Source organism: Pyrgilauda ruficollis, unplaced genomic scaffold (assembly GCF_017590135.1).
Source record: "Pyrgilauda ruficollis isolate IOZ18807 unplaced genomic scaffold, ASM1759013v1 scaffold20, whole genome shotgun sequence".
In the NCBI taxonomy this organism is placed as follows: Eukaryota; Metazoa; Chordata; class Aves; order Passeriformes; family Passeridae; genus Pyrgilauda; species Pyrgilauda ruficollis.
In genome coordinates, this window is record NW_024519207.1 from 2,291,969 (window position 1) to 2,364,057 (window position 72,089).

Below are 72,089 nucleotides of genomic sequence, written 5' to 3' on the forward strand. Positions count from 1 at the left end.
CAAATAGCAAAAAAAACCTCCATACAGTTCATCACATTCTCTTCAGTGACACTTTCTTGCTGGAGCCTCTTAGGACTAACTCCAAGTACCACCTTCAGTAGTAGAAAGAGGCTCCAAGACATGAAATTTACAGGTGACTGTGCCAATGTCACCAAACAACAAAGGATTGTAGGGTGAAAGGCAAAGGGAAGGAAAGGAAGGGTATACTTAGAAGATATATATTGAAAGTTTTAAGATGTGTGTGAATATTTTTAGGTGTGTACTGATTTTTAAGGATTGAGGTCTAATGGAAATACTGCAGAATGGGAAGAGGACTCAAAGCATCAGACTATGGGACAGATATGCACAGATGCTGCACTTTTTCAATGTTGAAATTATGCAAATAGATTCATTTCCTATGCATCATCTATTTCATCCCATCATACGCCCCTATTGATACATAAAAGCCAACTTTTGCCCTGATCTGTGTTTTCCCATGAAAAATCATTTCTCATCTGAGAGTTCAGTCTACTTTTGTTCCTGCTTCCTTAAGATGCCATAGCTGGTTTGTTTTCCATTTTCAGTTTTTCACCTTTCATCTGCTTTTCCCATTCTCTTGTGATGCAACAAGAAATACAAACCACAATCTGGACCTGGAATGCTGTCACAGGGGAAGATGAAAGCAGAAGCAAATCAGAGCCATTTATAAATCAAACCTGAAAAGTATTTTGCTGCAATTTTTGTCTCACGTTATTGTGCACTGTGATAACTTAAAGGGGAAAGGCACCAAACAGTCAGGTTGTAAAAAGGCTCAGAGTGCCGGCATTTAAACTCAGTCCTCAGAGAGAGCCCAGACCTCTCAAGTTTCTCTTCTCCTAGCAGGTAAGACCTCAGGCAGCATGGTGGCCTCAGATCTGATGGGCTTCTCCAGGGCAGCAGAGCAGCACTTATCTCCTCTGGTGTATCTCCACATCACACACCCTCATGTGGCCCACGGGGATGTCCCTGCCGCACACACATACAGCTTGTGTGGAAATGTGCTACACCAAAGCTACAAAATTTGCAAATCTGCTTTCTTGTCATCCTACTTGCCTCTCAGGCAGCACTTCCCAAGCTCTGGGATAAAAGTGTCCCCTTGGAGAACATCAGGGGAGATACCTTGCAGTGCCGCGGCAGTTCCTGACCTCGGCCAGCGCAGCTGATGCCCTTCAGCAGGACCTGCACTCTTCTACCTGTGGTTTTGCTTAGTGTAAAATCCAGATTGCATGTGGCATCTTCAGTGAAGCTCCCCAGAAAAACAATTATTATTTCAGTGGAAAGCTGTTGCTCAGTCCCTGAGACTGCTGTTCCCCAGAGTCTAGTTCTGAAAACCAGCAATAAGAAATAGGATTGACTGTTATTTCTATTACCTTTGGGATCATTCTTTTATGTAATTTAATTTGATTTAATTTACATAAAATCTTTTCTTCTAGGTAACATTTTTTTCATGTACCAAGAATCTTAACTCCTGTATCACAGATTGCAGTCTGCTGTCTGTACGTCACATCAATCCATATCTTGTCTTCTTTTTTTTTTTATGCCAGTCCTTACATGATTGCACATCATTTCAGAAGATTTCACACTTCTGAAAGTCCATATGGTTGTCAAAATCTTTTCTGATGCCACTTGTTTATGGCTTCAAAATAATCAACATAGATTCACACATCCTTTTTTCCCCCCCCGTTCCTTCTCCCAGTCTCTTTTGTACACAACTCCAATGAGTTTAATTCACTTTTTTCTCCAAATGATGCTGCCAAAGTTAACACATCAGCAGAGAAGGCTTGGAGCAAAAATCTGTTCCATCTTGCTATGCTCTTCATTCATGTCAAGCTGCAATCTAGCTGTCACTCCAGAGAGCAGCCAATTTTTCTTTGGGCCATCTACCAAAAATGGCATAATCAGAAAATGTTCTGTGACCTGGCATGTCTAAGAGACAACGAGCCTCCAATGCAGAGAACACCAGCAGCTGCATCCCTGGGGTGTCAGTGAAGGACTCCCAGGGATGCTGAAAGCAGAGTTTTGCCCCTTGCAATCTGCTGGAGACAAGGTAAGTACCAAATCCAGTGGATTTACTGAGGAGGTGCTAAAGAGAGGAGTGGGCAGGAAAAGAAAGGAGCCCTGGGTCCTGTCCTGCTTCATTCTGGAGAAGGAAGGAGGGAAGGAAGGAAGGAAGGAAGGAAGGAAGGAAGGAAGGAAGGAAGGAAGGAAGGAAGGACGGACGGACATCTGTGGGGACTGGCAGCATGAATCCAAAAGAACTCATCTGCAAAGAAAGTGGTTGGAAAAGCAAACCAACCTGGAGCAAAGATTATCCTGGAAACTTGGAAAACACTGTGCACTTGGGCCCTGCTGGCAACCTGACAGCTTCAGCATCCTTATCCCTAATAGGGCTGATGGCTTCCCTCCACACTCCCTATCTCATCCTCAAATAGCAGAATATTGCACAGCCCCACATGCCTGAAGCTGGCTCACCATCTCCATCTTTCTGCTCCTCTCCTGCCCTGTGGCTTGTCCCAGCACTATCCAGACCTGGTAGAGGTTGTATCTGCTGCTGCCTCAGGCAGCCCCAGAAGTTCTTGCTTCAAAACTTCTGCAGAGTCTTTACACACGTGGCAGGGTGGCAACTGGCATCCTCACCCATCCTGTGGGAAAACCACAGGGCAATCAGCTCTTGAAAGAGAGCAAGGCAGCAAAGTGGCTAGGAGAGGGACTTGAAGGGCAGAGGCGGCTTTACATGGCACAACAGGGGAACACCGGCATCTAGTCAAATTCCATAAGCAGGGGAACAGAGTAATTAGTTCAAGCTTTGCTTTCTTGTGACAAAAAACCCCCCGAAAAGTAGGAAAAAGTGGGACTTGTAACCGTGTAATGGTAAACCATGTGAAAAAAACTCTCTTCCTGCTAATCACAGCCCAGTTAAAAAGAAAGAAAGAAAGAAACAAACAAACAAAAAAAACACCCCAAAACAAACGAAACAAAAACAACAACAACAAAACAGTTTAAAAGAAACATGTCCATGCAACAGCACATGTGAGCTGCAACAAATGGCTGTTAATTCATGGAAGCAAGAGGAATTATAAAGTTGGTATTATGTGTTGCATTCTTAAAGAGTATCTGTTCCGGGCAGCCCTGTCCCCAGGTTCACTGCACCTAAAGAGCAGGAGCTCTCCAGTAGCACTGCTAACCTCACAAGAAGCATTGTCTTGGCAGGACTTGGGTCATACTTAGCAGATTATCTCCGTACCAGGAGGGCTGAAATTTTCATCAAAGTAAACAGAGGAATTCGTGACAGGCAGCCGGCTTACCGTGCCGTGCTCAGGGGCTCCTTCCCAGCGGATGCTCGGCTCCATCCCAAGAGCAGCCCCGTGGGCTGTGGCTGCTTCCTCGCCCTTGGCACCCACGGCAGAGCCCTTCGGGTCACGGAGCCGCTCCCTGGGCTGCTCTGCTCCCCGGCAGGGAGGGCAGAGAGGCAGAGCAGCGGGCTGGGAGCGCAGCACGGGCACTGCGGGCAGCTCAGGCCTAACCCCGGCGGCTGCGGACAGCAGGGCACCGAGCCGGGTCAGGCTGAATCCCGGCGGCTGCGGGCAGCAGGGCACCGAGCCGGGTCGGGCTGAATCCCGGAGGCTGCGGGCAGCAGGGCACCGAGCCGGGGTCGGGCTGAATCCCGGAGCCTGCGGGCAGCAGGGCACCGAGCGGGGTCAGGCCTAACCCCGGAGGCTGCGGGCAGCAGGGCACCGAGCCGGGGCCTGAGGGTGCCCCGGGGCGGCACCGCCCGGGCTGGCAGCTCCGTGCGCTGCCCCGTGTGTGCCAGCACCGCGAGGTGGCACTAGGCAGGCACTCGTGCGGGCTGGTGGCTTCCCGGCACCGCTGCCATCCCGTCACGCGGCACGGGCACTCCGCGTTCCCGCAGCCGGGAACGTTCTCCGAGCGAGCGGTCAGCTCCGGCCATAGCCATTTCCATCGCCATTTCATTACGCGCCGTTAACTCGGCAGTTTTCATTTATGACGGGCAGATTGGATTAATGGCCTCCATCCACCAAGCTATTTTTCCATTTTATGCCCCATATATTCAGGAGGAAAGGGATTGAAAAGGACATCTGATTAAAACGGCAGCCATGCCTTAATGCGGGAGGCTGAGCCCCAGCAGGGGCAGGATGCAGCTGCACAGCTGTGAAACCCTCTAAGACTGCCTTTCTGCGGCCAAATTGGATCAATACTGCCTAGCTGTAAATTGCTTAAAAAAAAAAAAAAAAATAGCAGCAGTTTGAATACTGTTCTTGAGCTCCAAGGCCAGCCCAGAGATGCCGCGCAGGTCACTAGATACGCCACAGTGCAGCTGGCCTGGCTTCCCTCCTGGCCTGCTGCAGTTCTGGGACACAGCCAGCCCACTGGGCACGGGGCTGTTAGCTGAGAGGTGCTTTTTACAGCGTGACCCTGAGAGGCTGAGTTTCATGCTGTGGTGTGTCCAAGGGAACATGGGATGACAGGAAGATGCAAAAAGGTGGTGGGAGAGTGTTGGAGACAGAGAGGCCAAAGTTTGATGTGGCCTCTTCCATAGTGGGAACGGTCCTAGGGGTGAAGGGCACCACCAGGAAGTGTCTTGGTGAAAGCTGCTTGAAGTGGTCCAAAACAGAGACAATAAGCAATCAAACAATCCAGTGTCTGAACCTCCTCCCTGTCCCACTTCCATTTACCACTGAAGACATATTCCTCCACAGGATTTAGGCCTTGGAAGGCTGCAAGGCTTTCCAAAATAAGCAGTCAGATTCCCCCACAGCTATCTCCCAACCTGTTGGTTCCTGAGCTCAGGGAGACACAATCCTTCCCAGCTACTGAGGCAACATGGCCCAGAAGCCTGCACTGACTTCTGGAACAGAAAGCGATCAGTGAAACTGTCTGGGTGAAGGCTGCAAATAAATGTTTCTCTCTTCTCATGCAGGGAATGAATTCAGTGCTGCTCATTGCCCTGAGCTGCTGTGGAAACCCGAGGAACTAGGAGAGATTCAACAAGAAATCTGACAAATTGAAGGAGGATAAATCCACTGGTAGCACAATGTAGCAGTTAGTCACACAGTGATCTGAGCAGTTTTTGGCTCAGGAAGTCTGGACTCTGTGTAAATTTAGCAATTTGCACTATGCCGAATCCTGGAAGCTAGGAAAGAATGCCACAGGGAGGATTGCTCTGTACTCAAATGACACCTGGGCTCAGATGAGAGACAAGTCACTATCCAAACAGAGATAAGTTTGAGGATTTTTTTTTGGGAAGAGTCAACATGGTTTTATAAAAGGAAATTGCACATCTTAAATCTATTTGGGGCTTCAGAAGGCATCAACAAAGAGGTGTAGAGCTAAGAACAGTTTCCCAAAGCCCTTCATCAAAGCCTTTACAAGAAATCCTGCTGTGATGGTTTTAGAGGTAAGGTTATGTGAATACACGGCTGATTAAAAGGCAGGAAACAGAAGGTAGAAATAAATAGCCAGCTCTGACAGTGGAAGGAGGTTGGCAGTGGAGTCATGCAGGGATTTGTACTCAAGCTTACATTGCTCAGCATGACTTAAACCTGGACAAGGGGGGCTTTGTGAGATGGAAATTTGTTGAGCTTATTAAGCATCCAAGACAGTAAAGATGATGAACAACTGGGGAAGCTACAGAAAAATTTCACAACAGACAGCAATTGGGCAATAAAAAGGCAGATGAAATTCAATGTAGCTAATTCTAAAATTAATTACATTTTAAAAATATCTGATTTTACATACATGATAGTAAGGTCTCAACTGACTTTTTCTGCTTGGGAATTGGACTTTAGGGCTAAGTAAATATCTATGAAAAAGGTAGCTCAGTGCTCAGCTGCAGCCAAAGTAGCAAGTTCCATTACGAGGAGAGAAACAGAAAATAGAAAGCACCTTCAAGCTGTTCTGTACATTCGTACAGTACATCTAAATCTCCAAAAACTGTATGTATTTATGGACCCTCTAGTTCAAAAAGCACACATCACAGAAAGGTAACAGAGGGGTAACAAGAACAAACAAAAGCATGGAGTGGTTTTCCTATTAAGAATGAGTTACTGGCTTAAGATTTCTCAACTTGATAGGAAAAACAATAGTCTGATTTCTGCAGTAGTTAACACATGTACTGTTTCAAACTGCTTCCTAAGCCCTTTGTGGGGTGGGACTCTCTTCCCAACACCTGGGTAGCTCCATTCTGTTGGGCAGATGGGATGGCCAGTGCCAAAGCTCAGGCTGCTAAACCTGAAAATCACTCCTGGAAGACCTCAGCACTCTCAGGATGTACAACCAGATGATTTAGAGATATGATGAGGCAGTTGGGTCCAGAGCTTTCATGACTGGATACAGGTTCTTTATGGAAGGATGGAAGCTGGTGATGAGGTTTGTACTCTAAGCAATTGAGTGGCACAAATTTGTGCATGTTTGTGAGGAAGCAGAGGGTGAGAAACTCAAGAGCTCATGGGTCAGGAGAAGCTAACAAAAGGGATATTGTTGTGGGCATCTCCCACAACCCAATCAATCAATAAGCAAAGACAGATAGAACCCTCCTTAAACAACTCAGGAGTTATTCAGGACAGACTAGAAAATTTCCTGTCTTCTGTAACTGGAACAATCTGCCAACTGGAAAAACCTCTGCCTTCACTCACAGGATGTTCTATTAGGCCTGCCATGTGTCTGTATCTAGCAAAGTTCTGAGGATAAAATGACTAATCCCACTAGAAGAATGAGTCAGGGAAGCAGAAAGCTGCACATGCACAAGTCCACGGGGCTGGGTGGGCTACCCACTGGCAGTGCAAGAGAAGCTGGCCAATGTGATGGCCATGACTGATACACCAAAGAACAGGGCTCCCACTCACGGAGACCTTTACTGACTGGAGAAAGGTGCCAATGAGAACCTCACCAAGTTCAAAAAAAGCAAATGCAAGCCCAGCACCTGGCATGGACTAATCTGGTACAACCAGCACAGGAGGAAGCGTCTCCTGGCTAGAGAGCAGAAAGAGACCTTGGGGTTCCAGTAAACAGCAAGCTGAATATGGTTAAGCAGCGCAAGCTTGCAGTGACAAGGCCAACAGGATACTGGGTGGTTTAAGCAAGGGAGCTGCCAGCAGGTTGACAGAAATTCTTCTGCTTGGCAGCTGAGCACTCATCATCCACATCCATACATCTGTGTAGTTTTGGGATCATCAGTACAAGAGTGATATTGACAAACCTGAGAGAGTTCAGAGGGTCAGGGAGTGAGAAGACCAAGGCTGCAGGAGCAACTAAAGTGGGATTACAGAGAAGACAGAGTCTGGATTTCTCACAGGTGCTCAGTGAAACAAGAGGGAAAGATCACAATTTTTGACATGGGAAATTGTCACTGCAGATTAGGAAGCAATTCTTCACCATTACAGCTGGTAAGCACTGGCACACATTGCCTAGAGACACTGTGAAATTGCCACCTTTAAATACTTTCAAATCTGACCAGACAAGGTCCTGAACAACTTGATTTAACTCCAAAGCTCAAGGTTTGAGCAGCCTTGTGCCTGCTTTCAGCAGATGCCTTGGACTAGATGACCTCCAGAGGCCTCTTCCAGCTCCTGATGTTTCTACAGCTCTGCAAGTGCCATAAAATATATATGTAAACCTCACAATGTTAAACCATAAAACCATAAAATCCAAACAAAGCCAAACCTACACAGCTTTGCAAATACCATGTAATACTGACATGCAGACGTGTCCCACGGGGTGAATAAAGAAATGCATAATAGGTAACACCACACACTGATGAAAATAAGAGGAAAGGATGATTATGAAGACCAAAGTACATCAAACAAACCCAGATGGGATTTGAGCATGCAAGATTACCAATGTGTGTCACAGCTCCTATTTTATCATTCAGCTTTACTAGAGAAAATTATTTACAAAATTATTACCACAGTGAGAATCAAAAGACCCAGTCTGCAGAGGCAAAACTGTGTCCAACAAAAAAAATTTTTGCTGTGTTTATTTTGTAATTATCCCACCAACACACACCGCCAAAAGCTGTAGAGCTTGTGGCACTGCATTCATTTTGGAAGCCTAGTTAAAATACTCTATAAGTCTTCAATACTTTATAAATGAACACGCAGAAGGTTATGTACAACTGACTTTTAATCTATTTTATTCCACAGAAGCAGTGCATTCTGGGGTGAGAAGGAAAAAAAGTTCAGGAAAAACCTGCAGTTCTCAAAATACACTGTTCAAATCAATAAGTAAATGACATGAAACTTGTACATATTCAAGTCTCGGAAGAGATAAGCCCCTTCTTAAATAATGGGAAGAGAGTTAATGATGCCTGCCTTCAGTGAAACACGCTTCATAATCTGGCTTTCTTTTTACAGACAAAGTTTTCTGTATACTATCACCTCTGATTTTTCCTGACAGTAGGACAGTCATTTTTTTTACAAGATTTGGTTACGAGCACCATCAATGTAAACAATTAAAACTTTAATCTCTAGTTAGGTATCAGTAAACAGAACAGAGACAGAACCACTGGGGACAGTACAAACACAGATAACCTCATTTGGCTCTCTTCCCATCAGGATTAATGTGGCAAAATCTGGAGCTGAGATGCTCAAGGAGCTGCTGGTTAATAACACACACGAACTTCATGACTGACACTGGAGCTGTCTTGTGCTTCCCTGTGGATCTCCAACACCAGTGCTTCCTGCTGCAGCAGGCATCATGCCCCAGATGTGATGGACTCCTTCTGCAGGCATGCCTTAGCAGAAAAATGGTTCAGAGCCTCCTCTTCATTAAAAAACCCAATCAGCTTTTTGTCAGGAGTGTTGGCATGATGCCAGGATCAGACAGCTACATCAGCTCAAAAAAGTTTTTTTATTTCATGTCCGGATCAAATGTTTTCTGTATTATTAAAATATTGTGAAAATACCATAATTATGGACATAAAATGACGAAGCATAAATTTAAACCTGTGGATGCTGACTGCCCTAAGCATCACTGTTTGTATGGTGAACTGCAAGCTGATGGAAAAAGTGGCTAGTCTGACTTCATAGTGTTTTATATATATTTTGGCAGGGTACAAACAATAACTTGGGAATACAACTTTAGATAAGTCAGGTTCACCTGTTCCAGGGAGGGATTTGATGTAAAGGTCACAACAGTCAGAGGAAAGACTGCGTGGGGTCTGAAGGGGCACAGAGCAGGTAAACACACCATGACAAATTCTTCACTAGTGCTATTTTTGGTCCTAGAAAGAGAACAGTTTACCAAAACTGCAGTAAGCCTAAATAGTTTTAGAGGGCAGAAGAAGGCTTATAATCTTCTGTGCTCTTTGCTTTGAATACATTTTCTTATTTATTCATTGTGTTTAGCACAAAAGACAAAGTCTACCCCGGGTAAATGCTATGACAGCATCTCACAGAGAGGAGACTTGGTCTGTTGCCTTTTTACCTGTGTGAAGAAAACAAGAGCAAAAGGAAAAAGCCTTGACTATCCCTCTGGCCTCTTCTGGTCTCGGGCTGCAGGTTCCTCCCCTAAAAACCTGTACTCATTTTCCTCTAGACTTTCTTCCAGAATAGTTTGTAAAAACAATGCACTTACCTAAACAGGTCAGGGGAGCTGTTCCAGTAATGTTTTGTAACTATTATTTATAGTATGTCTGTGCTTTTCAACATTTTTTCCCCTCCAAAGCAGAAATTCTTTTGATTAAAATTACCTGGCAATACAGCAAATATCTTTCTCTGAAAATGAGTTTTTATTCCACACAATGCCACCGTGGTAAGTCTTCAGCATTTATACCTGTATATAGGCTACATCCAGCATTATACATACACCTTTTAACATGGTCATTTCCCCAGTGGCTCGACCAGAGCTGTGATCAGTGACACTTGTCAGCCAAAAATATAACTTTTCAGAACATGCATAAAAAAAATTGTTAGTATGACTTAAATCCTGGTGAAGGATATTCATATTAGCAGCTTTTCACTTACTTTTTTTTTAAACACCAATTTAATTAGAGCAAAACAGGTTATCAAAAATGCATGTTTTAAAAACATCTTCTGAAAGCCAGAAAATTTGACTTGTTTTCCCTTTGGGGAGAGGTATTCAAGAAGAAATAAGTTTCATCCAGAAAGAAGTATGCTTGCACTGGAAATACGAAGAAAAAGTTTCTGCACTGATTATTTCTAACAGAAAAATAACAACCCCTTAAAAAACAGGGAGCTATCTTTTATTTGGGTCTAATGGTGTAGCAATATATAAAAATGCTGGGTTATCTTTCTTGGTTTGTATTCCAAAAAGGTAAGCTGCATTGCCTGAGTTAGGAGCAGCAAACATGGTTTTCTCAGGTTATCACTGTCTGTACAAGTGGTTCAGAGAAGAGCCCCGAGGGCTCCCTTCTAGCTGAACAGGATGGGCTTTCTGGGTGAGGGGTCTCATGTTCACTAAGGTGTCTCTTTTGGCACTTTCTGCATCCTGGTCTGAGAAGTCAAAAGATACAGTGGAATTTCCTCTTCCCTGGGGAAGGAGTGACACTTCTGAAGTTTCTATAAATACATTGGCAGCAAAAGGAGGGCTAAGGAGTCTCCATTCTTTGCTGGATACACAGGGTAGTACAGTGTAAAGAATGAGGAAAATGCTGAGGTACCCAATGCCTTTTTTGCCTCAGTATTTAACACCAAAGCCAGCTGCCCCCAGCATACCCAGCAAAGACAGCTGGAAGTTAGGGATGAGGAGCTGAGTCATAATCTGCGAGGAAAGGGTTAATGACCTTCTGTCCCAGTTAGACACACATCTATGTGCCCTGATGTGATGCACCTGAGAGTATTGAGGGAGCTGGCAAAAGATCTTTCCAAACCCCTGTCAACCCTTTTCCAGCAGTTTTGGTTTACCGGAGAAGTCTTGGTTGACAGGAAATTAGCAAATGTGATACCCATCTACAAGAAGGGCTGGAAGGATGATCTGGGGAACTACAGGTCTATCAGCCTAACCTTGGCACTGGGGAAAGTTGTGGAGCAGATCATCCTGAGTGCCATCACATGGCATGTACAGGACAACCAAGGGCTCAGGCCCAGACAGTATGGGTTTATGAAAAGCAGGTCCTACTTGACCAACCTGATCTCCTTCTATGACAATGTGATCCACTCAGTAGGTGAGGGAAAGTCTGTGGATGTTGTCTACCGAGACTTTACGAAAGCATTTGAAACTGTCTCCCACAGCACTGTCCTGGAGAAACTGGTTGCTCATGGCTTGGATGGGTGAACTCCTAACTGAATAAAACTGGCTAGATGGGCAGGCCCAGAGAGTGGTGGTGAATGGAACTACATCCAGTTGGTTGCTGGTAACTGGTGGTGTTCTCCAGGGCTCAGCAGTAGTGCCAGCTCTGTTTCATATCTTCATTGATGATCTGGATGAGTGGATTGAGTGCATCCTCAGTAAGTTCACGGACGACACCAAGGTGGGTGGGAGTGTCGATCTGCGGCAGAGCAGGAAGGCTCTCCAGAGGGCTTGTGACAGACTGGACTGATGGGCTGAGGACAGTCTTGTAGAGTTCAGTAAGGTGATCCAAGTGCTGGGTCCTGCACTTGAGTCAAAACAATCCCAGGCATTGCAACAGGCTGGGGGAAGAGTGGCTGGAAAAGGACCTGGGGTTGCTGGTCAATAGCCAACTGAACATGATCCAGCTGTGCCCAGGTGGCCAAGAAGGCCAATGGCATCCTGGCCTACATCAGGAACAGTGTGGCAAACAGGACCCCTTCACTTGGCAGGGGTGAAAGCTGCACCTTGAATCCTTGTGCTCAGTTCTGGGCCTCTCTATTCAGGAAGGACATTGAGGGGCCGGAGCATGTCCAGAGAAGGGCAATGGAGCTGGTGAATAGTTTGGAGCAAAAGTCTGATAAGGAACAGCTGAGGGAACTGGGATTGTTTAGTTTGGAGGAAAGGAGGCTCAGGGATTACCTCACTGATCTCTACAACTACCAGAAAAGAGGTTGCAGTGAAGTGGGGGTTGGTCTCTTCTGCCATATCTTGAGTGCAACAATGAGAGGAAACAGCCTTAAATTGCACCAGAGGAGGGTCAGATTAGATATTAGGAAAAAAAATATTCACTGAAAGGGTGGTCAGACGTTAGAATAAATTGTCCAGGGAGTTGGTGGGATCAGTGTCTGGAAGTGTTTAAGAGGTGTCAGGATGTAGCACTTGGGGATATTGTTTAGGGGTGATTATGGTAATGCTGAGTTGTCACTTGGACTTAGATGATCTTGAAGACCTCTTCCAACCTTGATGTTTGTGTGATTCTGCCCCACCTCACGACTGCCAGCTCTCAAAGGTTGGAAGGAAAGTGTTTCCTCACAAGAAACTTCTTGCCTGACCCTACTGGGGCTGTTCTGCTGGGACCTCCTGTGCTTAGAGCTGTCTTTGGAACCTGTGAACAGGAAATAAGAACCCTTTCTTTTCCCACCTTTCCTGAGTTAAGGGAATTTCTCAGAAAAGTTGGAGCAGTTTGTTTTCACAAATTAGTCTTCATTTTCTGCCAAATTAAAATGGAATACTATGTGCCTCTTCTGGCATTTCCTTCACCATCAGTCCAAGGGCTGGTCAGACAACATCCACCTTGTGCTGCTGTGCAAAAGCTTCTGTGCTGATCACATCCTCCACTGCAAAGACAGAGGGTGCAATCTTAGACTGCTTTACTGTACCCGGTTTGGGAATGCCAATCTCAGAGGGTTCTGAGTAATTTCTTCAAATATTTAACACACTTCTGGCATCACCTTCTCATCAGCAAGGAACCTTCTGTAAGCTCAGGGTGGACCCACTGCTGTCATTCACAAGTAGAACACGTTTCCTCTGGAAGGTGTAAGTTAGAGAAACCTCAGATGTAAAATTCTTCCTCATTAACTGGTGAAGCCAGGCAAACACGATCATCCAGGGAACAGGGAGCTGCTCTCAAGGGCTGTTTGTGCTGCTCAGAGAGAGATGCTGATGTGAAAGAGCTGGAAGACCATTCTGAAAGAGAAGGCAGTGAACCATCAACTGACTCAAAAGTATTGCACATGGCTGATAAAGGCCTTCCACTGGTAGCTGCCTGTTTAGCCCTACTGAGAGTTTGTTTCTGTGATGGAAGAGAGTCTTCCAACTCACTGCAAAATCCATTGAGGGCAGAGTATGCAGAAACCACAGACAGGTCTGAGAAGGACAGCTTCATCCCTGTGTCCACATTAGTCTCTTGGGCATCCTCTAAGTCATCAATGTTAAGCTTGGGGCTGCATTTCCATGTTTTTAACCTGGTTGCAGGTGACCCAGTGTTTAAAAACTGAAATGGTTCACTGAAATGAAATGTCTCTGATGCTGAAGAGGAGTTCACTGTGGGCAAGCAGAACAGAGACTTGCTTCGTTGAAATGACCAAGAAATGCTGGAGGCACTCCTGGATCTGCATGTGAAGTCTCCTAGATCACTGTGTCTCAAGTCCTGCTGGGAGAAACCAAGATAATGACCAAGGCCATTAGTGTGATGTTCCTTTTTTTGACCCATTTCTTGTGGCTGTTCAGAGACAGATTGGTGGCTCTGAGGAAGGAAGCCTGGCAGAGTGGTGAAGTGGGAATCTGTTGACACAGATGGATATGGTTGCTTGTTCTGCTTTGCAGACTTCCTACACCAACTGTGTGCTTGCTGCAGTCGGGAGAGGGAAAGAAGAAGATCACATTAATACAGAATTGGCAGTTTTACAACCCTAAGTTTCCGTTGCTGAGTTGTTACTGCAAATAATTATGAAGCAGACTTCAGTCAGTATGCTTGCAGCAAATATTTCACTGCAATAACAAAGATAGACCACCCTGCCAAAATCCCAAATATTTACATAAGGAGCCTCAAAGACAACAAGAATAAATGGTAGAAAAGCCTTGCCTTGTGGGCTGAATTACGCTAGCTTGAATTTCTCACTTCCTATTGACTTATTCAGATTCATTCATATTCTGTCTTCCAACATTACTACTTTAGTGGACAGCTTAAGAAAGAAATAAAGAAATGGAAGAAATATATTATATTATTATAATTTCTCATTTCTTCCTTCCTTTTTTTTTTTGTTTTGTCCTCCTTTAAAACATCAGAAAGCCTTCACAAGTTCATTCAGTCTCCTCAATGGAAATTTACTAATTCTTTCAACTCTTTCACATTTTCTTTCTTACCTAGTCAGCTCCATTAACTAGCTCACAGTGACATTACAGACACATGTTCAGTTTGCTTGTAGACACCTAGACTGAAGACCCAAACTCATGGTTATGATCCAAATCTGGAGCTGAATCCCAGTCCCAGGGCAGGATTCAGTTGCCTACCCATCAGATACTCAAACATATGAATGGGGAAAGCAGCTGTGACAAATGATGAGCCAACATCCTTCTCAAGGAAGAGCTGGAGCGAGATGGCTTTCCTATGGAACTGATGTCTGGGTAACTGAACTATGTTTGAGGAATTGTAAGGTTTTTCACCTTTGCCCTTATTTCAGTGAGGCTTTTAGAAATTAGACTTTAAACAAACTTAAAGTCTTCTTAATGGAATTTCTTGCATAATAAAAAATGCTCCAAAAGGGACACGAACTAATGGGACAAAGTGCAAGATCATACTCTTGAGAATAAAAAATAATCTCAGCTATGGGACTTGTCAGTTGGAAACAAGAGAGGAGAAAGAACCGGGTATCCTCATCTCTTTCTGCTATTAAAGCAACAAGGCTGTGACAACATGGTATTGGGCAGTCTCAAGTGAGTTGAAAAAGCACTGTGGACAATGCTGTTATGGCCTCATCTGGAATACTGCACATGATTCCAATCACACCTATGTGAAAAAGAATAAATCTGAACTGAAAACAATGGAGCCACAGGGGGAAAAAAAAATAAAATATGAACTATTCATTAAAAAAACAGAACCACAAACTAATAAAAGGTTTCTAATAACAACAGAAAGAGAAGAATCTTCTGTGGTGAGTAATGGATAAAGACAGACCCTGCTCATTTTACCAAACAGATTATATGACATGACAGAAAGAGCTGAGACCTGGCAACCAAGGAGGTTCTTTGTACCCAGTCTCTAAAAGAGCTCCATACATTGCTGCTTCTAACATCTTGCTAGTACACATCACATTGTCTTAGTGACCCAGATCTGTCATAGCCATATTCTGGCTTTTATTGAAGTGATTTTATGGGCAAAAAAAGGGTTTTCACATCTGCAAAAAATGCTTGGTTCTTTCATGATCTCTTATTAGAGATTATAGGACAGCCAAACCATGGAAGTCATTTAGATACTGTAGGTGAGGAAATATACATATGCATACTATATATATGTGTGTGTGTGTATATATCTGTATATCTATATATATATCTAAGGTATGTTAATTCATAACCTATTTCTGTGAATTATAGTAAGCTGCTTCCCTTAATGTCATAAAGAATTACATGAATGAAGAAATTGAGGACAAAAGAGTCAAATGTAATGAGTCAGTTGTCAGCAAAACATTAGCCAGAAATCACATTAGACCTCTACCCTTTAGTGCAATATGTGAGCCAATTTGTTTAAAAATTACTCTGCAAAATAAAAAGTTTGTCCACGAAGAATATACTAGCTGCTTCTTAACTAAAGACATTTTTGCATAGCCCAGAAATAATCTGACATGTTGAAAGTCCACAAACAGATCACTGCACTCTTTTGATGTGTTTGACCAAGAAGACACTCCTCATTATATTTTGTTAGTGTTAACAAAAGGCACCATTTTTTTTTTCTCTGCAGTAGCCCTGTTGTGAGGTACACTACATGAACTCAACCACCATGCTCAATGAATCAATTCCCAAAATAATTTTGGGAACAGATCTATCATTGCACTGCAGAGAGTTCTGGGGCCAGTACCTTTACCTTGTGCAGGCCACACCACCTGATAAGATTTAGCTGCCTAGTTAATACAGGCAGTGGGGTCTGGACAACAATTCAGCTTTCCCTGAAAAAATTCTTGTGTGTGGTTGGTTTGCTGAATTGTTTTCTATGTCCTTGGGCTGTGCTACAGTGAGAACACACCCTGTAGCTGATAACCTACTTTAGGTAAGATGTTACTTTTAGGGTTTTGCTATTTTAAACCCTTTTTTTCCCTAGTTCTTTTAATGTTTCTGCAGACAGAATAGAGGCACTTCATTTTACACAAAGTATTTGCTGTTAATCTTGCTCCTGGGTCACAGCTCCTGGTCAAGCCCAGCTGGCCTGGCAGGAGGTGATGGTGGATGCTGAGGAGAAGGGAGCAAGCACAGCCTGCCCCCAGAATGGCTGCCTGCAGGGCAGACCAAGCAACATCACTAATACAACTCATTTCTGAACAGCTGTTTACAGGAGGAACTGCTCACCTCGATAATTTTTTTAGGTGAGTTAAGATTTAAAAGACCTATTTTCCAATGCTGCTTTTCATTATATGGGCAGAAATGGGAAATAATGGGGAGATATTATTTTAATACTTTAATCTTAAAGCAATGTAACCTTTTGTGGTAAAGCAATGAAGACTTTTGTGGCTGTGAGAACACCAGGCAGAACAAGCAGCAGTGGTGTGCTACAGGTAGAACACTGTACCACAGGTAGGGTGTCAGAAGCTCCATCCCACAAAATACTAGTGAATAAAGATTACAGGCTAATCCTGTATTGTAGAGAACTGGATTATGTGGACTAATAAGACTTTTCTATATCTACATTCTCTAACTTGTCAGAGATCACAGAGGGGATTCAGTGATTTAGCCAGGATTACAAGTCAGCCAAAACCAGCTCCTTGTCCTGTGCCAAGGCCAGTGACCGTGCTCCCCTGTGCCACCTTGGGATGGCACACTGAGTGCTGCACGCATCCTGTACGCTCATGTGACAGCTCCTCTTCAGTTCCCGGAGGAAGCTTCTCTGCCCCCTTAATCCTGCCACTGGCTTTGAAAACAGCTGCATCTTTTCTGAGCTCTTTTCTTTTTCAGGTCCTCATCGTCAGCCTTCTCACGGCTTGCTAACACTCTCAGCATTGCCTATTGCCTCCCTGCTGCCTGGCAAGCCCTGCCTGGCACAGCCATGTTGCCTGCAACAGGCCCAAGCGAGCTCTTTTCTTTTTCAGGTCCTCATCGTCAGCCTTCTCACGGCTTGTTAACACTCTCAGCATTGCCTGTTGCCTCCCTGCTGCCTGGCAAAGCCCTGCCTGGCACAGCCATGCTGCCTGCAACAGGCACAAGTACCAGGGAGATGCCAGAGAGGGCATCAGTCATCTGAGAGGACAAAGGCACAATGCAAAGTGACACATTGATTTTGACTGAAATTCCAAATGCAGGGAGTTACATTTGTCAGACCTTGCCTCAAAGATGTGCAGCAAACCCGGCCACTGACTGAACAGATTAGCTCTCTAACAGAACAGATTTTTTCATCTGGTGCTAATCTGCTGCTCATTTATAATCTCTGCACAAATCTTTGTGAAGCCTGGAGGGATTTAGAGTCTTTGTGTTTTACAATGGGCTGCAGAAGAAGTTCATGATGAATATCCGGGAATGCCATAAACAACTTGGGGTGAACCTTTCAGAAACGCACTTTCAACTTGGGCTGCCAGGGCCTAACAGAAAAAATCCGTGAGTGCTGCTGCAGTCTATTTTAAGTTATCTGCTTTTTAAGAAAGCAGATAGAGATCTCCTTAAGCATTATCTGCATTAAGAACTGCCAGCAAGGCTTTGCTGAGGTCAGGACCCAGCAAGCACAGCAATGACATCACCATCTCGAGCCCAGATTTTGCCTGCCTTGCTCAACAGGAGTGTGATGGTGTTTGTTTAATTGTATTAAAACCAGTGGAACTGATCCAGAGGAAAAAAAATCGACACAAGAAGAAGTGGCAGAGATTAGTCCTCAGTATCATCATAACAAGTCTTACTTGAAAGGCAAACAGTCAGAAGCACAGCATTTCAAAAAGGCAAAATGCACAGATGTGATTAAAAATTGAACCTGTTTGAAAAGTGGCTTGTAATGTGTTTGCAAAAATAGAAAACTGAGTGCTTTGTAACACAAAATATATTAATTCTCAAGAATTTTTGCTGGGTGTAAGATTTGTAAGAGATCCTAGTACGCCATAGAACTTAACTGGATAAAGTACCTTAGGCTGAAGAAAAACAAGTAAAAATCTTGAGTTAGGGACTGATTCTCTATGCTCCCCCAAAATCCAGACATTAGAATTAAAGAAAACCAAACACTTATGTCACAAAAAGGAAAGGAAAAAATAGAATAAAATATTTTTTAAAACAGGAGAATAGTATTAGATTTGCAGATTAATTAAATCAGTTCATGGCACCTCCCTTGACTGAGTCAGTTTTTGCTCTGAAAGTGTGTCTTTTTCACCCCTTTCAGAAGAAAATAAATATAATCTTTGTAAAGGTGCCCTGTACACATCCTTGCCTGTCATAAGATATAGAACAGTTTGGGTTGGAAGAGACTTTAAAGATTGTATAGTAACAACCCCCTTGCCATGGGCAGGGACACCTTCCACTAGACCAGGTTGCTCAAAGCCCCATCCAGCCTGGCCTGGAACACTGCCAGGGATGGGGAATTCACAACTTCTCTGGGCAGCCTATGCCAGTGGATGTTTTTCTTGCCTTTCTTCCTCTTTGTCCTCAATTCTGCTCTATCTGCACTATTATGTATAATAATTCAGCAAGCTTGAAGGTATTTTCTCACCTCCATTTTCCTTCCTGCAGACTAAACTGTTCTCTGCAAAAGTGCCCTTTCTTTGCCTGTTTTTGTCTTTTTGCCCTCTCTGACCCTGGTTTAGCTGCCTTTCTTTCTCTTTTCCACTTGTATTTAATTGAGTCCTCTTGTCCCAGCTCCTTGTGTCAGTTATGGCTGCTACCTCTGCTCCTGAAACACACGACACCACTTCTCACCTCAAGATTACAGTTGCCCCATACCGATAAGAACATTGGCCGGTTAATTCAGCAAATCAGCTAAAAAAAGAATCCCTCTACCTCCTCATAAGCTGTGATCTGTTAACATTTGCAGTGTTATTTCAAGGATGCCTTAAAAAGCAAGACTAGGCAGAAAATAGACACCTCATAAACTGCACAGGGACTCTCTGGCATGTAAAACAGCAGCAGGTCCTACGCTTAAGTGCTGAGTCTCTGCCTAGGTAAGATATTAATTTTTCTGGTGTCCACCTTCCTCCTGGGTATGTCTGCATGTCCCACCTCACACAGAGTGGCTAGGAAATCCTGCCAAAATATTTTTTTACTTTCCCTACTCTAACCAGAGATGTTATCATAATTTAAAGAAGCCATCTGTGCACTTTCTCCTCTCTGCTCACTATCCTTGCTTCCTAAACATGCATGGCCAAGCCAGTCCCATCAGTTACCAACCTTTCCTGCTTCCCACATTGCATTGCCAGGAGTGCAAGTTGATTAGCACGTCATCTGTCTCTGTGTGGATTATGCCCAGAGGCAGCCAAGAATCTGGACAAGACCTATAAATCCAGCAGTATACTCAGTATACCAGTACATGGTATATTCTTAGCTACATTATTTACATATTCTTCCCACTGCTCTGACAAAGCTCCCCAGAGCTCCTGCTTCTTGGCTTAGCTCTGGTGAAGCAGTGGGGGTGTCTTCCCATAGGATGCAATCGTGTTCCTAAGCCTTGCTTCTGCTCCAGCCAACAGAGCCCTTTGCCTCAGCTGTAATATAGCTGCACCCTTGGATCAATTTGCCAATGTGTAAAAGCCACTGTGACAAAATAGTTCTGAAGGGCTTCCCTGCAAATGAAGGAGTAGTTTCTTGGCATTAAACAGATTTATCTTACCCATGAATAACTTTGTTGTCTCTTGAACTGACTTTATCTAAGCCCCTTGATAATTGCATTTGCAAAATGGATTAAGAACATGGATCAATCTGGCTGGCAAGTATCCAAGTCCCTGTCAGGACAAGCAAGAGGTCACGTCTTGTTAGCTTAAACATGGAAGTATACTCAAACTTCAAACACTGCCTGCAATTTAACAGGGATGTTAATCTACCATTTTTGGTATAATTATTTTTAAAAAGCTGCAGTATCTGTACAAAGTAAACAAAACCATTCTGATGATTACTAACCATCAACTGATATGGAGGCAGAAAAATACTGAGAGGTCATTGTTTAAGTTTATATAACTGGGAAGAAATCAAAGTTATCATCAACGCTGTGGCATGGATAATATTGCTAATAGTAACTCTCTCTGAGAAGTCAAACTGTAGTCTTGTTACTTTCAAAGGTAGATATTATAATTGCTTTAACTTAGAATGAATTAAATGAATATAAGGAGTTCATGGATCACCAAATCCAATGTTTCCTATAACCCATGCTCCATCATTTCCTCTCCCTGACCATCCTGCCTTAAATTAAGGTATTAACCTGCTTGCACCTGCTGGTGGCTGTTATGTAGTTAGCTGTGAATATGTACTACAATCTATTTATTGGCAGGTTCTCGTTCCTGTATCAAAACAATCATTGAGTAAACCAGCCTTTTCCTGCTCCTGCTGTTTATCATGTGGTCTGTCTTCAAGTCAGGGCTCCCTTCAGACTTGCTTTGGTTGGGCACAGGTGACCCTACTCCCGCAGTTTCCCTCTGCAGGACTGTCTCTCCATTCCTCTGCATGGGGTGAGAGCCCTTCCTGGTCCCTGCCCCTTTCCGAGGTCACCTTTCTGGAGTCCAGAGCTGAAAAAAGGTGTGGCCCTTGGGATCCTGTGCAATCTCCTGTGCTTCCTATGGCATAGTAGCTGATACACACCACAGACTGCAATTTTCTTTTCATGGTCATGTTGCACTGGTGGCTGTAGTATCTGAGTAACAGGAAATTTCCCCTTTGATTTAGCCTTAGAACTCTTCTTATTGTACAGCCTTGCTTAAAACCCATATACCAGGACCTAGTTTTCATGACTTTAAAATGGCATAAGTTAGATCCAAAGGCTCTGTCTTCCTTCTATTTTGCATATATTTAACTTGTTTTACTTCACAAACTTCCAGAGTGATAAATTCCATTTCTGTAACTTCAATCTCATTTGTCATTTTGTCCTCCTGTTCAGAATCATCATCCTCACCCAAAACAAGAAATGAAAATCAATTGTATTTGCACGCCATACTTAGGCAGGCTTCTGTTCTTCTCTTCTGGCTCATATGGATAAAATCTTGTTCTGATTTTCTTTGCTCAGCAAGTCTCACTTTACCTCTGTACTGATGGACAGAGGTACTGAAAATTGTTAATTCTGAAAATTTGCTGGGTTTAAACCAAAAGCCCTATTTAGAAGCCCTATTTTTTTGTTTGTTTGTTTTTACCCTTCCCTTCAATTTGCTTGAAACCAGTGTAAGGTCCCATAAACCAAAGTTATGTCACGCAGCAGAAACCTCCTGACAAAGAACAGGGAAAAGAGGACATAGGTGAGTGTGGTTGCTGTGTATAAGTTTGGTCATGACTTGCCAGATTCAGTTTGCAGCTTATCTCAGGCTAACACAGATATGCCTGAAGTGTAATCAGTAACCCTGACAAATTGGTGACTGGCTTGCCAGATGGGCAAGGGAACTGCCCTCCTCAGCCCTTTGCAAGTGTTATTCAGCTCTGTCATGGGATTTCTCTGATGGTAGCATCTGCAAAGCAGCATCGAAAGATTCCACTTCCACCTGGATGTGACTCACCAGAGCAGAGATGTCCTGTGTACATGGAATTTCAGTCCCAGGAACTACAACCGCAGAGGCACTGTGCTACAGAGGGCTGCACACCTCTCTGTATGCTGAGAGGTCTGTACGGTGCAAGGATGGCACCCACAATGTGTCTTCCACAGAAGCAAGGTCAGACAACTAGACAAGCTACATGAATGGAATTCACTCCAAAAGAATACCCTTTGAAAGCTGAACAACAGCCTTATAAAGGTGAAGGACTGTGATCCTTGATTTGAATGTAAGCAGCAATAAAAACCTCTGCAGTGCAAGAGTGCCCATTAAGCTGGATCTGGATTGCCACAGAGACCCCTCTGCAGGGCAGGCAGCTGTTAAGAGTTTGCTGCTTATCCTTTTATCTCCTTTGGATGTGGTGTAGTGAAGCAGAGCATGCTGATATATTGCCCAGATATGTGCCTACAGATGTCCTAACAAACAAACTCTCAGGATTCGGTTATGAGCACTTGAGATTAGTTCAAAAAGAGAGTCAGTGGGAATGTCTCTCTTAGGCTGCTCTTCAGGATGCATTTCTTTTCCTTTATCACCTCTCTTCATCCTGATAATCACTGTGAGAGATGCAGTTTGTCATCCAGTAATGCTAGAAAATAATGAGTACCATTAGGACTTCTGCTTGTCTCCCAAAGAAGTCTCATAACTGATTGCTATTTTGAAACTCCCTGTCAGTTCTGTGCCCATACTTCTTATAAAAGTACATTCACCAGCCATGATTTCTCCACTTGGGCTCATAATTCCTTCTCTCCTCAATTTTTTAAACAGCTATCTCATCTCACAGCACTCTTATCATAAACTGAGGTTGACTGATATCTGGCTAACATCATTCACTGCTTTTGTGATCAGTTACACAACACAGCAAGGGGTTTCAAATTCTTTTTTCAGCAGTACTGTCCTGGCTCTTGCTCCAAGGATAGAGCAAAAAAACCAAGTAACCAACCAACAAAAGGGCAACTGTCAGTGCAGGGTAAGCTTTCCTGCACAAAACCAAGAAATGTGCTTCTATTTCCCTGTGTACTGAGTTTACCTGCAAAAGGATCCTATTTCCATCATGGTCTTCTGTCTGCCACCTGCCTTCACTGATGGGGCTGCAAGGGTTGGGCAAGAGAGGCACAAGCTGCCCCACATCTTTCACTCTGAACTCCAGCACGGCTGACTCTGTCCTCACTGGAACTTGTCCCTTCGGGAGCTTTTTTAAGGAAAACTGAATGTCTATTTCCATGTTAGAATAGACAGGAAAAACACAAAAGTCTGCTTTTTTCTGACACACTGGTCTTTTCAGTATTAACTCATACAATTTCAGAATGTCCACGAAATTCTCATTCCTGCAGTATATGGTGAAGCGGATCATTTCTTTCCCGTAGTGCACTGGGCGAATGGCCCACAGAGGAGTCTCTGGAGCCAAAGTGTAAAAGTCTTGGCTGCATGGCAGGTAAGGGAGGAACTTCCCATGCATTAGCTCTGTGTGGTGGTAATGCCAAGGTGGCCGCTGAAAAGTTTCATGGAGCTGCAAGATGGGTTCTTCTCCGTATTCCTCCTGCAGGAACAGAATGACAGCAAGGGCTGGCTGAGCAACACCAGCCTTGAGCGGCTTCCTGCGCTTCCGGGGCACTCGTCTTTCTGAGACCCGAAACAGCTGGAGGTCTGGATGGATCCAGGCTAGAAGCTTATCAATGGCCTGCTGAAGAGTCTTGGATTCACCTGGGTCTGTGACAATATGTACACTAACAAGGAATGGGTCTTGTATGCCTTCCACAGAAAGTTCACCTGAAATATTAATAAAAAAAAAGTCGTTTAAGATTTGCAACCAAGTTACAATACTTAGGTGACCCTTAAAGGAGAAACAGTCTACTCAGTCACAGTGGGCTTTTCTTTTTCTCCAGCTCTCTGAATCTCACTTGTAGTAAACAACAACAACAAAAACAGTTCAGTGATATAGCAACCAAGAAAATAATCAGAAGGCAGAGAAAAGTTTCAAGCATACTGTAAGAGCTGCTGTTTCTCCCAGACAGCATCCAAAAGATGCTAGTCAACAGGCATTTATTTCTTGGAAAAGACCTGTCCCATACAGTTGAGAGGCAGGAAAGACAAAAATACTGATGTAGAGTGGGGGGTGTAAGGGACATTAATGATGTGCAGAATGACAAGGGTGGAGAGCGTTCATCTTATTTTCATTTTTGCCAATTGGCCCAGGGCATGGAAATCACACCATTGAACTCTACTCTATCACCCTGACACTGAAGTTTTACACACAGTTAAATGTTTTATGTCCTGGAGGCAACTATTCTAGTAAGTAAGGCAACGTTTGTAGGGAAAGGTAATATCTTTTATTAGACCAACAAATACAGCTGGTAAGAAAAAAAGCAGACAAGCCTTCAGGCATACAGGTCCTTCTTTAGGATAATATATTACTTGTCCCTACAAATCCTGCACTGTTTATATCTTCAGACTGTAATACTACTGCTTCAAGGTTTTCTTAAGATTAGGGAAGACTTGTAAAGGGAGGAGGCACAAAAAAGTTACACTTACGCAGGGGAAAAAAGAAACCTCTAGTTAACCTTGGCACTGCTCAGAGGGGCTCTATCTCTTGTTTGTCCCTGGAACTTCTTTGAGAGCCCAGCAGAGCAAAGCGTAGAGGTCTAGGGAGAAATTGTTACTTTGTTCTGCTGGAGTTACATGCCAATAAAGAGGCATGGTGATACAAGGCACTTTAAAAAATTAATCAAGTAGCCTTGATATTTTTGCTGAAATGGTTCCCCTTGTGTGGTATTCTGAAAGCACCTCCATGTCTGAGACCCTGAGCTTGGGCACAAAGCCTAAATGTGAGAAGCCTTAGAAAGGCTTCCCAAGCTTTTCATTGTGCAGACCACATTTAATAAGGGGATTGTCTCAAAGGCTATTCCCCCTCCTATTAGCAATCAGTACAAACCTCTCTCTCCTCTCTCCTGGCAAGAGAACAACATTCTTGTGATACTTCACCAATAGCTTTAATGGAAAAGCAGCTTTGTGCAAGTAGTGTATTTTAGTTGTCTTTCAATACAGAATAGCTGCAAGACCCAGAGAAAATTTAGATGCAACTGCATAGCTTTGCAGACAGAGGTGACTGGTAAACACGATGCCACCCTCAATTTAGAAGCTGCAGAAAGATATGGTATGCACAGCAAATAGCAAGCATGCATCTTGCCTAGGGGAGATAAAGAAAAACCAAGTAAGTAATCAAAAATACAATTACAGCACAGTTCTCATATCTCTGCATGAAATGGGTGATGTGGAGTGACTTTGTCAGATGGCTAATGGAAGAAAAAAAAATGAAGCAAAAAGAAAAACAGGGTCAGTATGCGGCAAGAGGCTTTGCTGTGGCAATCATTACTGGTAGGTAATTCTTTGAGATACCGCCTGTGGGTAGTCACAGCGTGGGAGAAAGGCAAAAGGGGTGTGGGGGGAGGTCGTGGTCCTCTACATCGGACAGCAGAACAAGAAGGAAAACAAATTGCAGAGGACAGTGATCTAATAAAACCTGAAACCTGATAACTGTGCAGTCGTTCATTTTCTAACGCTGGAATAGAAGATGTTCAGCTTTTTTCTCTCTCTGATTCCTTTGTTACACAAATGCTATCAAAGCCTGCAACAAGTGACAGGCTTGATACTTATGCATATAAATGACTGCAGTTCTGAAAGAAGCCTCCGCACAACAATGTGAAGCACAGAGCCATCATTTCTGTCAGCTTCCTGCTCTGCATTAAAAAAAAAAAAAATCCCTGAGCACGGCTTTTCTACCCTCCTGTTGCTCAGCATGGTGCATGGACACTGAATGGCTGAAGCGTTTTTCAGAAGTGGAGCCTTGTGGGAGCCAGTGGCAGCATTAGTATTCTGCAGCCATCGCTGCCTGTGCCCACCAGCAGCAGATGCTCGCAGAACCAGCCTCAGAGGCACAGCACAAAGCCATCCTCAAGAGCCAGAGTGAGACAGAGCAGAGCAAATCATCTTTTTGAGCTAGAAGCAACTGTGTGAGCGCAACAGGTCAGTATAGAAAGAGCTTCGGTCCTATTTTATGCTAGCACAGATGCTTTAACATGTTTTGTTATGTGGCTTCTGTGCTTCTAAAATGGCAGCCCTTTCTGTTTGGGCAAGGAAAAGAGAAACTTAATCAGAAATATGATGCAAGGAGAAGCCTTCCCTGAAATGACAACAAGTTGCAAATTGTTTCTATGTTGCTAACAAGTCTTTTTCCTTCATCCGACAAAGAAGGAGGGGCAACAACACCATTTATCATGACACAGTTCAATTTGCCCCGGGGCAAATCGCTACAGAAGCAAACGAAAGCTCTGCATATGTATTAGCCTTCCTGTGTTACTAGTTAATCCCACAGAAAATATCAAAATGCTGAGGCATCTATTTGAAAATAAGCTTCACAGTTCTCACAGCTATTACATTTTTTTCTCTTCCTATGACAGAAGGGGATTAGGTCTCTTTGAGTTGGCAAAGCACTAACTTTGCTCAGAGGTAATTACTACCAGGATTGAAAGAGTATTTTACAATTCTAAACTTTTTACTCCTCTGCTAGGTACTATAAACCACCCATGAGAGGTTAAAGCAGTCAGTCAGCCCAAATGCTGTGGAGCTGTTACACTTGACCTCTTAAAGCTGGGAGTGGAAGGTGACCCTGATATTTCATGATTGTATGGGTCCTTCTGTACATATAAATTTTATTTTGTTGCTGATGTGATATTGCTGAGCTGAGATAAAAGAAAGTCCTGCAAAGCAGAATGGCAGTCCAGCCCTGTGGCTCTTCCTGCCCAGAAACCAGGACATTTTCATCAGTAAGACAATCTGAAAGAAAACAGTGGGTCCTGCCAAGTCTGCCAGTGCCAACTAGCTCATTTTGGTGACTTCTCTGAAACTGAAGCTGCCTGGGCTTGGGGACAAATAGGACAGGTGGATTTGACAGTGCTGGGTTAATGGCTGGACTCGATGACCTTCGAGGTCTTTCCCAACTTAAATAACTTTATGATTCTATGATCTAGTGACATAAATACCCATGGGTGAAATGGAAAGCAATGGGTTCAGTGGCTGGTGGGGCAGCCTCCACCCCTGAGAGGTGCCACAAGGACTCAGGTATCGCTCTTGCTGTCTGGGAATGCTGGCTCCTGACCCAAGGCAGACACAAGTGGGTGTAAGGTCAGGACAGCAACCCCAGTGGCTGGGAAGCAGCCAGACCCATCTGCAGATATGGAGAACTGGATCTAACACTCCTCTTCCCTACAGTATGTATGCATTTAACTTTAACCCACACGAGGGGCAAAATGTCCCTAGAGTTTTCTTCCGCACCACCTGCATAATCCTAGGTTAGAGAAGTCTCCCTCTTTCATTTGCTTTTTGGCCCTAGGTCTCTTGCACACCTTGCTCAAGCAAAACTCTGGCCATGACCTCGCAGTCTGGTCCCTCTTTTACACTGTTTACACATTCCCTCTGGAGGTGCCCTGAGCAAAGACCCATTCCTTCTCATGGCAGTATTCCAAGTACTTTTTTATTTCAGGAGAAGCCACCACCTTCAGCAGTCTTGATGAGATCTTATTTTCCAGGCTTCTCCAGTTAACTCATCCCATAGCAGAGTTTAGGAAGGATGTAAATACCTGTCTCCCTGAAATGTCTCTCCTCACCCTGTGCTGGTGAAACAAAGGGTGAACCTAAAGACCTCTCAGATGTATCAGGAGTTATTTAATGAAGAGTTACCTACAGGGCCAAGGAAACCTGGTAAGTTTCATAGGATAGGATTGAATTTACAATGAAGTGAGATTTTAGGCAGACTGGTTCCTGGTCCTAGTTTGTGCATGTGAAAGAGCATTTCCAAACTGTGGCAAACAATTTCAATTTTCTAGCCACGTACATTTTCAATCTTCTATCGAGGAAACACTGAGGAACTCCTGACCAGCAATATTGCATTGAGAATCAGAACACTGGAACACAAACTTCCATTTATTCCTGCTGCAGCATGCTGCTTCATGAGAATCAACACCTGAACATGTCTTGTGCCACACAGACCAGATTCCTCTATTGCTACATCAGGCAGTAAGACTTCAAATTCCACTTGACCAAATTGCATGATGCAGTACCAGAGATGTAAATCAGGCAACAGGAGCGGTTCAGGGTGAATTTGCCAAGCTTCTGAACTGCAACTCCCATCAAGCAGTACTTCATTATCAAGAAATTACTGCTATTAGGAAGTAATGAAATAATTCAAAACCAAACATTACAAAACAGCGTATTTTTTTCACTGTTAATCAATCAAAATATTTCAACTGTGGGAATGTAAAATAATCCCAAACACTGTATAAATAATGTCAGAATAAAAAGGCACTATAATATTTCCAATTAAAATTTCCCAGGATTGCTGTTGCACAGAAAGTTACTTCAATCACATTGCAAAACACAAGGAAATGTCAAAACTGTAGCATTTCTCAGTGAACAGGACCATCACATTTTTTCTTAGTCCAATGCAATAGTGATCCTTTTAGGTGTACTAATTGAAAGGCTCATGGGCAGGCACAAAGTCAGAGGCTATTTTCATAAATAAGGAGCACTGCTTTATGGGCAGCTGCAACAGAAGCTGGACACCTCTGGCAGCAGAACCCACCGCTAGGTCGGTCATGCTTTGATGAATTATGCAGCATCAATAACCTTTTGAACAAGCAGGATGTGACAGATTCACCAGCTCCTCCATTCTCTTTCCCTGCTGTTTAATAGCATCTGACAAATGCAGGGCTGCTGGATGATGTGCTTCTCAGCATGCCCTGCTTTGCACAACCCCTCGAACTCAGGAAGGATGTTCAGAAGCAAGAAGAAAGGGGATATTCTGCACAGCACCGTGCCAAGAGGAGAAACCTCTTTCACACTCCCCTCAGAGCACCATTTTTCTGAGGAACTTCAGTTGAATGTTCTCCAACGCTTACTCCTCCATCCGTGCTAAGAAAGCACAGACAATGCACAGAATACCAGCACACACACAAGCACAGCAAAATGGTCAATCTGCTCCTCCAGTAGCTGAAAAACAATATGAAAAAACCCCTGAACAAAAAAAAAAAAATCTCAAAATTAGGCCCATTTTTATCTCTCTGATGGAGATAAAAAGCCTTCTCTGGCACGTTAATATGAGCAGTCTTATGAGGAGTCATTATTACCCTTGGTGTACAGCACTGCAGCCAATCTGAATGAATGAATGAGGGAATGAATCTTGTCAACAACCAACACTTAATGCCCACAGAGCCCCTGCATGATCAAGCAAAGGCAATGGCAGATCTAAACATGTGGTACCTCTGCTGTTAGAAGGTAAAACATCTGCTGAAACTCCCCACTGTGCTCGAGCTCCAGTGAATTTTCATTTCTACCTCACCAGTTATCTTCTCCTGACCTGCCAAGGGTTAACTTTTCATGATCAGTGTAAGCTGCTGTTGAAAGGGCCCATCTCACACCCTTCACCTCTCCATGTACTCCTGCTGCCTTTCCTTCTGCTGGCCTGGGTGCTTGCATAGCTGCATTTCTTGAGCTGATAGTGCAACAATACCTGGCACTCCCTCTTCCATCTGCAGTCAGATGGTCACTGGTGCCATCTAAGCCCTCTTCAGAGCCATGTGACCCTCATCTCCTTCATGGGATTCACAACTTTTGCGGCAAAGAGTCCTCCCATGGAAGGTTATGGACCTGATGGATGTCCCTCCAGCACATGGCTGGCTGTCCTGGGCTCCTTTTGTAGCGCAAGGTGAGAAGCAGTCAAACCTCAGATAAGGCCCATCACTCTCCACTGTACACACCTCCATCTTGGGTGCCTCATCTTCGTGGGCCTACACACATTATCTTACTCTAGTACATTATCTTGCTGTACTCCTTGTCCACAAATGAGAAATGGTTTTGTGGTAAGTGTTATGGAAGAAAAGCCCTTGAGCTACATGATTATCATGTTTTCCATGACATCTTCCAAAACTTCTTTGACTCCTTTAGTAAGGCTGCTGACTGCCCATACCAAGGCAAAGAGTCAGAGTCACTCCTTAGGTCACAGATATGTTCTCAGCCCCCATTTCCCTCATCTCTTCATTCACAGTACTGCAGATTTCTCACCTATCCCCTCACTAGCTGGCAGCTAAGGAACAGCTCATGCTTGGTATAAAGGGATGTGTGTGTTGCCTGTGGGCTGACTGTCCAGCTGCAGGTTAGGAAAAAGGGTAACTTGAACTCTGATTAGTACTTTTTCTCCCTCTTGTCCCAGTGTATTTCATTCAGTTCCAATGAAACCTGTGGGAAGTTAGTGTCTCTGTTAAGATAGATGGCACAAGTTCATATTACATTTCCCTTCAGAAACAGGCTAAAAAGAAAGGATGAAAATGGCATATTGTGTTTCTGGTTTCTGGATGTGTAATCCCATGTCCCTGACACTTTTTGCTGGGTGTGTGTATTCCACCCAGGCTTTATGGAGCCTGGAGGCACGTCAAAGCAGAGGTTGTTCTTATTGCATATTAAGCCCCCAATGAAAAAAAGACTCCCAGCTCTGAGAAGACAGTGTATGGGTACTTCATGCAAACAACTTAGGAACCTACAGAGGCTGTTTTCACACCATGGTTAAAGCAAGTAAACTGCTTGGCAATTCCTTACAAACACCCTGTAAGATAATGATTTTTCTGCCAATGCTCTGGGCTTCTCCATGATCTCTTTATTTTGGCTGCCTGGCATTCTCCCTCAAAATATGCTGCCTGAACATTATGTTATATTGTTAGAAATAATCAGAACTTCAGTTTAAAAAGAAAACAGCCTTATCATCTACTTATCCTCTGTAGAGCACTGAAGTCTTCAATACTCTCCTCAACCATAGATAAGGATCATACTTCTTGGCAAGAACCCAGACACTGATATTTGGTATAAATACCAGATTCTGTAGAGAGCTGCAATGTGTAATTCAATTACAAGTTGTGTGTGTAATTCAATTACTATGTAAATAAATTACTACATAATAAAACTCCCATCAGCAACCACTAGTAAATCAAAAGCTGTAAAAAACTGCATCCAACACCATAATTTCCAAAGTCCTCTGATTATAGGCATTGTGTTTTCTTAAAATTCCACTCCTGTGAAAAGCTGAGATTGTCAAAAATGTGGTTTTTATAAAAGGGCAGAAAGAACACTGCCTTAAAAAAATCCCAAGAAACACTGCACACTTGAGTAGCTAACAAATTCAGTCCAACAATGAGGTCCATACCACACACAATGTACTTTAGTTAACTGAAAGTGTAATTTTATGATGGGCTTAAGACAATTTAAGACTTTACTGTTGGCACTCTTCCCCCTACTATTCTCAGCTAAGTGTTTCCAGTGCTTCCCATGTGTCAGGTCTAGATGCAAGTTGAAAGAGCTTGCTGAACATACTGAAAAGAAACTCTCAGACTTCAGGAATAATAAGGATTGTGTCTTCTGGTGGCAGTCAGAAAACTAGCTTGGCTAAACATGTTAAATTTCAGACAGACCTCTTTTAATCAGCCTGTGTTTTGACACAAATCTTCCTGTATCACAAAGATGTGGCAGGGAAAGCCAGCCAGAGAGGAGGAAGAAGTCACACCAAAACATCTACACTGAAGACACAACCAAAGACAACATGGGATCAAACCCCGAGGCATGGCCGAGCATTGCAACGTTTGTGTCTCTGCAGACAATGAACAATATCAGCATTAGAGCAAAGGACCCATTTGGACTTGGCAGGAGTGGAAAACTAGTTTGAATCTCATAATCCTTTCAGCTGACAGCAGCGTGTGGCTCAAAATATCTACTCCCTACCAGCTGATGGAAAAGGGAAGCAGGAATGGAAAGCATGCTTCGTTGTCCGTGCTCCATCCTGGTCCCTTGTGATGGCAGCCAGGAGTCACCTGGTAAACATTTCATGAACATTTTATAAACTATAGATACTTCCCCCCCCGCCCCAAACTACAAATCAACAAATGTACCAACAAAAACACGGCAGACAGAAGACATCTACTGCTCTAGAATGTGGCATGCACTATTACCAAATGCCCCAGTTTCCACTGAGTGTGCATAAACAAATGGTATTTATTTTTAAAAGTTCAGCTAATGTACTATGGCCATGAGGAAACTAACTGTTGGCATTGGCAACATTTAGTAGAAACTGCCTTAATAGCTCCAGCCTTCCCAAGTGTTTTGTTATTTGACTCGGTGACTCAGATGGCTTTTCCTGCTCTACCCCAGCTAGTGCCTCTGAGTCAGGAGTTGCCACGGGACAGATTTATTTTTTTAGCTTCCCTCTTTGGGCTTTAACAATTCAGACAGACAGAGCAACAATTTCCAGATCATTCTCATCACTGTACCAGCTGAACTGAAGAGTGCCAAGATCTTTCCTGAAACCCATTTCTCCGGGCTAAAACACCCACTAAATGGCTGCCTAGCTCCTTGTGGTTTTCTGGGACAGCAGCAGTAACACTTCCACAGCGGGAAATTTAACCCACATCACCAAATAATCCAATTTAACTTTCTCTGACATATTTCCTGTAATATTTTACTACAACTCTATGGCACTCGATAGCTCAGTGTCTCCCAAAGATTTCCTATGCTTCTGAAATATGATTGGACTATTAAAATGAGGATGTATTTGTTTACACAGTTTTGATTATGACTATATGGCCTTAAAAAAAGGAGTTAGAAAAAATTTACATTGTCATCCATACACATTATTCTAGTCTACTAAACTAGTCCAGTTTTCATCTGCTGTATCTGTATGACAAGAAAAAAAAAAAACCTGACTGGATGCCTGGATGCGGTCAGAAGAGTATACAAAACAACTTCAAACAATGTTTTGATAACTCTGGTGCAGTAACTGTTTAGGGTACACTTGCACATCCTTGATACAGAAATCCCAATCTAGCACCAAGCCAGTAGAAAGTAATTAAGCCATGGGACACACAGCATGCTAAATGATCCCAAAGAGTGAAACTGAATTTTACCAGAGATACACAGGTTACTCCAAGATAGACAAACTTGAACAGGAACTTCAGTCTTAACAAGGGTAATGCTATCTTTGTGGTCAACACCACTTGGAATGCAAAAATCAAATCTAGGTTTGATTTCAAGTTATGCATTCTTCTGTGCATGTCCTTACACAAGGCTGTGCCTCATCTCTAGAGGTGCCTTCCAAGCCCAACTCTCAGTGAATCAGCACTGTACTTTTCTATCCTGTATGCAAGCATTTGGTCCTTCATCACAGTGGAATCTGATGACAAGCAGTTACATGAATGTTTTGCACAGCCAAAGACTGCTAGGCTGCACGTACCAGTGACATTTTCCCTCTTCACCCTGCCACAGTGGGAATTGCATTTTACCCCGGCATCATAACACGAGCCAGGCAAGATATGCAGAAGATGCATCATATTTTCCACAGCTTTATTTTCCACAGGAGCTGACACTTCAGATTTCATTACTATATAAAACACCTGAATTTGCAACACTGACAGATACTGCAGGCTAAGGCTTTACATGATTTGTCCAATTTCCTCTTGCATTTTTCCTCATACTTTAATTAGTCTTCGTTTTATAATAACACCTTCTGGAAATGCAGTATGATGCTGGCAAGCCTGCTGTAAATTGTTTTTATAATTGTATTTAATACAGTTTATTGCCAGCCATTGTAAAAGCATCTCTGTTCTCTATGGAAATAAGAAACAATATACTACAGTGTATCTTTGTATAGCAATAAAAGAATATAATTATATCCTTACACTCATTAAATTATTTTGTTTGCAGAAACAGACTTAGAAGATACCCAGTCCAGCAGTGCCTGGGTCAGAATCAGTCAGAACTAACCTAACTTAAAGCAGGCAACTATATTATGAAATTCAAGCTTTATGACAGATTTTTCAAAGCCAAAATCAGACCCACTCCCCTTCCTGCTGCTGGTTAATTTTCATCACCTTTAGCAGTTCATTGAAGACAGATTTTGAAATTATACACAACTAACAGGAAGCCATTTCTCCCTGTGCTTTTGTTACAAGGCATCTTGTGGTGCGTTGACCCTGGCTGGACACCAGGTGCCCACCAAAACCACACCATCGCTCTCCTCTTATGCTGGGCAGGGGAGAGAAAATTTAATGAAAGGGTCTTGAGTTATGCACAGCGAGAGATCAGTCATCCCTTACTGTCATGAGCAAAACAGACTTGATTTTGGGAAATTAGTTGAATTTATTACCAATCAGAATCAAAGTAGGATAATGAGAAGTAAAGCAAATATTAAAAACACCTTCCCCCAACCCTCCCTCCTTCCTGGTATTACATTTATTCTTAATTCTCCACCTCCTTCCCTGCAGTGGCACACAGGGATGGCAAATGGGAGTTACAGGCAGTTCATCACATTGTTTCTGCTGCTGCTTCCTTCTCAGAGAGAGGAGTCCTTCTCCTGCTCCAGGGTGGGGTCCCTCCCTTGGGAGAGAGTCCTCCATGAATGTCTCCAACATGAGTTCCCACAACAACTTCCCACGGGCTGCAGTTCTTCCCAAACTGCTTCAGCGTGGGTTCCTTCAGTGGAGTGCAGGCTTTCAGGAACGGGCTCCAGCACGGGCCCCCCATGGGTCACAAGCCCTGCCAGCAAACCTGCTCCAGCATGGGCTCCTCTCTTCAAGGCTCTGCAGGTTCTGGCAGGAGCCTTCTAGTGAGGGCTTCCCACAGGGTCACAAGCCCGGGGAGCAGATAACATTGACAAAGTGTTGACCAAACCTTGACCAAATCCCTGAACAATGATCTGAATGTATGCCAGTGTAGGAACAGAATATCAAACAGAGCATTTATTAAAAAGAAACACGTGCAGTAACCCACATATTTTATATCTGCCAAAACAAACCTTCTTGTGTTCAATTTCTAGAACCAGAAAGTGGGTGAAATTCCATGGGCTAGGAACATGGGTATGTGCAACATGGAAATAAAAATTTTAATACCCCAGCTCTCAGGTTTACCACAAAAGAATCTGAACACCCTACAAGGACTCGATTGTTTCCTAGCTGCTAAAGGAAAGGCAGGGGAGCAGGGGAAGGTGAATTACCAGCTTTCCAACTGCAAAGCAGGTGAGTGACAAGCTCTTGACCTCACTGAGAAGCACAACCTGAACTACTGCATGCTACTGGGTTCTACAATTTCAAATGCTCTAAACTTTTCCAGAAACTTGCATCTTATCCCATAGGGCCATTTTTACATTTCATTTACCAACTTGGCTGGATCAGTACAAGTGTGTATCCAGGCAGTTACCTGACTGCCAGGCTAAAAATGGTTAAGGAAAAACAAAATCATTCACTTCCACAATTGTTTCTAAGATAACCTAGTTATATTGGCTCCAAGGCTGACTAGGTGTAGAATACTTCAAATCATGGAATCATTAAGTTTGGAAAATACCTCTAAGATCATTTAATCCAATCATTAACCCAGCACTACCCTGTTCACCACCAAACCACATCCTGAAGTGCCACATCCACACAGTTCCAGGATGGTGACCCCACCACTTCCCTAGGCAGCCTGTTCCAATGCCTGACCACATTTTCAGCAAGGAAATTTTTTTTAATATCTAATATAAACTCTCCCTGGTGCAATTTGATACCATTTCCTCTCATCCTTTGTGAATGTTACCAATGACAAAAGTCATGTTTCAAATCATCCATTTCTGGTTTGGGTCTTTCTGAAGAGCCATTTTCAGCAATGCAAAAATTAAGCAGAAGAGGCAATAAGCATCCCCCATCAAAACTCCTCCTCCCTAGTTGAAAATCATCTCTGAAACACATAGCTCAAAGCAATCTGAAGATAATTAAAATTATGACGTATGGAGACTGTTGTTTATTGCGTCGACCAACACTAATTAATTACTTCTTTGTGATTCTGGCTGACTGTATCCATATGCCACTCATGGTCTTTATATTTTGGCATTATGCACCTCAGGTAAAGGTCCCTTCTGTGGGTGTAAAGTGCCTAGCACAATTCTCTCTCATATAGAATTAGGGACCCCTAATGGAAATTGAACACCATAATTGAAAAGGTAATTGAAAATACGAGGAAAATGAAGGTTAATACATTTCCTAGATTAATGAAGAGCACATTAGTAGGCAAAATATCCCAACAAGACAAAGCACTCTTCCTAAAGAACAAAGGAAAAAGTAACTACATACACCAGCATTCAGGTAAAAAAAAAAAAAAGGCATTCCTCTTTACTGAAATCATACTGCTGAACGTTTGAAAGCTGTAATACCTCCAGATGCATCATCCTGCAGACAGGTTTGCGTGACCTTTTTGTTCAACTCAATAAGACAAGGCAAAGTGGCACACAGCCACCCTGACAACAGCCAGAGCCTGCGCAGCAGGCACCCGCTGCCTTCTCTTGCTAAAATACACACGCTCTGCAAACTTTGGTACTCTTCCCCAAATTACCTGCTGTACAAAACCACAAACATTAGATAAATGCTGCCAGTAAAAAGCATTTTTGGTTCTCTGAAGCTGGGACACAAGGGCAAAGAAGAAAAGAAGTGAGAGGCTGCCTAAAGCCCAAGGTCCAACCAATCCACGAGGCTTGAACTGCTGAAGCAGTACACTGACACAACAGCTGCTGCCTTGTGCTCAGGGAAAAAAAGTACTAGAAATAAGCACAGAATGATCCTGCCACTGCCATTTAGCAGCCAATGAGGTTTTACTTCCGACCTGGGGATCTGGAATTCCTGTATAGATTTGCTGTTTGCAGCAAAGTTTGCCTGCAGTTTGCTCAGCTGCTGTGACAGAAGCTGTAGTTGATCCACCTGCTAAATCTTTCTTAACCTCTTCTTGGCATGTCTGTGGAAAACCATTGTCCAGTGGAGTTAATCCAGAAAGAGAAAAGATTATTCATTTGTTAAACACTGAAATTGGAGCCTCGCTGGTGCTACCCAATAGGACCTCTGTAAAACCAAATTAACCTGTAATCCTTCTGGTTTAGATAAACTCCATTAGAACAGGAACTTCAGGTGAAGCAGCTGCAGGTAATGGAGATTCTTTCCTTCATAATTTTCAACAGCTTACTTTGTGCTACACTAGGGCCTAACAGCATCATTGACTAGCCTGCTTTCTGTGCTGTGAATGATACCACTTACTGAATCTTTCCCCCAAAGAAATTAAAAGGTCCAAATCCCCCTTTATTTCCAATCTCTCTTCTCCAACAATCTTTCTTTAAAATGCATTACATACCCACTACCAGCCTCTGAAAAGGGCTGTATTGAAAGTATTTCTATTTTACCAAAATTCTTTTGTGTAACTGCTTCTGTTACTGTTGCAGTGTCTGACCGAAGCAACCACACAAAGCCCTCAAAGGGCAAAGCTAAATACTGCTACTTGTGAAGCTGCATCACTATAATTTGCCTTGGAAGCAGAAAAGAGAAAGAAGGAGACTTTTCTGTCTCCTGAACTCGAGTGTCTTTGCTGGAATGATAATACCTCCTTGTACTGACAAATTACTGGTGTTGAAACACAACTGCAATGGCCACATCCACAGCGCAGCAGTGGCCAGCCAGACACTGAGCAGACCATAGACAACACGACACACTGTAGCTGCCATGTAACAACAGATTCACTTCCCTCAGAAATACCTCATTTAATAAAAACCAAGGCTTACGCATGCTACCTTTATTTGTAAAATGTGCAGCAGCCATGCAAAGTTTTTAAGGGATTCCAACCAAGTTTAAAAATGAGAAATAATCTACTTGCAGCTTGTCTTTTGAAATAATCTGCCTTCATTAAGCAAGTAAGTATGGATAAGCACGCAACAAGTGGAGGAAATTGGCAGCATATTCCCCAAGCCATCTTCTGAAACTGTGAGCTGAGAGGGTGGCGTGATTACATCTGGTGTAATGAGGAAAATCCAATTTCACTATCACAGAGAAGCTGATTGCCTGGATTTTGCCTCCCAATCATTTCAAAAACTATGCCCGACGGTGAGAATCCAGAAATCTATTTAAACAACAGAATTTAGGAAAAAGCTGCACTAAATTCTCTCTTTCTCAGAGACACACTGAGCAGATGGAGGAAGCACAGCGAGTTCCTTGCTAGTCACATCAGCTCGGGAGTCAGACATTACGAATGCTGTCTCATCCAGCTCTTGTTGAAATCAATTAGAGCCCTTCAGTGAAGACCACGGGAGATGGAAAATAACCCTCTCCACACTTCAGCCAGAATGTGTGAATGAGAAAAAACCTGACAGCTTTCTTCCCCTCTGATTTTCATGCTGCTTAAAGATCCAGATTATAAAACACAACTTGTCATCTTGGAATTTTTGATGTGCTTGCTTGGCATAAATAAAGCTCATGTCAACGTGTGAATCAGTAAGACAGACATCACTTCTCACTTGGACAAGGAGAGATACCAGCAGTCATGCATGAATAAGCATTATTGCATTTCAAAGTGCTGTGGATGCAGTGTGTTCTACAACTAAGGAAGTAGATGGAGTGAAAAAGTGTGCCTTGTTGCGTAAAAAAGTCATCATTTTGCATTGGTGAAAAAATAAAGCAAAAATAATCCAGACACAGGAATTTGTCTTTTATCAGATGGATAACCCAAAAATCAACTGGCATTGTAAATTTCTAGAAAGACTGTGGCACTTACTAGAGCATCTACCATCTCTGAAATAAAAAACCAACTACACTGGAGTTGCTCTGAAGTGCTTTGTTGGCATCAGCTTACAATAAACATTCAATTATTCCTGCATTCCCAGCTCCAATGACATTCATCACTGCAAACTCCTTTGGCCTGAGGGCCCATTCACACTGATTTTGTTCTCATTTTGCCTTGCATCCTTTTTGTTCTCATTTTGCCTTGCATCCTTTTTTTATTTAGGCCTCTACACATGGTTTGAGTGTTATAAACACTCAAACAATTTAATTTTCTATACTGTTTCTAGACATAGATCCAAGAAGAGGAGGAATGGAGGCTTTCCTGTATCAAAGTGAACTCTGTCAATAACACCAGGTTGGTGTTAATAAATATTAGCAAGCAGAACAAAAGAAAATATAATAATCCAATTTAAAAAAGAATCTCAAAGTTATACTCACTGCTGGTAGAGGACATACGGCTGTACTCAGACCTGCAAGACAAAGATTTTAATTAGAATGTTTTAAATCTAAAAGAGATAAGGAAAAAATTACCAAAGCTAACACAAAGTGCTTATTGAAAAAGTTTAATGCCCATTTAGCACTATTTTTGTGCTAAGAGAATAACTGGAACAGTTTTTGAATTGGAACAGGTTTTGAACACTGCTTCAGAAAAACTGGCATCACATGTGAACTCTGAAAATATTAAGTAGAATGAGTAAATACGTAAGTAGAATGAGTAACTATGCTTTTATCTAGGGGTTATTCATGCTACCTAATTCTAGGTGTGAAAATAAAAGCTCAGAAGACTCTCCATAAGGAAGAAATAGTCTGCTTCAGACACAGGTGAGGAGTAGAAGTCTACTAGACTTTGACTCAGCTCCTTTCCTTCCTCACTTTATGTCCTCTAAATGCTGCTTTGCAGATTATGGTTTTGGAGTTCTTTTTAAGAGAACTCTATTTGATGAGCAGAATTTTTATAAAAATTCTACTATTATAAAAATTATAGTAGTAGTTCTACTATTATTTATAGTAGAACTACTACTATAATTTTTATAGTCACAACTGTCAGAAATGGAAGAAAAAAAGAATGCCAAAATATAAACCTTTAGGTGACAAAGCTTTTTGCTTTAGTAGATCATTTTCCTCTTGAAGACATCTCAATGAAACTACACAGCCATTGGTTCTAGTTCAGGGCATACTGGATTATCTGTGAGAAAGTCAGAGAAGTGGAGTGTTTTCAGCAGCAATTAATTTTTCAGCTGCATATAACCCCAAACTCCTGAAAACCCCATTCTGAGCTGATTAAAACATAGCCCATTTATGCCCTGAAGATTCAGAAACAATAAGGTAAAACAAACATGTCATTACTTAATATTTAAGGAAAAAAAAAAAATTTCCACTGCTGAGGCCCTACCTATGACCTTTGAGTGTTTGGGTTTGGAGTTCACAGGCACACAGCCTCTACCCTCACACTTAGTGGGTCTCCAAAACAGACCCCATGCACCAGAGCCACCATAACCATACAGCACGTGTGCCCTGCAGTGCCCTGAACAGGCAAAGCGCTCAGGGAGCCCTGACACAGCTCTTGGATTCAAACCTAAATGCTTGTTTTATGTAATAGTTGCAGCAAGTTTGCAACATTGCTTTAAATGAAAGAAATGAGCCTTGACTCCCAAGAGATGCGTGTGGAAGTAGATACCACCTAAGCCTATTCTCAGGATACCCTCATACTCTAGGCTCTCAGGCAACCAAGGGAAAAAAGGACATCAGTCCCACATATCTATAGTATCTGCTTTTGATTTTATAAAGACAGATCTCTGCAGAAGAAAAAAGCAATTACAGTCATCCCCACATTTCACAGCTTTGCACTCAGTACTCTGCAGATCAGATGCCATCTTCTCATACTGGTTAGGTGAGGAGATGATGAGGAACTACCCCCAACTCTTGCCAATCCTGCTGGACTAGTGAAAGATGACACAACCTGAATTTTTCACAAAACTCATGAAAAAGATTCACCAATACCATCAAGTGCTATGAGGTTTTCATAGTTTTTGGAAAGATCCGGGCAATGCTGGGGAAAGAGTTGCTGGAGGGGGCTTGCAGCTCTCTCTCACTCTTTGCTAATCCTGTAGCCCCAGCCATTTTGATAAGGCCAAGGAGCAAGGAAACATCTTCGTCCCACTGGCAGTGACCACAGTTTTAGGTCATTAGCAGCCACCCTCAGGCACCCCACACAGAGCTGCTCCACAGCACCTTCTCCAGGAACCAAGTACAATCCCTCAACCAATCACCCCCAGGACTCCTATGGAGCTGGGAAGGGCAGGGGCAGTAATTGCTGTCCCGAATGTGGGCTCACTGCCCCGTGTGCAGCACCAATTTACACACCAAGATGAGGTATTCCCATCTCTTTTGTCTAGTTTGTGCAAAGCAGGGAGCTGGTGTGGCCCACAACAGGCTGGACCCCCAGTCATCAAAGCTCCACACACTCGTATTTTAGCAAGCAAAGAAATCAGGGTTCATTGGCCACCAGTCACTCAGCTCTGTTACTGATCAGTATTCTACCTTTGGCTGGCTACATGAGTCACTTCCCATGCCAATGATCAGCCTGTCTCTCGAGCCAGTGGGTTTCCTGTGTCAGTGGGCTGGGAGTCAGTGCTTACCTTCTCCGCCCATGAAATTGTTTTCTACCTAGTTAGAGCTGACTTCAGCACAGTTGCTGAAATTAGTTGGCTTCATTCATTTCATCCTTATCTTGTGAGTTCTGCCAAATGTCCTTGTGGCCTGTGAATTCTGTGTTCTTTGTGCCCACTATCAGCAGCACATCCCTGTCCCTGAGCTTTGCTAACCTCCCCTTAGATCTGAGACCACTGAAGCACATCAAGCCCAATTTACCAGGGCAATTCTACTGACTGATAAATTCTAATTTATCTGTCTAAAACCTGGACATCAACATGAGCAGAGAAGGAGACCTCCTTGTTGCTACTGCTGGGCAATGTACACACTGCTGGTCTGGCTCTGGGCAGGGACCAAGGGGAAGTGATGCCAAGGGCTGGCTAAGGTGCTATGCAAGCCATAAAACCACATGGTATTTTCAGCAGCAAGTCACATCAGTGTCACTTGGCACCATGTATATTTGAAAGGGTGTGAAAACTGTGTAACATGTCATTCTTCATAAGCCTAGAGGCAAGCAATCTACATCCAGCTGCCTCCAAGCAGCCCAAGCAAGAATTCATTTAGTCTGCACTTCTGTTTGAACACAGCCTGGGGCTGTCCTTCAATGTATCTGTGTTCAGCAGTTGGCAGCTAATTCAAAATGAATCTGCACTGCTTGTATTTCGGATGGAAGTGAGACAACATTTTGCCTTTTGCTTACTGCAAGTTGGAACAGCATTCTATTACTTCACACTGTTATTTTATTATCCCAAAGTGCTCCAGGCACATTACAGGACATGGAGAACTAACGAGTCTTGAACTTAGGGAGTAGCAGTCTATGTACATGCAGGACTTGAAAAATGAAACAAGAGGAAAAATAAAAAGATGGGGGGTGAAAAAGAAGGAGACAACAGTGTGTTTGGAGACAAATTGCAGAGACACATTTTAATAAGTTTTAGAATTGTATTGCAGGAGCTTTTTTGTAGTTCTAATATGGTTCAAGCTAATACTTAATTAATGTTTGTTGCATAACTGACATCCACAAATTTAAAAAAGGGTAATTAGGCTCAAAGGCTTATGTCAACGTCAGATAACGAAATGAGGGCTGAACACTCCCTAAGCTCCCTCTATTGTCAATGAAAAGAGAGGTCGGAAGTATCTCTCCCTAGCTGTTGCCTAGACAAGAAGCCTACAGAAACCACATTTCTAACGTAGAAAAACCACATTTCTAATGTAGAACTCTAGACCGGGTGTCTAAAACCAAATGAGATGAATATGAGTCTCTCTGTGTGCTCTCAGGGACAACCTGAATCACCTTTTGCTCCCCCTCCAGCTTCTTTCTTTGCCTTGAATCTAGTCCTTGAGAACAAAAAAAAAAAAAAAAAAAAAAAAAGTGCTAACAAAATCATTATTGTTCTCAAAATATTAGAAGAAACTTATCAGATTCATGGCATGCATTGCAAAGTGGCTTATAAATTAATTTTTTTTTTCTTTACAGTCATTTATTTAGGACACTACATTCTGAGGTTAGTGTAAGTCTTTTAAGCTTTTTAGACCGGCACACACAACATTCCCTTTGACAAAATCATGCATTAGAAAAATCAAGTACTGAAATAAACATCTCCTGGGGCATACAGGCTCTGTGGACATCAAGTAACTGTGTTCCTTTCTGTTCTTTTCATTCCTGTTTTAAACATCCTCAGTATTGGCTTCTATAATTTCCCTTGCAAGAGAATTTTCCCAATGGGGTAACTCAAGAGTAAAGCACTCATGTGCTTTAATGGTGACACTTGGGACCACACTGGGGCTCAGAGGTTCCAGGTCTATTACATGGTCTTGCAGCAAGCTATTTCCTCTGACAGATGTTAGATTATAGATAAAAGGAAAAAAACATCCACGACAGAAAGTGAACAAATAGAGGACTGTTCCCTTTATAGGCACATAATGAGAAGAAAAATTATCAAACAGGATATTGAAACAGTGTGAGGGACTGAAAAGGAAGGCTTATAGCTCAGTCAAAAGACACATCAGTCTGCAAAGAACGTGTTCTCAATGCTCAGCCCACCAGCAAAGAGGAGCTGTGAAGATGTCAAGAGACACTAAAATAGGAATGTAGAAGCTTGTGATAAAGGTGGGACCTTAGTTCCCATTACCACCATTAAAGGATCAGACTTGTGCATTATTAGACATGTAAGAGCATCAGGAGCACAAAAGATATTGAGCAATCCTCTGAGATCTGTGTGCACTTCTCACGGCTGATTAGTGATACAGAACCTCAAAATATCCAAGAGAGGGAAGCATTCCACTGAATACCAGCAAGAAGCCGCTAGTGCAACTTGCAGTTGCTGGACGTGATACCTAAAAACACTGTTAAGCCTGTTTCTTTGGGTAAGAACACGGCTGTTTCACAGCTCTGGCTCACACAAGCAATGCAGCTCCTCCAGCATCACACGGCGCTTGGTTTCCTTGGGCACTCTGATCAGCTGTGGCACAGCACCACGTTAACACAGCTACAGCGCTGACAGCTGCAGCCACAGACAAACAGCCCCAAGGGAACTGCCTGGGAGCCAGGCCAAGTGCTGGGAAACAGTCTGCACCTGTACCAGTAAAACCTCTCGCCCTCCAAAACATCCTGGCAAGTGGTCTGCTGGGAATGATCCCTGAACCATGGCAACGTGGCAAAACAAGTTCCTGGCCCACGGGAAAACATACCCAGGAAAGATATGGGAGAGAGCTAGATGGCCCCATTCAAACTGATGCCATCAAACCATTTTAAGGATTCCACAATACGGACAAATCTGTCCTGTGCTCAGGGACACCCCTACACGCTGTTTAATGCCCAGGCACGGCTGAGACCAAGGTCTCTGAGCTGTGCAACATCCCCAAAGGCAGCCTGCTGTGTAAAACAAACACATCGCAAGTAATTCTAACATAATACAACACCCCAATATGCCTGTGGTCTCTGTTGCAAGGGCTCCTTAAATCCAGCTCCCCAAAATGAAATAGTGGAAAATTTACAATCTCTTCTGCTCTCTGCATCCTTTGCTTGCCTAGGACTGATGGAATGAAACCTGCTGGATTCACATTTCCTATGCCTCCTCTACCTAGTCTTGTGGCACATTTCACTGTTTCATATTAAGTACGGTATTTAACAGCTTCTTTTCCTTCCCTCCCTCAGAAAATGCTCCACAGGGCACACGGGACTATTTTATAGCAGCTAAAGTCCCAGGCATGAATTAGAAGATTTGGCTTTATAGCTCTGTCTTGGGTTTCTTGTCACCAAATTCCTGCAGGTCAGAATACAATCTGCTTCACTTATACCAGTCCAGCACAAGTCTGTTACCCTCATGGTACTTCTACTTGTGCAGCCAAGATGACTGAAATGGAATTACTCACAGCAACTTGTCCCTAAACTCCTTGCTCTGGATTTCTAGGAAGGTGACAAAGACAGATGATGGATTCCCACTGGGCAGCTCTAACCACTACTCCGGAGCTTATTACCAACAGCAATGTTTGACACCCCACGTGAGAGATACCATTGCTGTATAAGGTTTGAAAAGTTGTTTGTCATCTTCCAAAAAGCACTTGATGAGGCAGGACCACTCTGCACTTCAGTGAGCACACTTGGCTGCACTCCCTGCTCACCACTCCCTCACAGAGCACTCCCACAGGGACACACCAGGTGGCATGTATCCACATATCCCAGGCCAGGGGCTGACTTATCCTCCTGAGGTCCTGGTTCTCTTAATTAACAACAGAAGAAGCCTGATTTATACAAAACATCAAACCTTCACACAGCTACATTTAGCTGAGGTGAACCTCCTCGCTGCTTGCTGGGACCTAAAAATTACAGTATCAGCACAGAGCTCATGGCCTCCAGAATGTGATCTAAAGTCAGTTTCAACCTTGCTGTCTGTGCCTGGCACTCTCAGGTCTGCCTGCCCTGATGCTCAACCAAACAGCTTCACTTCACTGAATAAATCTGGTTGGAAATGGTGCCTCAACCCCAGTTTGTGACAAACAGCTTAACTTCACATTATTTGAATGTCAAATCAGAGACAACTTGAGTATCATGACATACCTGGACTGATGGGTCTATACATGAAGTGAAAGTGTCAGCAAAAAACTCACAGCAAAACAACCCCCAAAACCCCAAACCAAAACAAAAGAAGCCCCAAGGTAAAAACAGGCCTTAAAACAGCTTTCAGCATCAGTGGTTTGTGTTCCTGAGAGTTTCTCATAGATGGATGAAATAAGTGACAAGAGACTAACGTGTCAGTTTGAAGGACTGCCATACAAAGTCCTAAGAGACGAATTCCTTAAAGCCAGAAACATGAGACATGAAAGAAACCTCTCACCCCAATAAAATTTGATAATTTAAGTGACCATTCTGACTGAGGACACACACACATTACAGTGTTCTTGATATTTCACTTCTAAGTGGGGTACAATTTTATTATATACATATGTATGTATCTATATAGGCTGCCTTACCTTCTATTAACAAGTGTATTTTCTGCTTTAGAACCTCACACCTTTTACTGAACTGCAACAATTAAAGAAAGGCTTTTTTGATCTGCTTAAGAGATAAGTTAACAGAAGATCAAATAACTTGTGAATTGGCAAGGATGGCACAGGCAGCTAGGGAGAGCCATAAGGAAAACAAACAAACAAGTATAGAACACTCCAAAAATGAACATAATCTCTGCAAAATTAATTTGAGGAATGAGAGACAGGAGAAAATGTAAATGAGGCAACAAGCACCATGAAAATTAACTGTAACCAAACAGCACTGGATTTTGCTAAATATATGTTACAAATAGCTGCTGCACGGTACAGTGTCATAAACTTCAAACATCCCTTGTTTCTCTGTTGTGCAGTGGATTTATCTATATCTTGTTGAACTGATTTGCTGCAGTCGCCTACTACCAAAAAATACTATACCATTCTTCCTAAAATTCATCAAATACTCAACAATTAACTACTGTTTAATCCAATTGATATTTACATTTTAAACTTATACAAAAAACATCCCCACCTGATACTTCAGCAATGGCTCCCCACTTTCTCTAAAAAGATTAATAATTTATTTGAAATACAAGTGGGTAAATTGCAAATTCAAATAAATTAAAATTTATAACTTCTCAAAACTTTAAATGACTGTAAAGTGAGGAAAAACTACATGTTTAGGCAAACTCGGAGGCAATCAGTAAGCTAATGATTAAATGTGAAGCTTTTAAGACATGGGCTCTTACAGCTAAGTAAACAAGTTAACTTCTGCTGGGAACTATCATGGATGTTGAAATGTTTAGAACATTGATGCTTAGAACTGAGAAACTACCTGGTTTTCACATTCACGTGGGATATCAGTCCTGAATGCAGTGAATTAAGCTGATACTTTGTCCTGGATACCAGTGGTAGCCAATCTGTATCATTGCCTCAAAATCAGGAATGCCTAATAACTTCCAAAATTGTCTGTCATCTTTGCTCTGCTGTTCAAAGACAGTGAAATAACAGCACTTGCATGGCTTGTAAAATGAAGAAAATGTTAAAATTAATATTTCTACAATTTGTTTTAAATAACTGCTTTTTTTTTCTTTTTTTTTGTTTTTCTTTGCTATTCAACAGTTCTGTAAACGTGTACATTTCTCCTCCCTTCAATCTTTCTTCCACTTGTTTTTCCTCTCTGATTTTTTTTCCTAATAAAAGACAGACTATTTTATTATTATTATTATTTTATTAATATTATTATTATTCCTAAAGTGTCAGGTTTTATACTACAAATCCACTGCTGAAACTATTACCAGAGAAAGCTTTGTGTCCCATACTTCTGGACTAAAAGTTTTCAGTAGCAGATGGAATAAGGTTCTTATACTAAAAACTCCCAAAATATGTTTCCTGAGAAGATACAACTTGTATAGGCAAAGGCTCTCAGATCAAGGATGGCTGAACTATTTCAAATCTCATTAATAAACAGCCAATATAAACTAATTGGCTTATACGTTCTATACCCTTTATTTAGGTACTTGACAACACCAGCTCAATCCATTCTTATTGGATTCAGGAACTCCAAATATGCTATTTTTGTTCAGCAGACTCTTTGCCAACCCTATTTACCAAGGCAAATGCAGTAAGAGGAACATATTTTCTAAAGGATTAGGAAAATGAAGGGTTTGAATTGTAATTGATCCTGCCTTTAGCAGAGAGTTTTGCCTGCTTTTGTAGCTGGCAGCCACAACAAAACCTTAAGCAACATATGCCCTGTGGAGCACTTGATGTGTTCAATTTGTTAGCTGCTCTAAGCAGCCTCAGCAGCCCAGGCTCCGTGTAAGAGCTCACACATCATTATGTACCATCACTGGGATGACAAGGGCGTGCAGTGCCTGGAGTTACTACAGTCACTATCCACTATTGTTCACTGAGTGACAGAAAGCGACCACTCCATGCAAAACTGGTACTGAATCACTCTGACAGTTGTTCCTCCTTATTCTTTCAGAGGATGATTGCTGAAGCTCAGAATAGTTAATTAATTTTTTTTTTATTTTTTTTTTACCATTGAGTAAGTGGAGAAAAAGGAATCCTGTTCAATTTAGCAATAGCTGTGATGGGACTGAGACAAAGCAAATAGCAGATCTTCTGGTAACAGGGAAAAGCAAGTGCTGTGAACAGTTGGTTTGGTGAGAAAGCTGAAATATAAACATTGTGAAAGAGACATACGCAACATGTTTATCACAATTAAAGGGCTGCTAAACAAAACTAAAAATAATAATTGAAATGCAGAGACCCATTGCTTTTCAAAATAAACGTCAGTGCAAAGCACTGCAGTTATTAATTGCCATATGTCATTGTTCAAATTCCTCAGACAGACTCTTCCACCAACCTATACTTTCCAGTGTCACACATGGGACAGAGACACTTCATAAAATCATCAGCTTTAGCACCTCATCAACACCAGACACAAGCAGCTGTCACGCTGGTCCCTGAGGTCTAAAGGATAATGTCACCAGCTGGGTCAAATCCTTCCAAGTGCCTGTCCCAAGGAAACCCAGGTTTTTCCACTCCAGGTAAACACAGCAAATTAAGAGTGACTTGACCAATCAAGGGGTTTTTGAGCTTTGAACCAGGCATGAGTTCAATGATTAGTTTGTCTTCCTTTTACCCACATCCCTAATGGGGACTAACCTATGTCTGGAAAAGAAGCCTGGATTTTTTCCTTTGAACTCATGTCACATAAAACGTTTTAAAGCTTTTACTGTTAGGTGTGCCTACAACACAAGGTGATGGGAAAAGTCCTTAACTTCTCAGACTACAAAAGAGATTTAAAAATTATTTGAATTACTAGCTGGATGTATGAAAAAGATTGCCATATGCCATTTTCACCTTTTAGATTTTTATTTGCAATATTGCTACTTCAGTTTTGGTGTGGTGCACCTGACACCACTGTGCAAAGAATTAGCTTTACAGTTTTGCCAGAGTCAGACTAGAGGCCAAAGAAGATGCACTGGGCAAGGAGCTTGGAGAGAAACAGCTGGAGAGCAAGGAGGGAGGAGAAGGAAGACTTGGGAAAAAACAGCCTTAGCAGGAGTATGCAACCTCCTTTTGCCCTTTTGGAGCCACAGGAAGAGCAAAGGCTCACTGCCATTCCTGACAAAATCCCGCAGCATCATGTAGGACAGGCTTGAAAGCACTTCCCATTCTCTCCCACAGAGATGGGCTGAAGGTGCAAGCTGAATGGGAGATCCCATGGATCATCCTTGCAGCTCCATTAACTTAGGAGAAGTCACCCAGCTAACAAACACAGCACACCTCTGGCAGCTTGGTCATGAAATCAGGGGGGAAAAAAAAGTCTCCTTGACTGAGATGACACTCCCAGCAAAGTTTAGAGCAGTTCACAGGCTAGCATGGTGAGTATCACAACGAGAATCATGACAACAGCAACCCACTTTCAGGGTGCCTGCAAACCTAACTTGCTTTTGTAGAAGGCTCTCAATGGTCCTGAGGAGTCAACTCTCTCTGCCTGATGCTATCTGGGTGTCACTGCCAGGAGAGGATAGGTCCAGGACACGCTCCCAGGCTATCCTCAGCCGCACTATCCCTGGGATACAGGATTGGTGCGGCACCAAGCCCTGACCAGCGCATCTGCAGCCCGCGGAGCCGAGCGGGGCCGCCCCGCCGAGCCAGCACCGCGTGTTTTGGAGCTCAAAGCCCAAGCCACGACCTGTCCGTGTCTTCCTCCCCGTGGTTAGCAGGAGGACGGTGGGGACTGCTTCACCGACAGGGAACGCGAGCTCCTCGGGGCAGTCGGAGCAGGGTGATGCCTCCCCGGGCGTCACGCCGGACCGAGTCCCAGGAGGGCAGGAAAGAAAAGGCAAGGAGACTCGGTGCTGAGCGGGATGCTGCCGGAGGGAAGCTCTGCCCGGGACACGAAGCCGCCGCCCCAGCCCAGCCCCAGCCCCGCCGCTGCCGGGCGGCCGCCGGCAACAAGTGCAGCGCCGGGGGCCGGGCGGAGCCGCGCCCCGGCCGGAGCCGCCCGCACTCACCCGCCCGTCTCCGCTCCCGAGTCCGCGCACTCCTCCTCTCCGCCGGGCTGCTTCTCCATGGCGGCGGCGGGGCCGGGGGGCTCCGTGCCCGCCCTGCCGCCCACCGTGTGCGGCACAGAGAGCCGCGGGAGAAGGAGCAGCGGCCGCTCCGCCGGCCCGGCCCGGCCCCCGCCCCGCGCCGCGGGAGGCACCGCCCGCTCCCGCTCCAGCTCCCGCTCCCTGCGGCGCGCCCGGCCGCGGGCACGGCCCGGCAGCCGCGACACCGCGGGCACGGCTGCCGGCTCAGAGAGTACGTCAGCGCCTTCACCGTGACACTTCGGTGCTCCCTGGGCTAGAGGTGCGGCGCCCCATGTCCAGTGGAAGTTAAGAGGGATGTATGCACGTTCTCGCTATCCATCCGGTCTTGGAACATCCGCCGTCACAGCCTTTTATTTGAAGTCTTTCACTGTGCTGAGCTTTGCCAGCCTCCCTCAGTGCTGCCTGGCACTTGTTCATTACACCGAATACAATAACTTTAAAACTACACACAGAAAGGGGCAAGGGGTGATTTCCAACCTGATGAGAATTTCTGTAATGGTGCAAAAGGAGGGTTTAGAAACATTTTGAATGCTGCCTGTGAGGAAATGCTGATGTAGGAAAGCTGAGTGGTAGTGTCTATAAAGTGAGAGTGAAGAGAAAAGTTGTGGGCGTGCTCCTGTTGTTTATTTATTTTGTATTTGGAAGTGAACACCAATCTCTTTTGCTATCACTTACAGAAATACAAATATCCATCCATGCAGGTGTGAACCAAGATCTCGACCAGCCAAAAAAAAAAAAAAAAAAAAAGAAGAAGAAGAAGAAAAAAGTCTTCCCTTAATCCACTGAGTCCATTCAGTCTGTGGCAGATTTTACAAGAGGAGGGGACAGAACTGATTTGCTAGCTCGGCTCTCTAACCTGGGAGACCAGCTCTTTGTCTCTTCTGAATCAGATACAAAGGTTCAAGCACAAAACTGGGATGGGGTGCTCTGTGTTCCCCACAATGTAGATATTGTGGGACAATTAAATCTACCTCATAACTGGAGGCTTCTTCCTTTAATATATTTTCTTTTGGAAAATCTCCAACAATCACCAGATTTCTTTCAGCTGCAGGTTCTTGGAGAAAGTGGTCAGAAGTAAAAAAAAAAAAAAGTTTTTTAATCAAAAATTATTTTCTTATACCTTTTTCTTACCTTACCTTATCTTACAAGAAAGAAGAAAAATAGTTAAAATCTTGACATTAAAGACATAATATAAAGAATATATAAAGAAAAATATAAATATAAAAATATACCACACAAACCAACCTTCTGTTGGTGTAAGAAATGCTAAGCTGGCTTGCCACCAGTGCTTTTATGTCCATCTCTACATTGCATGGCGCTGCTGTCCCTTATTGCAAGCCTGCCAGTGGTCTCTCAAGTTGTATATGGCAGCACAAATTAATAGTGGCACCTAGCATTGTTTAACAGGCTGGGGTTAGCTTGTGCTACTGTTGTCTCCAGTAGTGCATAGTCTCAGTTCTCTAAAATAATCTGGGTGTAGGTAGGACTCTTGTGAAATGAAAGGAAAGGAGAACACCTTGGGAAGAGCTGTCAAGGTGGTGTTGCCTTGTTGTAGGAGCAACAAGTTGGTACCAAACCCAAAGTGCTTATTATGAAACTGGTGAATTCCCATTGCTCCTCCTTGGAGAGACACTGGACTCGTGTACTGTCCTGCGGCCTCTCAGCCTCAAAGAAGGTCAACCCACTGAGTGTCTTTAGAGATTTTTAGAGGAACCTTTCAACTTCTACTATTCATTAAGAATTGGGAAAAAAATTTGTAGTAGAGGAAGGTTGGTGTTTGATCTGTTTTGACTATCTGGCTGCATGCATGCATTGGTTGCATGCATGCATTTGTCGCATGCATGTCAATTTGAAGGCAGATAAATTATTTCTCATTTTTATGTGGAGGATTTCACATTAACATTCCCATAAATATAAGAATTTAGGTATGGAATAAGCCCCCTTAATAATCCCTCTTCCATTCTCTCCCCAGCAAGCTGTTAAAAGCTAGTTTGGACAAAATGCTGTTAATGGGGCTCATACAGAACAGTCCTGTGCAGGCACCTACACAGTAATTCAGAACATGTGGAAACAACCTATTCTCTGCTTTGTGACTGGTAAACTGCCATCCATAACAATTTACTCACAAAATGAAATTCATACAATTTCTTTTAGGACTGGGAACAAAATGTTGTGCTTGTCTGCTTCCCAGCTTGCTAAAATCTGAATCACCACATTCAGGTAGGAGGCATTAACATTTTCAGATATTCTGTGTCATTAGGGGATTCCCCCAAGGTGGGACAGAGGCAAAACTGAGACAACAATTCCTGATTCCCAACTCAAGGCTCTGTTTTGGATAAGTATTTTATTCTCCTTCACTGCAATGGCCACGGACAACCCTGGGCCTCACAAAAGTGGTGTTACCAGGATTGCACAGACCTGCTTGTCTCTCTGATTCTTAGCCTACACACATGCATTTATTTAGCTAGTGCAACTATGCTTAAAAGCAGGTCACTTTTATTTGCTTTTAAGAGTGGTTTCAAAGTGAAATAAACTGATTCTAGCCACCGTTGAACTGATTTAAGATGTAACCAAACCTCCTTAAATATTTAGAAATAGGTTTAGTTAAATTGATACATTTCTGTATATAAAATTTTAGGTGGTCAGCTAATAGATCTTTTCCATTTCTGACTTTTATTATTCTAGTTAGTTTTGTTTAAACACTGGCATATGAGGGGATCTGGAATAGATTTTATGCTGCATTTAAGATTAATTTATTCCATCTGTCCCAGGGAGGGAAAAAAGAAACATTCAAAGGAAATATATAATTAAGATAGTAAGTAAAGCTACCACAAACTGTAGGTTCTCTTATTTATATATTTGCCCCATTTAACTCTGTTTTATTCTGGTCTTTCACATAATTATGGTGAAAAGGAGACTTCTCTGTATTAAATTCCAAGCATTTAAAAGGTTTTAATGAATGAAGTGTTGACTCCTGCCCCTTACTTAGGTTTTCTCTGTTACCTGTACTTCACATTAAGTCCTCTCTACTATTTCTTGAAAAAAAAAGAGAAGTTAAGTTTTAATTACTTTATTATGCTTGTGATGCTGTGGTATCAGTTTAAAGACAAAGATAATAGTGAAAATACTTCTAAGTTAAATTTTCTCAAATTTCAAGCCTTTCATTTAATAGCAGTGGTGGCAAGAACCCAGACACAAAAGTATCAGGAGACTTTGGATCTTCAAAGATGCCAAAAAAGTAAAGCATTCTTTTCTCAAAACCGAACACTGAGGATGTGAAATGAACATTAGTTCTGCAGGATGTTCTCTTGCTCCTACTTGCCTAGATCCAGATCTAAAACAGGACCTAAGGTGCTTAAAAGAGGATGTAAAGCCTGGTTTTATGACTGTGTTCAAATCTATTATCATGGTAAGTCCTACACAGTGGGTAATTAGGAGGTGTCTACCTTCCAAAGAAACCTCCAGTGTATCTGGGGCTCTGTGTGCACATTGCCCAAGGTTAACCATTTTAGCTTGCATCAGCACAGTTAAGCAGCACCTCACTGCTACCTCCATCTGCTATAATCTCTGTCCTCACCGAAGCAAATGCATTACCCTCCTTCATCCTCCTTCATCACACAGTGGTCTCAGTAACTGAGAGCACGGTGCAGGAGAGCAATAGCTGCAGCCTCCACCTGAGGAAAGGCAGCTTGGGAAGCTGAAAGATGAACGACGTTGGATCATACAGGGACTAAAAGAAGGGGAAGCAAAAGCATCCATTTCCCCGATGAATCCACACTTGGATTCAAATTTCAATATCTTTTCTGCTCCCTGAGTTCTGTCTGCTGGCATATCATCTTTCCTGCACCAGCTGGGAGGATGGAATGTAAGCAAAAGAGTGTAGCAGGGTAGGGAGAGAGGAGAAAAATGTGTCCCTTTTCATGTGACTGAAATTCTGGTGATAGGGGTGTTCTGTTGGGGAAAAAAAAAGCCCTCAATTATTTTCTTTTCATGCAGCATTTGGGATCTCTCCCTTGTCCTGTGCAATTCCAAAGTAAAAGGGGACCAATGCCACTGAAGTTCCTACTGGCATTATGATATAAATTAGAGAGCCCTCTTAGCTTTTGAGAGACAGACCAAGAACCTAGCTTAGCAGAGGATTCAGTACCATAGACAAAGAAATAGCAAAGATGCCAAAGGATGGGATTTTTCATTCCCAACTATAACCTTTCAAATTGCTGTCTCCACCCTCTGCTACCTGACTCTGGAGGCAGAATCTCACCCTCTAATAAGGGGTTCTGGATTCCATTCCTGGCACTTTCCACACTACTCTAGGTATTGCAGTGATGAACTTCTCAGTTTACAGAATCTGGCATTTATAGGAAAGTTTTTCTCCTTTAATGGTCCCCATAGAAATTAGCCCTCTGCAGGTCAAGGCTTTGTTAACATTCACTGCTGGACTTCAGACACGGGGTTGTGGTTTAAAAAAAATGAGACAATTGCAGTTTTGGAAGGAGGAGGAAAATTATGGCTTGGCATGTGGCTCACTCTTCATGCTAGGTCAGCCCTAAAAGGCTGACTTTTAGACTGGTAAATGTTGCCAAAATAGTTGTGGCAGTTTCTCACATAGACTGTTGGGTTGTTTGGATTTTTAAAGGTTATGATAAGGTCAGTTTCATTTGTGGTAGGTCTCAAGCCAGACACCCAACCTCCTAAAATTCTACAATTTTGAGGTAAAATACAACTATGCAATAAAAAGCTATTTCTTCAAAGCACCAAGGTGAGGGTTTTCAGTGAAGTTTAAGGGAGCTTGGTTCCCAGGTCTCATTCTTTTAAGTTTCATTTGAGAACTGTAGCACACACACACTCCTACCCAAGTTCATGGTACAGTACAAAAAAATGCTCATTTTAAAAGCAAATTGCTCTTTTTTACTTGAATTCTGGTATATTAATGTTTTTATGGAAAACTTCTAGCACTCAGTAACAACTGCTATAAAAACTTGACTATTCATCATCCTGAAGCCCAGAACTCTGTGGGAGCACAAGGAGAAGCAGAGCTGCACCCCATCACTGTTCAGACTTCTGGTTGGAGGCTTGACCAATGTGGGTGATGAAAAGCCCTTTCTTTCCAGGGGAAGAAAAGTCAAGGTGACTCTATATTATGGACATTAGGAATTAATCTTGCCCTCACATTGCCATGATCCCATTCAGAGAGATCTTTCCAGTGGATGTAATCAGTGGTGCCAGGATCAGCCCCAGGACTGGACTTTGGGGCGGTGGCTCTGTGCCAGGCAATGCCAAATCAGTCCCCAAGCTCTGTGAGTGCACTGACCAGTCCTGACATCCTAGGTAAAGCATGAGAAGTGAGCCTTTGCTGCAAACTTTGATGCAGTCCTTACTGGTGTGGGGGGACTTAGAAGGGCTTAGCAGCAGTCTGGGCAGCCCTGAAGGTGGAAAGCTTGGTGTACAAGGGCTATGTGCTATGGTTGTGTGAAGGTGATGCACTGAATTCCCCTTTTTCCGGTCACCAGCCGGTAGTGTCACACTGCATCTCCTCTTTGCTGCTCTGCAAGAAGGGAGAGCACCAGCACGATCCAAACAGAGCCATGTCTATTTTCTCTAGGACTAGAGAGCTGCTTTTAAGATATCAGTGGCCTAAAAATTAGCACATTTCCAGGTACTCTTAGCCCACTTGGCCAGAGACTACTCTGATCTGTGCTGGCTGACAGAGTAGGGAGCTGTCTTCTGTGGACTTGCTGAGGTAGGGAGGCAGTGCTTGAGCTAGAGTATGAGTCTGGTGATGCTTGGGTGTTTGCCTTGTTTCTCTGTTGGTGGAAGTGTTAAGAGTGTACTGGCACACATCCACTAAAGCACAGTGGAAAAGTTTCAGTTGACACATTTAAAGAAGTGCTAGCCAATGTCATGGGGTGCCACATGTGTGAAAAGTATACCAGGAAAGCAGACAGTGGACTTACTGCCACTTTTATGAGGTCAGTGAGACAGTTCTGGCTTCTGGTGAGTGTCCTGAATGCTTCACATACACTCACTGAATGATTATATTCAGAAAAGCACTCCTATATTGGTAACCATGACAACTCCTATTAAATGATTTTTTTTTTTTTCATGAAATAGTGTGCTTTACAAGGCAGAGAAAACATTTCTTTTCAAGGACCAATCCTGTACCCATTGATGTTCAAAGAGGAAAGATTAAGCCCCTATGGTACCAGCAGTAAATATTACAGCAGCTTTTACAGGTAGACTCTTCTGAAACTGAAAATGATCTTCAGGATTTTTTTCCTTTGCAGCTGGTCATGACAGTAAAAAGTTTTACTCTGGAAAGCAGTTACATTTAAAACACTGTTGGATCTCCAAGGGAGATTTTATTTCCTAATTGTTCTACCACATTTAAAAAAAAAGTTTTGAATTACCTGTGATACAATTTTTTAATCATAAGTTTGGCATCAGATGGTTCTACTAGGTTTAAGTGTTTTTAGTAAAACTTTTCATCCAGTAGCTGTGAATTTTAGCCACTGATGTATCAAACCAACATCAAGAATGCCTGTTTTATGCATAATATAAACGATGGTAAACACAGTGAAGTAGATCACTGAAATAAAATGTAAGCAATCTTTGCTAGAAGATATTTGATTCCATTTTCACTTCTGACATCTGTAAGCAGGAGTAGGTTTACTGGTGTACAGGGAGGTGTTAAAGTCCCACTCGCTCTGGCTGGTGTAGGGACTCCTGTGTCCAGTAGCTTTGTGCAGCCATCCCTTCCCCTCCCTCGTTAGACTGAGGCTGTGACTGATTTATCCCTTCTCTCATGTTGAGAGCAGCCTTGCATGTGTGATCTCTGTGCCTGTGCTGAGAACATTAGAAGGCAAAGATGAAAGGTTCAGGGCTGGGTTGGATGAGGCTTTGAGTAACCTGGTGCAGTGGAAGTTGTCCCTGACCATGGCAGAGGGGTTGGAACTAAATGATCTTTAAGGTCCTTTCCAACCCAAAGCATTGAATGATTCTAGCAAAACCTGGCAAGGAATGAAAGCAGAGTCTTGTACAGGAACCTAGGAAGAAAATCATTGGGAGTTAAATAGAAACACTCTGCCCCTAAATATGGGCCAGTTAGTTTTTTAATGTCTTATCAGAGCCAGTAAATCACTGAAAGAATGTAAAATTTCCCAATTTTCTGGTTCATCCATTTGTACCAGGGTGGTCTTTTCCGAGAGTTTAGGGACCATGTTAAAGGTCTCAACTAATCCTGCAAGCTGCATCACCCAGTGACCCACAGAGCCAGGAGCTCTCATTCTTGTGCAGCAGAGCCATCAGCAGCTCACATTCAACTACAAGGAGGAGGCACATCTGCCCTTCTCTCCTGTCCCTGACTGTGCATGTGCACCTCCTCATCTCCACACTACCTGGAGAATTTGAAGGAGCTGATCTGGCTGAAAACCAGCCTAGCAAAAGAAAGAAATTGTTAATCCTCAGAAACATTACTTTCCTGGACAGACTGAACTTCTCCTTGCACCAAGTCCAGCAGCAAGACAAAAGAGAGGGACAGAGCAGCGTGGTTGTCATAGCATGGCTCCCCCAAGGCAGAGGACAGGACCACAGCAGCCCAGATTCAATTTTACTTCAGCTGCTGTTCTCAAACTGCACTGAAATATTTGCAGAATTGTAAGTGGGCCAAATAAAAGTATAAAGGGCAGAAACTTGGCCCGAAAACCCATTAGGCAGAAAGGATTATTAGGAAAGAAATTTGGATGCTATTTCTGTAGTCTGCAAGTTTTAACTGAAAATTACATAAGTTTTTTTGGCTTGTGTAAATCAACTTTAAAAAATATCTTTGATGTTTAAGAAGTTCAGACATGTAATAGCTGGCTCTGGCATTTTGCAAGAAGTTCATAAAAAGCCTAAGACCATTAGTATTGGTTGTAAACTCATTCTGTAGACTGAGAGCCATCTGCTTATCTCCAGAGTTTATTGCCTTCCATCTACCTTAGTGTTTTGGATGGCTGCCCATCACTGAAGCACATGAGTGCCTTTCCTTCAAAATGCAGTGCCTCCTGGATTCCCTAGCTGCTCTGCAATCTTCTTTTATTAGAGACTATTTGAATAGTTGTACTAGGCCGTATCCAAGATCCAACTAGCCCAGCATCTATCTCATCCACTAGCCAGGAACAGACATTTAAGAAAATCATAAGGACAGGAAAAACTTCTAATGATACTTCTGTGATTTATCTCCAGATGCAACTTTGATATGTTACAAGGGCAGGGAACAAAAGAGTGTACAAAATGAATCAGAACTTATCCCACTTCTTATTGTCCAGCAGTCTGGCTAAGAGAAAATGTGGCTGGTTTTATGATTACTACACATTCTAGCAGCATTCTAGGGGCATCACATAGCTAGTGGTGAGGAAAAAAAATCTTAATGAAACAAGAAAGCTGTCTGGGTAGCAGTTATGCTGTGATTTCACTCCCCATGGAATTCTGCACTGTGTAGGTGACAGAGAATCTAATGACTGCTGTCCTCAGCTCTGATGTGCCTCAGTCAGGGGTTTTCAGGTAGCAAAACTTGGTGAATCTGCCAAAACCTCCACCCTAGTGACTGGCAGTGCTGCTGCCAGGAGCTGTGTTTTATAGGTACCCAGTGTTTTGTAGGTATCATCCTGTACACAGATCACCGTAGAAAACACATCAGAGGCAACATCCAACTATCAAAGCTGCCAGTTGTACCTCAACAGCTCCAAACTGTTTGATGCACAAATCAAAGTGGAAGGAAACCCATCTGTATTTAAATGTTCTGTCTTTCAGGAAGAAGAAGGTCATGCTCATGACAGTAAGATTGAAAAGTGTCCTCTCTCCATCATGCTATAGGATTTGGCCTGGCTCTGCACAGCCCTGCTAGTCCCACTGGCCCTCTGCCTGGTTTTCCTTGGGCCACAGCTGCAACAACAGTACGAGTCTGGCTCTTCTGTTGTGGCAGAGGGGAGGAGGAGGGCTGAACTCTCGTCTCCCTGCTCACCAGTTATTTTACTGGTTCCCATAAAGTTTCACGGGGCTGGTCTGCCGGGTGTGCAGGGGCTGTGTAGCCCAGGCTGGGAGGGGTGTGCTGACACAAAAAGCCCAATAACCCCTAGGAAGACTCCAGAACCCCTAGGAAGCCTCCATAGCCCAGGAGAATGCAAACTGCATTCCAGCTTTTCAAACACACCAAGCCTCAAAGATGAAAGGGAAAGGTCTGACTGTAATTGTGCCTACTGCAACAGCTCTCCTGTGAAAACAGACACTGCCAGAGTATAACAGGTAAATCTTTACAGGTGAACTTAGAAATAATGATGCAAATAAAAGCTTTTACTTTACTAGTCAGGATCAGGTTCTGCAATGCAGATGGACATGAAATAGAAAAGTTTCTTTTTGAAATTACTCCTTTTCTCTGACGGTTGCTGGATTTTCCCCCAGACTTGGGCCCATGAAGCTCAGTGGCAAAGAGATCCTTTCAGAGAGCCTGATGAGCAGTAAAAGGATGGCTTGGGTAAAGGTTTCCAAAAGCTATTCTCAAGGCTCCTAACGTGTAGCAGCTAAAAGAAGAACAATAACATGTGCAAGACACTCCTAATCCAAATCCCAGTAATGGAGTTACACGATAGGCTGCTGCCTCTTGCCTCTTAATTTATGAAGGATCAAGTGGTATTAGAGCCAGTCTGCTATCCATCATAAAGTGGCCCTCACGGCATGTCAGCATGTAAAAAAATGCCACTCCATGGAGAATAGGGAATAAATTCATCATCTCTCTTTAACTTGATATTCAAGGAAACTGATCAGCATGACCCTGTCTAAGGAATGTTATTTATACTCAGAGAAATAGGGTGTGACTTACATGAAATGGTTTGGATATGGATTCGGGACAAAACAGAGTTTCATGAAACCAGTGGAAGAGTTATGTTCGTAGTCTGAAAATGCAACATTGATTTTAACTCTAAGGCAACACTATCCATTAGTTTTATCTGTCCAGAAAAAGGTACTGCTACGTACTATGAACATCATTCTATGTTTGCAGGACTGATCTCATAAACAGTTCTTTTCCAGATATTTTCCATGATAATGTTATAGATATAAAGACTACAAAAAGTCTTAAGTTTTTCTCAAGACTAAAAATGTCTAAGAACTTATAAATGTTTTATTCCAAGTCTGCCAAAGGAAAAACTCAAATAGATAATTTTAAGCACTTGGCTTTGCTTAAAGGATGTGTAAATATGTTTTACAAGTTATCGCAGCTTGTCCAGAAGTTTCTCCCATAAATGCTATTCAGCAATTCTGTTCATGGAGTAATGATAAAGATGCCAAGTTTACTCATCTGGGATTTATCAAATAGAATCTCATCCTACATTTAGACAATCACTTTCAGTCTCATCTATTTAAAGTTAGGTGTCTACATCTGTGCTTAGGTTCCCACAGAAAACTGATTGGATGTTCAGTGCTTACTGTCCACAGACAATTCAGACTCTCAGTAGTCTTTGAAATCTGCAATTCTTTTATTGCTCTGCATTAGTTCAAATGTTGGTTGCAGAGGATAAGGAAGCTCTTGAGCATGTGAGAAAGGGATGGAGTTGTTGATTGAAAAACAGAGAATGCTCTTGTACCATCCAAGGTTACACTATTCCTCTATCTTCTCTAATTTAAATATACATTGCCATCTTCTGTCCTTTATTTTGAGTTGTGGCCCTAAGGAGATTACTTTTTTAACAACTATCTTTTTTTTTTTTTTTTTTTAAATTGACACACCTTGACCTCCTTTATCTCATCTTCAGTGCTTCCATCCTATTTGTTCATCTTCCTCAAAACTCCACTGCTTCTCTTGGTGCTCTCAGGAAGGCACAGCAGAAATACTTCTTACTATGAGTTCCAGCCTTTGCATATTGTCCTCATAAAGTTGGCTGAAGTTTGGAGAATATTTAGTGTAAGTCAGTGCTGGAGCAGAGGACAATCTGTACTTCTGTCAGCAAAGGCTATGTCATCTTCTTCTTCCATTCTCCCTCTACACAAGTCTGTGCTGAACACATGAGAGAGACAGGTGGGCTTGGTGCAAAGAACCAAATAGTGTCAACTTCTAGGTAAAAATGAGAGGCATGAATCACCAGCCCAGAGGACAAGCACAGGATAGAAGAGTAGTCTACATTTGGAGAATATTGAAAGGAAATTACTTGTCTGAAAGAAGATTTGAAAGAGAAGAAGTTTTCTGTCTGTGAAAGCAGGGAACCATTCTCTAAATGAAGATGTGTGTGCAGCTCTATTTTGTGTTCAAGGCAAACAGTGACCTTGCTGAACAGATATTGGACAGAAAGAATTTTGCTTAATAACAGAAATCTTCTGAGCACTCTTAAGTGAAGGAGCTAAGCAGACCTGGACATCTGCCTGCCTTAGTTAATGGAGAAAGGCACCTTCAGGGTGATTCACATTGCATAGTGTCTCTCGTAATAATATCACATGGGTGATAGGGAAACTGTCCAGGCTTATGACTGTATTCTCTACAGATACTTAAACATTTCTTATTCTTGAAGGACCCTTATAATAGTACCTATAAACTGCAGTGAACGTAACTGCCTCAGCATATTGCCTACTTCTGCTAGATAAACATTTCTTGTGGGATAAGATCATTTATCTGAGGAAGAAAAGTTTCATTTAGTAACTACTATAGTTACTGTGGTTGCAGTATCATGAGATCACCCACATGAAGAAAATGTTTATTGGATTGTTTGAGTGATTGCTTCCTTTCCTGTGTTTTTGGCAAAGTTTTTGGGCAGTGGAAGAAGTAAATGGACCAAAAAAGTCTTATTCACCTCCCCACCCACATTGTCACCCTTGATTATATCAGCCATGATATAATAACATGTGTTTAAACATTCTGTAAGTAAGGAAGAATTTTAATGGGTGATAATGGTGGAAGCTCAAAGTGTAGCTTGTGACTAATTTTGCAATGGTTGTGGAAAGTGTCATAGGTGGCTCAGAGAACCCAGTGTGGGCTCTGCAATATTTCACCAGCCAATAAAAAATAGCAGTGGTTTACGGTCCAGTATCTAAATAGTGGTTTATCTGCTGCAGTTTCTCTTCTGCTGTGAGTGACCAAAGAGCACAGGCGTGTCTATCTGCCTTGTAGGGGAGGCAAAAGGCTGGACATAGGGAAGCCAACCTTCCCACAGAGCAGATGCCTGGTTAAAGTTTGATCTGGCCAAGGTGTTGAGAGGGTTGATGGCTTTGTTGGAAGGTTAAGTGTGGCAGCAGTTCTCTGGTCACAAAGAGAAACAACTTTCCCAGATATTATCCTGGGGAAAAGTCTGTGAGAAGATCAGAGAAAAGAATGAGAAACAATTCTTAACTTGCTACACCTGGTGTTATGAACATGTGAAATGTGTTATAGAAATTTGTTTACCAAAGAGTAATTGCTTAATTAGCCAATGGTGATAGTATTTAAATTAGTAGACCAGTTAAGTCCAAGTATATTGTAACTGTCTATAAAAACAATAAGTTTCTTATTTATGATATAATAAAAAAAATCAACCTTCTATAAATCATGGAGTCAATGCTAATTATTACCAGTTCAGGGATGCCTCTCAATGACAGGTAGGTACAATTTACGCAGTACTAAGAAGATGGGAAGTGTTGTAAGAATATTGTCTTTGTTGTTTTGCGTATGTTTATGAAACCTAAAAGACTATGAATCCTGCTGCTAATCTGATATCTTTATTTGAAAAAAGCACCTCAGCTTTCCACAGCATCTTCAATAGCAGAATATTTACTTAGTCTATAACAAGAGATATTGCTATTTGCTTTTCTCACTATTTGTACAGATGTGGTTATAAGAGGAAACCTTTCCACAATATTCATCATACTCTTATTTGAACTAATTTTAGAACTGCTCCTCAGTTACAACTTGGCTTTTTCTTTTTCTTTTTCTCTTTTTCTGTGGCTGTTGCAGTGGGACTCTTGGCTATGGGCTGCCTGCCTGCTGCCCTGAACAGCATTGGAATGTTCCTGTGTTAGGAGATCTCCCTCTCTGCCATGTAGCGGAGAGAAGATTCATGGGCAAGCAGTCCATCTGATGATGTTTAGACACCCAGGATGTGACACATATCCCTCTGGACTTCCTTCAAAGCCAGAGAAAATAAATAGGTCTGCTGAGTCATCTGCAGAAGAATTTGTTCTCTTCCAAGTAATAGGCAGAATGCTTTTGGGGAGTAGGTGGCATCTTAAACAAGTGATATCACCACTTAGAGTTAGTGAACCCAATATCCCATGTATGTACCAGCAAGGTGAATTTTGTGCCCTGGACCAGAAAATTAACATAATTCGAGTCTAGATGACAATGACCAAACAAGCAGTTTGTTGGAATGCTGCCTGGTATGTATACATATATGTCATGGGGTTACATGAGCTTTTATTGACATTCAGGGGGCAGCTGACCAGTTCCAGCAGGGTGGCTGGGGACATGGAAACCAGCCCTAAAGAAGGCAGATGTTGTGTGATGAGGTGTTACCAGTGTTTATCTGAATTTGGTTTTGCACCAAGATCTGTAGAAGTCAAATGCCTCACATCTTCTGGAGGCGTTTGAGTTCCAGCAGCTCAAGTGATATTTGGTAAGAATATAGCTCTTTAAGTGATGCTTTGAAGTCACACTTGGGCACAAGGAGAAAGGGACTACTTGTAAAGAATTAGAAATCCACTCTAGCTTTTGTCAGTGGGATTCTAAGCCTGTCTACTAAAAAGCTATCAAGTGCTTCCTTTCCCACTTCACAATTAAATGTCCTTGATGTGACCTTCAATCCTGTGGTGCTGACAGAAGTCCTTGTCTAACACCTTTTCACCCATGTCTGTGGAAGGAAGATGTTGGAAGGTATGTCTGTATGAAGGAATGGAGCACAGTTCTGAGATTCCACAGCTGGTGGGGACACTCCCAAGGCATGTGGACTTAGCAGCTCAGGTCCCAAATCATGCTGACTGAAGTCATGCAACAGGGCATCTGGAGCAAGGTTTGTGAAACTGGGTACAGTACCTTGTGATCACAGACTGCTTTGGGACCTGAGCCATATAATATCCACTTACCTTCCTTCCATCTTCATAGCATTTCTGTGAACATAATTAATTCTTTTCCAGCTGAAACAGGACAGGTTTGCATTAAGGTGTTATCTCTTGCCCCTTTAAGGCTCTGTTCGAAATTTTTTCGTGCTTATGCAGCAGGGAACATCCTTAATATTCTGGATAGTCTGGCCTTCAGTGCCAATGAAAAAGCAGAGTCTGACCCTTGCATGCGTGGTCACATGATGATCATTCATCTCACTAATGAGAAGGAGAACATGCCCCCTAATCTGCTGTGTGTTTTCCAGTCCCTCCTGGTCACCTCCTTTCTTGCATTGCACAAGAACAGGATTATGACTGACAGTAATTTTTTTTTAACTTGTGGAAAAGAGAAAAATCTAGAAGCAGTCTATAAGTAGCTGAAATCTGACTGCACTCAGGATAATGGTCTTCATGGGTACATATACATACATACATATGTATATATATCTGTGTATGTATATATACATATATATATATGTACGTATGTACACACACACCTCAGGCTCTTTCTCAGTAACACTTTGTAATAATTTCCATTTAATACACAGGCAGGTCCACATGACAGAGGGTGTAGTTCAAGGCAGAAGCTCCCTGTACCTACACCTCTGTCGAAGAGAAGCCTTTACTGCAGGAGTGCACATATATCTGTGATGTTAAACTCGGCGTCTTTGATCTTGGTCCCAAATGTGCATGGTGAGTGAGATAAGCCATTATATAGCCACAACAGTGGTCAAGGATGACAATTAGGCAGTCATTCCAATACTGAGGTGGTTACAGCTGAATTAGAAGACAGCTTGGAATCAGGTGGTTAGAAATGAAGAAAAAACTTCATAAAAATGAATGTGATAAGCTGGAAGAAAATGGCGGAGAAAACCCGCATACTTAGGAAGCTGCTGCAAGAAGTTTAACAAGTTAGGGACTTTTCCAGGGGTGTGAAAGTCATTTGAGGTGAGTTCTCATTGAGAGAGGCCTCATTGTGATCTCTTCTAATGTTCTTATGCTATTGCCTGCATAAGGAAAGACTCAGACATGATGAGCACAGCATTGCACATCTTTCATTAGACCAAATTGTTTCTATGGGGTTGGGTTTTTTGGGTTATTTTTTGTTTTGCTTTGTTTTTGTTTGTTTGTTTGTTTGGTTTTTTTTTGTTTTTGTTTTTTTGAGTTTTTTAGTTTTGTTTTTGGTGGGTTTTTTTGTTGTTGTTGTTGGGGTTTTTTGTTTGTTTGTTTGTTTTCTGAAAAGTCCTCTGCCCATGCCCAGAAAAGCCTCCTGAAATTTCTAGGAAGTGTAAGCACTCTGTAGGACAGCTGCCTACAGGCATGAGAGTACAAGGAGAGCCTGCCAGTTTTTATTTCTAGAAAGATCCTTCTAGCAACTGATGTCATTGCTATTCTCTTCTCTTTGACATCAAGGGCAAATATGACCATGGCTCTGACTCCTGGGCACAGAGCAGTCTGCCTGCATCCCCACACTCCAGTGGCTTCATACCATTAACCTAATTGTATCAGACATTGGAACCAGTGAAGCCTTTAACTTATATCTCTGGCTGGTAAAAAAAACATTAAACTTTGTAAAACTCAGCAATCCAAAAAAGTTTTCTGCAGACACCTTTATTAGTAATTAGATTAAGGAGCAGATTGTGAATCTACTGAATCTGGTGCATGTTTAGGCAGCAGTTGGCTTATAAAAAGATGAAAAAAATCAGCAATTCAGCCCATTAAATGAACGTTCACATGACTGTGTTAGAACTATAGATTAAAATAAAAATGAAATCAATTATGGATTAAAGTTATAGTTATAAGACTGGCATTCTCATCTCTTCACATATAGCAGCTTTGACTCTGTGTGGATTTTCCACTTGCAAAACCTCAGGCATCTGCAAATCACAGAAAACTGAAAATTATTAGTATGACAAAAAAGGTGCTGTTTATAGAAGCTCACTACATATATATTATTTACAGTTTTCCATTCAATGAACACAATTCCTGCCACAATAGGCAGTGATGCAGCAGTGACATCATCTGTCAATCAGTACTGATACTGCTGAGAATGAGCCTTTTGCTTTTTTCCCCCAAATGGCTTTCAGAGTAATTGGCACTTCTTATAGAGAAACTGGCAATCTAACGTGTTTCATTTCAGAAATAAATTCAGAGTGTTTTCTGATAGTGCACCTACTCATGATTTCTACCAGTTGGTGTTTCATGTTTTCTTTTATTTTCTTCCATTCAGCTATATCTTCTTCCTTTCCTTGTTACCATATAAAATGTGTATATGAGCTGGGTATTACCAGTTCAGACTATTGTCCTGTAGTGCTCAAGTTGAGACAAGCTTAGCCATAAGCTCCAGTTGGTGTGGGACCATGCCTTAACCCAGGGAATGAATGGGAATATGTAGACAAAGAAACCATGACCAAGTCCAAGATTTGGAAATTTCATCCATTTCAGTTACAATTATCTCCAGTGTTATCTGTGGTTACACAAACAATTTACCAGGAAAAGTAAACTTTTTAGAGTGTTAGATACACTACCTGTAAACTTTAAGTAGTTTATCCCACCGGGAGAACAACTACATGGTGTGGTCTAGCTCATAAACATAAGGCTAAGTCCTTCTTCCTGCAATAAGCAACAGTGTTGCCTATCAAAATGCAACTGCTTCACAGAGATGGTACTTCTCCCCCCTTCTGCCCCAATGCCCCAAAAAGACAACCAATTAAACCAAGCAGCACCATAAAAAATATTGACTTAAATGAACAGAAGGGATTAATGACATCTAGAGTAACGAGAGCACAATTCTAATCGCAGGCAGGGCTCTAGAAGGAAGAGCTGCCACCCAAAAGAGCTGCTTGTGAGGCCCAGAAAAGTGTTGATTCTGCTTTCTGTGTTACACACAATCCATTTACAAGTGGCAATATGAAATTTCCAGCTATTTTATAACAAAAAGAAATCCATAGGGTGGGTTTTTGTTTCTAACCTGTACTGATGTGTGCTAGTGTGTACCAAATCCTGATGCCAGTGAATGTGAGTAAATCTCTTGAACTAGCTTGTCTATACCAGCTCAGGGCCCAGCCTTTAAGAGCTGTGCCTGGACTGTTGGATAGAACAGGCCCATGCAATCGTGACTAGATTGTGATAGCCCACACTGGCTGTGTGCTTTTTGGCAATTTTAGCTTGTACCCTCTAGAGCCCCACTAAACAGTGCACATCACAATCTGGGTAAGAGCACAGTCTTTCCAGCTAGAATTAAAGGCAAACCCAGATATTCTGGGGGAAAAAAGAGAATTTATTTAGGTAGATGTAATCCATGCCATGTCTGTTGCCCTCAGAGCTGGGGGTCTGACCTTTCACTATCTGATGTTCCTGCACAGATGTAGATGCATAACATCTAATGTGAACTGAATGCTAATTCTAATTCTGAATTCAGCACATAATGCTGAATTAAGCACCACTACAGAAATTACAGCTGTGGCACAGCTGTGTGGAAACAGTCGTAGACATACAGCAAGATTATGTCAGATACCTGCACTTTTATTAAAAAAGTAATGAAAAGCAAGAAAAAAGGAGCTTTCTATAGGGTTATAAAAGTAAGGACTAACGATGCATGAGCATCAGAAATACTTCTGACTCTCTAAGCAAATTTCTATAAACCATATTTTCTGTTTGCTCTAAGTATTGAAATGAATTTGCTGTCTCCTAAAGCAGTGGAGTTCTCAGCATCTGGCTTGGCATTAAGGAGCAGGAATATCTCCCATTGATCCCATTGATATTGGCTAAGAGCCAACATGAGTTTTCTGCAGAAGCAAATTCTGAGTTCATAATTGTAAGTATTCAGCAGTTCATATGCCATTACTGAGAGCTACTTCCTCAGTTAGAGAATATTCCCATGAGAGCCATGCATCCTAAGCACCTTGAATCCATAACATAAAAATTCACATTTTGCTTCTTGGAAATAAGACATAAAAAATATTCATTCATGAGAATCATTTTGTGAGTAATTTCTTATAGCAACCATTGAAAACTCACTCTTCATTTATGTGGTGCTTGCAGACAGAAATGTTGAGGGGAAATTTGGGTATATAGCTCCTGTTTATGTTATGCCCTGGGAACTCAGGGCTGCCCTGGGGACCTCAGTGTAAGCCCCTCTGTGAACCACCAGGGATTACCTCCTGTACTGAGACTGGAAGGAAGCAATCATTTCATTCTATTCCCTTTTTTTATCCATGGCCAATCCTATCTGGCTTCATATCACCTGTACAGATACAGCTGTAGTAATCTTTACAGTCTTGTCTAAGAATACCACCGCCTCTGGGAGTTTTATACAGCTTTATAACTTGTGTGTGTGTACGAGCTAAAGAAATGTGTAGGAGCTAAAGAAATTACTTAGCCCAGAGAATATTGTAATTTGGATATCTGACTTAGTGCAGGTAAAAAGCCGTGTCCCTGGGAAGCTGCTGTGTGCAGCCGGGAGCCTGGCGCGGATGCTCTGGAGGTTGAGGCTCCCATCTAGCGGTGAAACTAAAAGGAGCAAAAGGAGCCGATCACAGGAGCGAATATTGCTGGGGTCCTTGTGAGCATCCTCCCTCTTGTTCCGAACCATAGCTGACTCAGGAGAAGAGAAAGACAATGAAAAAAGCCAGGCAACCCCCAGCGTCTCTGAAGTTTGGGACAAGCAGTTCAATTCATGCGGGAAGGGAGCGCAGGTCTCTGGTGTTGTCTTTACTGAAAGCCAGGCAGCACATTCTGCAGATGTTCTGGCAGCAGCTGAGGTACTGTGAGCCGACCCACAGGCTCGGAAAAGGCAGAAAGCAAAGCCTGGTCTCTGCACAGTAACCTGGATTTTCAGACTTCCTTTTTCAGAAAAAAAAAAAAGAAGTGTCTGTCATGTAGAGTGAGGAGAACAACATAATCACTTCTGCCAGGATGCGCCAATGAAAAGGAATAAATAGAGAACTTCTTGGAAAATATATTGACATTATAGGCTCCACAACAGCAGTGAACTTTGCAAAGAGGTCTGTGACCTTGTGAAGGTTGGTTTTTTGAGGGTGGCCTACCTATTTCCCCCTGAAACCACCTTAATTTTCCCTCAAAAAACCCACCCAGATACCACAGAACAATTTTTGATATCCACAGGCACACATTCAGGCAAACTGTGAAGAAATCTAAGTGCATATTTCATAAGCACATCAATAACCATAACCATATTGACTATGCAAAAAATGAAAAACAGTGACACTTGAGTGATAAAAGATAGTGCTCTGCATACTGTTGAAGTCAATAAGGTGAACTGAAGTGGATTAAATTGAAATATCAACTCAGTTTCTGCTGCCTCATGTTTTCAGACAATTGGATTTCTTTTTATGCAGGGAGAATTATAGATGATAGATTGCAGTTCATTTCCACTGCAGCAATTTTTTCTGGATGTTCCTGTTGTGTCTGCTTAGCCCCAGTGGATGTGTTGAAGATCCTCCATGAAGTCCTTGCTGAGTGTGTTTTGACTTAGAATTGCAGTGACCTTAGCTTGCTGCCAGCTCTGGCAGCTATTTGATCTGTAACTTTGGCCTGTGCATTTCTGTAACTACCACAGTTTCCTCGTGATGCTTTTTCTGAATAATGGTTTTAGAAAAAAAAAAAAAAATCACAAGAGGAATGCTGGCTGCCTCAGTCCTTGCCACTCTGGCTGTCCCTTTCATTTTGTGCTGATGCTCAGATTACAGGCCTGTAAGACTCAGCTGTCCCAGTTCACCAGGGTTCACATAAATATTTCCTCCTGTTTCAGTTAACCTAGTTTCACTCTCTCCTGCCTGACCTGGAGGTCGCAGAGAAAAACACAGTTAGCATTTCCATGTTTTGCCCACCTTGGGCCAAAGGCACATGTTCTGCCACATTTCAGGGCACAGGAATAAAAATTTTCCATGTTCCTCTGAGCACAGACCGAGCTGACTTGCAAGCTTTGTGAATTTAACAGGTATCTTAGCCTGGAAAGTGTCATTTGGCTTTGCAGATTACTGCAAACACCTTGCCAAGCTGCAAACCCATTTCACCATCCATAACCACCTGTGCCTATATCTCAGTGATTTTCTGACCTGGCTGGAATCTCACCTTTGTGAAGACTTTCCAGGTTGTTTTAAGAATATGAGTAGATAACAGTTTAATTGTTTTTGTTTTACTTTCTTCAGTATTATTGATGAGCCATCTCAAAGGTGGGCCCACTGCAAACAATACCTACACCAGGGACACATCAAGTGTCCATGTCTTGCTGAAGGGCTTCACGCAGGCTTTGCATGCTAGATAACCAAAAGCAACTACCCTGTGCCCAACAGACCGGTAGTGGGCCTCTTTGCAGCTTCTGTGCAGCCACTGCTTTAGTATGATATTTTTCCCCTCATATTTAGATCCCACATCATAGATCAGCTACTCTGGAAGAAGGTGTTGATTGATTGAAAGTTCCTCAGAGGATCCAAATGAACTCCCTTTGCCCCTGCAAATAGCCACACCTGTGTATATTATCTGACTTTTCACAGGGAGTATAGGGGAAATGCTCTTTGAAGTTTAGCTTGAAAGTGATAGGCAAGGCTGTGCAGCCACCTCTTCTTCTCTTTCCCCAGTCCTTTAATTGTGTCTTAATACAGACTGGCAGGACTGTGTTACAAGGACAGTGGAAGGTTGGGTAGGTGGGAAGTGAGTAGAGGCAGAAGATCAAACTATCCAAGGAGAAAATTCATGTTCATCAGCTACCACATTTTATGCTAAAACTGGCAAATGTGGAAGAAAAGCATGGAATCTGATTTCTCCTGCTTCTTTAGTGACCACTCAGAGAGAGGCGACAAAAATTGCTCCTAGCAAACCTGGTTAATAATTATCCTGCCTATTTTGGGTTACTTCTCTTCAGGGAGCTACCAATTATCAGTAAAAGCTTTTCCATTCTCACAGTTCATGGAGTGATGCCAGCAATTGTTGGAGCAGCTGGTGAGGCACACTCACCGTAGCGATGGTTTTGTAGGGGATGGTTTTGTAGGGTTTGGTTCTTGCAGGGTGTCCCTGCTGAAAGGGCCCTGACTGGCTCCTTGTATTCCTTAGCATGACCAAAACTGCTTCACTTTGGAAGTGCCTTTGCAGGTGCTGAAAGAGATGTACTAGGAGATGTGTTCAAGAAGCTTATAGCAAAGATAATAGTCCCCTTTGCTAAACTACGTTGTACCAGTGGGGACAGAGATAGGGCTGGCTGTGTTTTACACTATATACAGGTTTATTTTTTTTCCAGAGACATTGTGATATGAGTGGAAAAAAAGTTTACATGCAAAACCCCCACTGTTGGTAAGTGTTGGAGATGTATTTCTTCTGTCTTTCCATCTTCTCTAGAGCTCAAATGATACCTCACTTGCACTGAGTCCCTCTTTCTCAGACATCCCAGCCAAACTGCTCCTTTTTTGCTTCTCCACTTAAATTAGCTTTGTCCTTTTTCATTGGGTTAGCAGAGCAGGAAGGAGATAAGATCCAAGAGTGCCTATGAAAAAGTCTGGAGGTATCGTGAGAAGGCCTTGCCTGGGAATGACTGACGGAGTCTGGCAGCCTGTGGCTTACCAAAGATGTGCTGTCCTCTTTCATTAGTCCTCCTATGGACATCCTTTGTGGGAAGGATAATTGTGTATCAGAATTTAACTGGAATGAGTAACAGATGATCCAGTTAGAGATCAAGACAGACAGGTCATTTAAATGTTTGCATTCTATAAACCAATTTGAAGAACTGCTGCTTACAACCTCCATTCCTCACTGAGCTATCATGAAGGAATTTTGGCTATTTATCACATTCATCTACCAAAGACTCCATCAATGGGTGATGGATGTGACAGGCAACAAGCTGGACATCACAATAATTCTTCAGCCATCTTGGGAACAAAGGACTCAAGAGGCGAGAAAATATCTAATTCAACAAAGACTAACAAAGCTCTGAAAGGTCCTAACAGAGTTTCCACTAAAAGGACATGAATTCCTCCAACAAAACAAGCAAGGCCAACTGGTTGTTCCCTTGACCCTGTGTGACAGAAGACAAGACAAAGTTCCCTTGTCAAGCCTGTCACAGAGATGGAGTTTCTAATGATAGCAGGGTTGTTTGAGGAAACAAAAGGAAGGAGGAGGCTAGATACAGCAGGGGATAAGTGTGGTAACCTCTCACCCTCTGAAAAGGCTGCCAAACAACAGCTGTAGACATAGGTCTGAAGCAGGGTGCGTTTCACTAGCGTTCATCTTATTGCTTTGTTACAGAATATATGCAAAAACTTCCCCAACAACAACAACAATAACGATTTTTTTTAAAGGATTGATTTCTCATTTGTGTAATCATTTTCCATACATATTACTGCGCATGAATTGGCATT

The 72,089-nt window shown here is 42.6% G+C and overlaps 1 protein-coding gene across 1 annotated transcript; it reads right to left on the reverse strand.

Moving 5' to 3' along the window:
- Positions 1-12,877: 12,877 nt before the first annotated feature.
- Positions 12,878-49,607, reverse strand: FAM124A (family with sequence similarity 124 member A). The gene is made up of 4 exons (XM_041467071.1): positions 49,549-49,607; positions 38,816-38,847; positions 22,753-23,492; positions 12,878-13,675 (listed from the first exon to the last, which is right to left on the reverse strand). Exons 1-4 carry the CDS (start codon positions 49,605-49,607, stop codon positions 12,878-12,880), a joined length of 1,629 nt encoding a protein of 542 aa, XP_041323005.1.
- Positions 49,608-72,089: the final 22,482 nt, after the last annotated feature.

Bases quoted from the DNA above. Each gene is read 5' to 3' on its own strand.
- FAM124A (XM_041467071.1), bottom strand. From the start codon at position 49,607: ATGGAGAAGCAGCCCGGCGGAGAGGAGGAGTGCGCGGACTCGGGAGCG. The intron at 38,848-49,548 runs GTGAGTGCGGGC...TTTGTCTTGCAG, and splicing joins TCGGGAGCGGAGACGGGCGG to GTCTGAGTACAGCCGTATGT. The intron at 23,493-38,815 runs GTGAGTATAACT...TTAATATTTCAG, and splicing joins CCGTATGTCCTCTACCAGCA to GTGAACTTTCTGTGGAAGGC.